Here is a 72,089-nt window from a genome sequence, read left to right as displayed (position 1 = left end):
CAGCCAGGAAAACAGCTGGTCACCAGTATCCATACAATATCCCTCCAGATTCTTGAAAAGTTTTATTAAACCACTCGCCAGTTTCTTTTTTCCAAGCTGAATAATTCTAGCTCCTTGACCTTCATAAGTACTATTTTTCCAACATTTTGATCAATTTTTTTCCTTTCCTCCGTATTCTCTTCTTGCTCTAATGTATGTAATAGCCCTACACTAATGAAAGTAAAATCCGAGATGCAGAGGCAGACTGGAGAGGGAGGTTTGAGCATTGCTACCACAGGGTCTAGGGATTGCAAGGTGGGGTGACAGAAAACCGGAGGAAGATTTACTGGAGCTTAATTTATAAAGCCAAGATAGTCTTGGAAATGTAAGTCTTAGTCATTCTAAATTTCTTGCAGAGTCATTGTATTTTCAAGACTAGCACTGGATAACGTTACATTCAGCCACAAGTTTTGTGAATGTCAGTCTTACCCAGCACTTGGAAAAAGTGTCATCCAAGGCACCTTCAGTACAATTTCAGACAATAAAATAGCTAGATGATATCAGTGGGCTCAGGAAAATGCAAATTTCCAGTAACTCATTAGCTAATAAAAGCTGAATGCAAATGTTAAAATCACACACCAAGACACATAGTTTGACTCTATCCCAATCTTTCATCAAGACACAGAGCTTAATCAATGCTTGAGATGAACATTTCTTGTCCTGAGATGGTCAGATGCACCATGCAGTTTTGATCTAAATCTCAGGTGGCAGAAAGTCCTGAAAAATGTCAAGGTGTTTCTTAGAACACCCTGGGATCTTATGCTTCAAAAAATGTGCCCCAGACAACACACCAAGAGTTCTCTTTACAATTATTTTCTTCCAATTTTTATTAAATAAGAATCCAAGAATAAATGCATTCAGATGTATGAAGTTACTTTTTACTTTTGATTATGACAGGATACTTTTTAAAAGAAGAAAGAAAAATGGTTTTCTCAAAATTAAAGATGAAACCTTCTCTACTTTGTGGCCTTGATAAGGTTAAATACTGATTAAATACACTTTGGCAAGATGCCATTTCTATCATGCCAATTTTGACAAAGACAAAGTGGGGTGCTTTACAAGTTCTTGTTTCTCAAGTACCACATTTCTGACTCAAAACTTTTTTTTTTCTTAAGGCAAAATTTTCCCCCAAAATATATGTGGTTCAGTTTATATTTCCCAACTGGTCAATTCTAGTCTTAAGGATCAAGGCAGAGTATCTTAATAATTATATGCATGTTCCTGCATATATCTGTGAATTGTGTATGTGTAAGTGTATTTGAAATGTGTCTTTAATTTATCATCCTATTGTGTGGACAAGTTGGTTTTCACTGATTGAAAAGATATTGAGCTGCTTATCAAAAGCAAATTGCTGCCATCTGTAAAGTAAAGGACTAAAGATATTAGTACCATAATGAAATACAGAAATCAAGACTGATGAGGAGGGGGATACTTTTAATATGCAAAATTTGCTTTCCCACCCTCACCCACCCCCATCCAACCTCTGCATAGTGAAAGAAGGTTCAAGCAGCAATAACTGCAAAGATAGGCCCTTACTTCCTGCTGTGAAGCCAAAGGTGAAATTCTTGACAGGCTAGGCATTTGCATTGTGATGCAAAATACAGGGTGCCAAATGTAGAGTGGGCTCCTTTTATGTGTGTCTTACAGCCTGACTCCCCTGACACCTACCACTGTAAATTTAAGTGGGTCGCACAGGACCTGGCATATCATCATAGTCAATACATATTTGCTGAATAAACAAGTGAAGAATAAAGGTCATAGATTTCAGATCATGTCTTATTGGTAACAACATTTTGCTATAGCAGGAGAAAGTCAGGCAAAGAGGAACAGAAGGCCTGTCTGTATGACATAAACCAAATTTGGGGGTCAGGTATTCTTTTTATCCAGTTGTATTTTGACCACCTGCTTTCATGAAGAATCATGGAATGTTAGGACACTAAACTGAATTGCTCGGTTATACTGCTGTTTATGAGATGCTTGTATTGTCATGACCTACATTACCTACCCAGAGTAATCCTGGCAATTAATTAATTCAGGGCCAGGAATCAAATGCAAACATCCTGGCTTAGGGTTGAACCTGCTCCCCATTACACCACAATTTCAATTCCGTTGTGACTACGTATTACAACATTCCACTGTCATAAACTGGACCCCACAGTGGAATGCTATATTAAAATGGTGTTGGCTATATTTCAGAACATCACCTGTTCAAGAGTTCTCATTCCTAGGAAAAAGGCTTAGCAATAACTGCAGTGTATTTCCAGAGTCACAAAATCTAAAGATCAGGAAAACATTCAACTAAAATGTAACACAGGATTTTCTATCATGATTAAATAAAACTGTGGTTTGCTCTTAATTGTCACAGTTGACTAAAATTAAAGTGCTAAAGTGTATTATTCAATGCAGATAAAATATGATTGCCTTTATTGCTATATACTTAAGAGAAAGCTTTGAACCTTGGTCATTTTAAACTCCAATGTAATTAAATTGCCATTTATTACACTGAATCTCCATTTGATCCCCTTTCCTTCCTCCAGCAATGACTCTTCTCCACCAATCTTGGACTCTCTTCCCCTCTCCCACAAACAAAGATTTTTAGACACTCAATCAAACCAGACTGTAGTTACTGGAATATAAATGATAATATCATTTAATAGGTTATTATTCTCAAAGGATTTTATATTTTAATAGCAAAAGAAATCTAAGCCAGCCAGTTTCAAAATTTAAAGGAAGAAATATATAAATTATTAATTTATGAGTTAATCATACTGAATAAAAATAGAAATACATTATAGTTAAAATTCCCAAGAATCCTTTACAAAATCTCACTAGAGGAATAAAGACAATCAAGGTTCCAGAGTATCTGAATTACTTTTTTTCCCTATACTTTGAAAGGAATGACCTGAACTAAAAATTTAGGTAAAAATAGGTGAAGCAAGAATGAAAATTGTGCCTTAAATTTGACCGGTTAAGAGTTGGAAAAGGGAAAGACAGAGCTTTTCATACATGGCTTGAAGGACTATAAACCAGGATGACCTTTCTGTAGTAAAACTGGTAAAAGTCCTACCAAAAGTCACATGTATATAGCATTTGACTATATACATTTTACATCCAGGATTTATCTTAGGAAAATAATCAAAGTTACACCCAAAGATTTGGATATGAGATAGTTATGCAACATTTTTAAAAGCAAAATAAAATCATTGCATAGCAACTGCAATGTTCAATAAGAAGAGATTAAATAAATGTGGGTACCCACAGATCGAATCACTGTGAAGCCACTATGGTGAGGAAATTCTGGCTGTATATAATGACTAGAAAATACCCATCTCGTGATGCCGCCTGACGAATCAGAAAGTATAAAGTGGTATGAGTGAATAAATCACACTTTTTAAAAAATAACTGTAAGAATATACGCCAAGCTTAACTGCAGTTATCTCTAAGGAATATGACCGAGAGTGAGTTGGCAGAATGAAGAGACAGAGAAAATTTAATTTTCTGCTTTATAAAACTAGTTATTACTTACATTGATATACCTAGTAGGTATCTGTTTAATAGTTTAAAAACAAAAAGTAAAAAGCTTTAAAAAATGATGTTTCAGAATAAGGACATGGAAAGTAACTCACAATGTTTTCTCAAGTGAGAAAGAAAAACAAGATACAACATAGTGCAAATAATATGACCCCAACTTTGTAAAAATCACATATGGCATAGAATATAAGAGAAATACAAAGATCCAAAAGAAATGAAAACACCAAAATATTACTGGTTAGTTCTGAGTGATGAAATTAAAATTAAAAATTTTTTAATTTCATAAATTTTCTGCTCTGAATTTAGATTACTAGCATAACAGAGAAAAACAAATATTATTCTTAATATATTTAAAATTTTAAACTGTTTTTCAATAATTTAATGGTATTGCTTTTCTAATCTAATACTTAACACCTCTGCCAACATTTACATTCATTTTAAACGTTAAGCAGTGTTACTCTGAAGCTTGAGACGTCAAATTTCAACAGATGAGTATCCTTTTAGCTATGATGTGCATGTTCTACTAAAGAATTAAAATGTTAAATAAAAGAAGGGAGCTAAAGTAGCAGATCAACACAGCTGACGAAAATGAGGTCCAAAAAGTTAAAATGGTTTTATAAAAGCTCAAATCTTTTCATTTCACAGAAGAACTCCGATGAGAAATGATTCTCCCAGTCCAGTATTTTTCCATGACACGGCACTGCAATGTTTTCAATGAGAATCATTGAAACTACAACAAAAATAGCACTTTAAGAAATGTACAATAAAATGGCAAATGGACAAACTTTGTATGTAGCTTCATGGAGAATTGTTAAAATACCAATTCCCACTCTCAAAATGCCATTGGCCTTTCTGATAATTCTATCTAGAGAAATGATTAGGTTTGACCTAGAAGAATATTTAAGGAAACTTTATTCTTATTTTAATAGTAACACAATTCAAAGCTTAAATAAAAACATCTGGTTTCACTTTCTTTACTGATTATGATAGCTAGAGATTCTAAGACATCAAGCATGACTCTGTCACTTATGTGATATGCAAATATATTTCTTGGCTTGAGTGTAAATCTTATACTTTCAATTGTGCCCCTTGTAGCTAATTATTTTTTATATTCCCTCCTTGCTCAAAAAAAAAAAAAAGCTTGAAGTATAGTTAGTCATTAAGAAATGCATCCTTCCTGCAAAATGCCTCCAGATGCAATTACCCCCCAAAAAGTAGACCTTAATTAATTAGAATCTAGATCACTGGGATAATTGCCAATTCTGCTTTTTTCCACCCTTCCCCAAAGGTTGTAACCCATATCCAAGGATAAAAGGCCAAATAGGGGGAGGAGGGATCAGGGAAGGGGCAACCACATGGTAGAGGGATCAATTTCTACAGCAGCTATAAAGCAGATTCATTTATTATGAGCCAGGTACTGTGCTAAGTGATATTCAAAGATTACCAGAGTCAGATGCGAAAGCTGTGAGTTGTTCCCAATGGGATCAGACCCCCAGAACTATTCTCACACTGCCTGGCTCACTAAACACCGTCTATACATACACACACATCAAAACAAACCAAAACATCTATAGCTCTCAGCCCTCTCATTAATCAAATAAGACTGATATAACAGAATATTAGACACTTTCCCCCCTGCTAATGCTTTGGTTCTGTTTATATCAAAGCCAAACGGGTAATTCTGGATCTTAAACATAAACTACTTTAGGACTTGTTGCAGCACATCCTCATACTTCAAGGGGCTTAGGTCTATCTTTTCCTCACAGGGTATCCTCTCCTCACAGGGATCTGTGCATATATTCACTGACATTTGTAAGGTATCAGAGTGTGGCTGTATTTTCACTCATGTCAGGCGACATGACATTTCAGAACATGGAGGACTGGGAGGCCTCTTGCCCTCAGTTTCTATTTCACCAGACCTAGATATAAAGTTGATAATTCCATCTGAACCAGAAAGAGACACTGAAGAGAGAATCCAGGTAATAAGGTACAAAAATTACCTTTCCACAGTCAAGTAACACAATCTAACTTTAAGATATTCCTATATTTGAGGTGGAGGAGGCAAAATCTAGAAGATTCTTTAATTTATTTAAGCAAGCAGAGACTGAATCAATGGAGGGAAGAAATAATCCACAAATAACAATTAATTAACTTTTTTAATATAAATAAGTAAACTAGCCAGTTCATATAGCTAAAATTCTTAAAAATGTGTTCTAGAACATATTTTTATGAGACGAGGGCAAATGAACAGCATTCAAACTGGCAGCAGGATTTTCGAATAGGCAACTGCTTGGTTACAACATTAAATTTTTATCTATTAAACCCAATCCCCACACTTTCATGTCCAATGTTGCATATTAAGAATTGTTGTTTATAACCTATTGAAGTTTATGGTAGTAACTGTAATGTCCTAAAATACCTAAATAAATCAACTAGATTAAATTCTATTTAGTATAGTCATACTAATCAATATATTTCACATCTTTCTTTATGTTTTAATTAATTGTAAACTGGCAAGCCACATGTGATAATGCAGTCCAATTAATCCAAAACAGCCCAATCCTGAACTTTTAAAAACACACCTATTTTACTTACCACAAATATGATAAGTAAAGCAGAAAAAGAGGCAGAACCACACTGACCATCCAGGAAGCAATAAATGCTCCATTGTCTCATCATTTGATATTATATATTAAAATATGTAAGTATGTCCAAGATCTCAAATCCCTAAAAAGCCATAAAGTATTTTCCAAGTGCAGAAATCAAGTTGGTTTCTCTCACCCTAGCTTCCTGAATATTCTGACCACTGCCCTCCACCACACATACATGTTCACCATTGGAGACACTGCAGGGTGAAGGGGAGAAAGAAGAAAGAGAGAAGTTGCATGTCTTCTGAAACTGGAAAGAGGAACTAAGTTCTGAAAAAGAGAAAGAGAATGACATTTTTTCTTAATTCAAGTATTGAGTAAATATTGTTGCTTAATTACTTTTTAAAAGATACACTAGATCTTTTTAGCCATTTATTTCTTTATTTAACTTATAAGAAGTGAATCTATAATGTAATCAAACTTGTTCCACATGCAAAAACACTTTGCTCCTCACACCTGACAACACCCCTCCCTGCCACCTCACCACAGGCAAATCATAGCTTGAGTGATAGGGCCTTACCTCATGTCCTTAAATACCAAGCATCCTAAATGTTAAAATGAGGAGCCTAACACTGCTGAACTGGGAAAAACACAAAGTGGAAATTTATCCCCCTTGGAAAAATAAGTAAAATATATGTTAAGGAAATGGGTAATTCAGGGAACTAGAGTATTTAAATAAATTCCCAGATGTTTGTGCTGCAGTCTGAACTTTTTAAAAAGGAAATAGTTTTTCATTACTTCATGAATCCTCCCTCATTGTGAAGATGATTTCAAAGACCCCAGCATTCAAAAGAGAAAGCCTGTTCTCAGACTTGTCAGATTCCCACTGTGTCTCAGGCACCATGAATGTTCCAAGAACCCATGAAAAATGCTCAGGCATGAAAACAAGTCCAATTTTGACCTCTCAACCCTCGAGTCTGTTTTTATGTAATTCATTATTAAGATGGATTTATGAAGCTCAGAAAAATCACATTTCATAATTCCCCAATCAATATTTCAAAACAACTAGCCAACAGTCATTTTAACATTAACGGCACGGATAAGATGGCCATAAATCCCCACACCTACTCCTAGACATCACACACCTTCACTGGGAAACTCTACCTGTGCCAGTGCCAGTGAATGTGGTCAAAAATCAAGCAGAAATCGTCTGAATGTGCACACTCAGCTTCATGATTTTCACTCAAAAAAAAATTCTCAAACAATTTTCACCCAATTTGCCTTGCCTTCCTTGCCTGTAAATTTCAACACTGCCAAGTTACAAGTTAAAGATTCTGCCAGTTTCTCAGTTCTGTAAGCAAAGAAAAGAAAGTCAGTGCACTTTTCCTAAACAGGTAAAGTGTGTGTATGTATATACATTGAGTTCACCCTTGGTTATAGCAGTATCCTATAACAACATATGGAACTCATTCAAAATTTCCAAAATAACACACATATACACACGCATTCTTTGTATACAGATCATCATTTTTAAAAAATGTCAAACCCAGATTGAACTGAGAGGGTCTAGGAGAGATAGTGTTTGCTATTATCCACAGTCATTATTGCTGTACTTTAGGCAGAACAAGTTACCATCTTTCTAGATCTTTATTCTAATGTGACTCATATCACAAATGTGGTCAAGTGACTAGTTTCAGCCTCCACACAAATAAATTTAACTTCTAGAAAAGTCCCCAAAGCAATTATAACCAAAGACAGACTCAGTTCAGAACTGGTGGTGGTCATGGAGGCAGAGGTTCTTCTAGGGTCACGTCTCATTTAGACCCAAGGATGAGGCTCTGAACTCAAGAAGGAAACACGCAGAATGCCCCATGGGCATTAAGAGCAGCAGCCACTGAACTAGCTAAACAACCTTCCTCAGACTTTGCTGCTTAAGAAAAATATTTTTTTTTTTGCTTTTTGATTCCCTCTCCTTTGGCAATCAGCAGCTTGTTTTCTTTATCTGTAGAAAAATGAAATATAGAGATATATTTTTAATTGTAAATTCTGAAAAATAGCTACAATACCCAGGCCTTTAATACCCTCTCTTGCTTCCCAAAGCTAGGAAAGTGGTGTGCTCACTGTCAAATAACCAATGCTGATCATAAAGAGCCAGAATGTCATTGCAGATAAAAAGTGAACCTCTGTCGTGGGAAACAAGACCTTGAATACATTGGCAGGAGTCTACCTCTGCACAAACATTCTAGAAAGCAATTTGGTCATAAGTGTCAAAAGCCTTTAAAAATTCATATAACATAAATACTGAGACACAGATACACACACAAAGATTAAAGCATACTCAATGTCCCACTGTTTATAATAGTGAAAAAATGAAAAATAACCCATTCAACAATAAGAAAATCTATTTGTCAAAACATGGCACATTCTTCCATAGGTTATGATGCAGAAATTTAAAAATCATGTTAAAGAACAATATTTAATAACATAGGAAATACTCATGTACATCATTTAGTGATACAAGTTAAAAACATTAGGATAGGATCCTAATTTGGATAAAAAATACTACTGTATAAAGATGTGACTAGAGTGATAGATACTAGTAACAGCATTATCTCAGAAAAAGTAATTTTATTTCCCTCTTTGTGCTTTACTATATTTTCCAAAATGTCTATAATAAAAATATATTATTGTTGTAATTGGGTAAAAATTAAATATTTCTAAAATTAATCATGTATAATTTTTACAAAGGAATGGTTTCCTTACTTCCTTTTTACCCTATCCTATCACCTACTCCCAAAAAGCAACCTGAATTTTTCCAGTTTTCCTCATTTCACCTGGGTTCTTTTCCTGATTAAGTCAAGTAGAAACAGTACTAGAGAAAATGGGACAATAAAAGCTTTGTAACTTCACACTCAAATATGGCAAGTAAAGACCATGAGTGGCTAAGAGAATTTGGTGATGAAAATGAGCCACTAAATAAATTATTTACTTTAGTCTTTATGGCTAAAAATATTAGCAGAGTTTTTGTTCCTCAATTATATTTTAAAGCAGAAATGATGGCATTTCACTCATTTATTCATTCAGTCATTGTCTTAGTCTGTGTGAACTGCTATAACTGAATACCATAGACTGGGTTACTTATAGACAACAGAAATTTATTTCTCACAGTTTTGGAGACTGGGAAGTCCAAGATCCTGACACCAGCAAATTCAGTGTGTGGTGAAGACCCACTTCCTGGTTCATGGACAGAAAGAAGTCTTTTCACTGTGTCCTCACATGACGGAAGGGGCAAAGGAGCTCTCTGGACTCTCTTCTATAAAGGCACTAATACCATTCATGAGAGTTCAACCCTCATACTCTATCACCTCCCAAAGACCCCACCTCCAAAACACCACCGTACTGGGGATTAGGATTCAATATATGAATTTGGGAGAGTGAGGAGGCATAAACATTCAGTGCACTGCAGTCATCAAATGCTGTGCACCTATTATGTGCCTACATGGTGCCAGGCCTGGAACATAAAAAAAGCAAGCCTAGTCCCCGGCCCAAGTCCCTCACAGGCTTCGTGGCGGTTTTCAGCGTACCCACCACTGCTTCATCCACCCTCTTTTCAGCCACAGCAGTTCTTTTTTTATATGTCAGCTTCTCACTAAAGTTTCATGTGAATAAAAGATTCCTTGGCTTAAAAAAAAAGAAGAGAATGTTTGGAACTCTCTACTCAACTCTTACTTAAATAATTAGATGCTCTGGAGTTGAGTGGCATCCACTTAAAATTTTAAATGAACTCATGTATTAGCCAAAATGTTCTCCCACCCCATATAATGCAATAATTTATGTCATTTATATCTGCTTTGAAGATTTCTCGCCAATTTTTTCATCCCTTAGCACACCAAATTCCCTAAGTGTGCTTGGATTCTTAACCTTTGCTGGTAGAGTATAACCACATCCCTGTCCACACCTTCAAAAGCTCTTTCCAAAATTCTAGTCTAGACAGGCTTCATGAGAACTATTGGAGAACTTGTTCAAAATGGAGAGTCAGTCTCCACCTCCAGAAAATCTGACTCTGAAAGAATGAAGTGTAATTGTTTTTAGCAAGTCGCCCAGATGTCTTCTAGCTTAACAAATACTTGTAGGAGACAAAGCTTCTAGCCTGGGAGAGCGAAGCTCAGAATGTTGTTAGATCTCAAGAGATCTTGAGCATCTATTATGGTACTCTTTTATAATTTCTCTGTTTATATGTCTCTTACACCCACTTTTGGATAAGGAATTTGCCCTAATTTCTGTATCTACAGGCTCAGTGTAATTCTACTGTGTCCGACAAATATTTGGTGTTAATTAATAAAACAAAAGACAACAATAATTTATCAAATTCTGATCCTACTGAACTCATTTTTTCCCTTCAATAAATTATTAAAATAAACCCCTTATTAGAACTAATATGCTTTTTCTCCTGTAAGATTAAATAAATTAAGCTAAACTATTAGGAACAGCTTTGTTTTTTTTTAACTTTTTACACTGCTTTTGGGTTTTAAGAGTGCTCCATGAGTTAAACAGGATAAGAATTGCTATACAACTGTTTAGTTGAGGAAAGAGGCCAATAAGATATAAAATGACTAGCAAGTACTCACAATTTTTAGTATTTGCATATTTGAGGATGCAGTGTAGCGTAGTGAAAAAGCAGTCTACTGCTGGGTTTGAATTGGAGCTCTGCCATTTACTAGCTGTGTAATCTTGAACAAATTGTTTAAATTTTCTGAGTCTCTCTTTTTTATGCCTGTACTATATATACAGGGACAGACAGCAGGCTTGTTTGAAGGATTAAATGAGTCTAGGAGAGTATCTGGCATATAGTAGGAGCTGACCAAGTGTTGTTTTCCTTCCTTCCTTCCTGATAAACTCTCCACAGCAAGGACTCATTGTCTTGATCAATGTTATATCCTCAGCATGCAGCACAGTACCTGACAGGTAGTGTGTGTTCAATAGATATTTATTGAATTAATTGATTATTGTAATCCTAGAATTAAAAAATATATGTTTTCCTTTTACCTATCAAATGTTATCTGTAAAATTATATTACCTAATCACAAACCCCAGGTGGCCTACATATTAATGACAAGCCATCTTTAGTCAAAACTCAGGGAATGTGATCTAAAGGCTACAAATTAGAAGGCAAACATTGATATTTACATTTATATGTAAGACTATACACTTCTCTATATAGTAAAACAAACTTGTTGAAATTATGGATAACTTTTTTCCTTTGGGTTTATTTTCTAGAACATATATAATAAACATGTAGTAGTTATTATTATTAAGAACTAACATATAAGCATCTTGTTATTCTGAAAATTTTCAAAGGATGGTAAAGAGAAATTAGTCACATTGTGTGAATCCAACTTGTATAAAACATTCCTGATGTTCTACTTATTATGATCTCTTAATTTTTATATTGGCAACCCTAAAATATAATTTATAGGGATATTATAAGTTTAATCAGCCCTATTTTTCCCACAGGAATTTAAATATGAATTCTCTTAATATGATTTTCCTTTTTAGGATCATGACCCTGTGGGCTGGGAAGAGACGCCATGAGAAGAGTGAAGAGAACACAGACTCGGAACAGATAGCTCTGCCACTTACCCACCAACTGACCTTGCATAAACTCATTGAGCCTCAGTTTCCTAATCTAAAAACTGGTCATAAAAACAACTTCATGGAGTTGTTCTGAAGCTTTGAAAAGGCAATATATGTGAAGTGCCTATGAAATAAAACAGGCACTCACTAAATTGTTCCCTCCTGCCCTACTGACAATGCTACAAAGGGATTCAGTAGCTCCAATTCAAAAGTTTAAATTTTTAAAAAAGTATCGCATCTAGGTATTTTCATAATTAACAACTGTGATATCAAAGTAACTTTTTTTAAGCCTAGTTAGTTGCAAGACCTTTTTTTGTCTCTCTAGAGCTGTTATTAGCTTATAGCAGTCCTGAGACACGCCAGTGGGATGGCTGCAACATTTCCAAAGAGGATAAGGGCTGTGTCAACCACAAAGCTTTCTCTTTCTGATGAATATTCTCTCAGATTTCCCCATGGGACTTCCCAGAGCTACCTTGAGCTAATGTTCCATCCCCACGACCTGGCTTTCTGAAAATTTAAAGCCTGCCCTGTCTGCTGCCCTTTAAATTCCAGGGATGCTGAACATCTTGTATTTAGTTTTCTGTATCTTCCATCAGATTGTAAACTCCGTGAGGACAGGAGAGAGTGTCTTCTTCACTATCTAAGGTTTAATATCAAGTACAATTCTCCAACTGTAATATTTTCACACAATTTTCTGCTAGATGTGTTCTCTTAAAATTAGTTTTTAGGTTTTTTTTTTTTCCTTCAAGATCTGAATTCTTAACCATGTAGATAGAAAAGGGATAGTCATATTTTATTTATCTATAAGTGCCTCAGTGGGTAGTGGTACAGAAATAGCAGCCTTCTAAATAAAATGAAAGTAAATCTTTCAAATCTTAACACCAGAAGGAAAACCTAAGAGACATCTGATCTAGTGCAGCACAATAGCCCCCTCTGCTTCATTTCCTGTCCTCCCACCATGAAGGCCCCATAATGTACTGCTCACCCTTTAAATTCCCCTCTTGGGTCCAAGCTAATCACTTGAGGCTGTCTCTCTACTCCTTTGCCCTGCCCTCTCCCCTCTATGTAAATAACCCTAAATACCATGCTCATGTCACCATGGATATCCCCATGTATCCCTTTTCAAGGCATACTTTAATTGCCAGTTTTTTGTTTTTCTCTATGAAGAAAATTGGACTGTAAGCTCTGTGAGGACAGAAACTATCTTGTTCACTATCCTATTCCTGTGCCTGGCATACAGAAGGCTATCAATAAACACCTGCTAACTGAATGACTCTCTTTTGGCAAGATTTTCAAAAACACTCGACTAAAGAGTAAACAGAAAACGAATAGGAAAGAACCTTAAAATACAAGAAACTCTGCCAGGAAAATACAGATTTCTGATCCTAGCTTGCTCTCTGGTAGCTCAGGCCTTGTCCCACTTTAGACTGGACATATCCATCATGTCTTCTAAATAAAGGCAGTAAAACTCCCAGCCCTCTTTTTCACAAGGAGAGAGCTATTCTAACCACCCTTAGCCCTCCACACATACTCAGGTCCTGTCTCATCGTCCTGTTCATGCCTTCCTGCAGTTCCTCTCAAGTCTGTCAGGTAGGCCTCTCAACCCCCTTTGAGACTAGTCCTGCAAGGAAGCCCACCTCCCCAGCAAAATGCAGGACCTCCCCTGACGGGCCCAGGAGTGCCAGGAACGTGCAAGTCCCAAGAAAGAAGAACATACCTGAATAGGGGTTAAATCCTTCACAGGCCTGTAATCTACCTTTTGTTGGTGTGATCAGCTCACTTGAGGAAAAGAAGACAGTTCCAAATTCACTTCTACAATCAAAAATATCGACAGGATCTTAAGAAAGCAGTCAGCCTGAGTTCACTGATTACTGATTGGGGAAACTCGTGTAATTCTTTTTGGTGGAAGAAGAAACCTGATTCTGGACTAACCGCTTGCCAGGAGCTACTGGGGCCTGGAAATACCCTTGTGAATTCTCTGTGTCTAGGTCGGTGCGTGGGGGTTCCCTGCCATTAGGCCCTCTGCGAAGGCTCTCTCTGAGAGCTAGGTCAGCCCCAGCTGGACGATCCGTGGCCCACTGTGTCCAGCACCCTGGAAGCGGAGGCCGCTGCGCCACCTTAGCTGGAAGAGCGGCCGGGTCGCTCAGACCAGGCCCAGCTTCGCTTCTCAGGGCTATCAGCCTCCTGCACCCCTCACCCCGATTGTTTCCGCTGAGCGGCGGAGACTTGCACTATCCACGAGGAGAACAGAACAGAGAGCTCCTGCTCGCCCCGTCTCCTGCCGCGTCAGACTTGCCTGCGCCACGAAGCTCGAAAAGCGATTCTCCCTGCGCGCCCCTCGCTCCAGGCCAAACCTGGAAGCGTCTCTAACTTCGCTGCTGCGCAGGAGTCCGAGGGGGCTGCCCTCGGCCGCTGCTCTCTGTGCCCCTGGCTCGGTGCGCGACGCCGTCCTCGTCGCCCCAATGAAGTGCGCCCCGTGGTGCGAGGCCCGGCGGGACGGCAGGGGTCTTGGGAGCCGCGACCCGCCACGAGCCCTGGACATCCAGATGGGAGAACTCTGGAGTTATTCCCGGGCGGTGGGAATGGGGTGGAGGATGCGGGCTCACTCCAAGTCTCGCTTTGCAAAAATAATAACATGGTAAGGGCGCACTGACTCCAGGCCTCCACGGAAGGCAAGCGAGTGATTCCGCAAGCCCTTCAGGCGTGGCGTCCAGTTTGCGCAAAGCCCTTCAGGCGTGGCAATCCCTAATTTTTGCGCTCCGAGAAGGATTTTGAGGAGATGCGGGGCTGAGCCCCAGATAGCAATCCCGAGCCGGACTTGGATATTGTTTTTGTCAATTTTGACGATGCTCCACGGCTCTGAACTTACTGTGACCCCCGCACGTCGCCTTGGGCTCTGCGCAAGCTGGAACCAGTGCAGGACTCAGAAGGATTCACACTCGCACCGGGGGGGCTCGCAGACCACTGGAGTGGAGGGCGGGGAAATATTTGTCTATGTTCACGTATGGTGTATTTTTCTAGAACGAGCTAAAAGACCTCAAAAGAGCAAAGTCCTGGCCTGAAGCCACGACGGCGCCCCTCGGTCTCTCCATAGATTACCCGAAGGGCACTTGTCTGTGGAGAAAATATTGGCGCCCCCAGTTTTCCTCATGCCGGGCGCGGCAACCCTGGGTGTTGCGCTCAAGACGCGCGCACTGTGCCCACGCTCGCCCGCCTACGGAGAAGGTGCCACTGCTTCCCCACTCACCCCGCAGGGCAGCCGGGCTCCAGGAGGCTGAGACCTGAGGAAGCAGCGGCCGAGGTCACCTGCCGTGACCAGCCTCGTCACTTAGGAGAAAAAGCAAAAGGGCTGCGCAGAACACTTATTAAATTCTTAACAATTTGAGGCAGGAAAACCTGTAAGCAGAGGCGAACTTGCAGGAATTCTCTTGTTTAAAGAACTGTGCACAGTTGCCAGGAAATTCACTACGACTTGACTGTTTACCCCTGGAGAATGGGTCCCAAAGAAAAGGCGCCCGAACAAGGTGACCTAGAGGATCCGCAAAGCCGCTCCCAGCGCCTCTCTTCCCCAGACTCTGCAACCAGGGCAGGAGGAGCAGGCAGGTGGGTTTTCTCCACCCGTGAATGCAACATTCTCATTCTCTATGTTCTCATTTTATTTTTTAAAAGAAAAAAAAATGAACACAACTCTCAAAAGTGGATAGCTGAACAGTGTCCAGATAAAATTTGCGCTATGAAGAATATTAAGATTGAGAGAGATCGGTTTGTGGGTGAAGGTTGCGCTAGCAGAAACGCGAGAAGTGAGCAGGAGCCCACAATTTTCGTTTTTACTGTAGAGATCGGTAAACGAAATCAAATGGTAATAGCTGCCTCTTACAGCCACTGAAAAGTTTGAAATAATTTAATGTGTTTCGGATTTATATGTATGTAATCACCATACTTTTTATTTTGTCTAGCTATTTCCATTAAGTTTTAATAAGCTATTAAAGTTCCCTGGATATATTTTGTGAGTTGTTTTTTTTTTTTTAAGTGAGTGGAGATTACATGAACCAGAAGCAAAATTTGAGCATAATTTCCTTAGCCACTGGGAAGTCTGTATCCCCTGCCAAACTTTCCAAAAATGGGAAGAAGAAATGCAGAGTGGGAGACTAAATATTCATTGAGAACCTACTATGTTTAGGCACCCTAATAGGGCTAGCTGTACACATTTTATTTCATATTAATAACTTTATCAATAAGAACTCTTTTGTAAAAGATCAAAATTTCCTTCTTCTGCATCCGGATTTCAGATAGATAGCATCCATAACTTTATTTTATTCTCAAGAATTTCGTTTTTATTACTTCCTTCTTCGAAGCGACATAATTGCTAGGGTTAATGGTGAGATCCGTTTTGGTTAGCTGATTATATTTAGTGTTTATCCTGTCTGGGGGAAAAAAAAAGTGAAGGTGAGCCAGCACATGCTGAATTCCTCCTCTTTAGGTCCCTATAAAAATAAAGACATCCCGAACGTCTCGAGAAGAGAAGGAACTTGTAACTTGGAAGAGAGCAACGTCACTGAACGCTATGTGAAAAAAAAAAAAAAAGAACATTTCCATCGCTGTGGATCACAGGAACCAAAAACATGACCCGTTTTGTGAGGGCTATGCAAACACTGTGGCTTATAGTGACTATTGATAAAGACTAGCGGTCACATGTGTTACAATGCGTACGATGGAATTGAGTACCCGGAGCTTTAAAAAGAGAGAGAGAGAAAGGAGTTGATAACGAGATGACATGGGAAAGGAGAGGAGTCCAATACACCCAGGAGCTCCGACAGGCAGGTAAATCATCAAAAATTCAGTTCCTGCAACTAATGAAAAAAACAATTTCTAAAGTCCAGGGGAAATGGATCTCTGACGCAAGTCTGATGGTGAGTCTATTTGTCGTGTTTCTTTTCCGGATTATCAAAAAAGTTATTTCGAGATTCAGCCAAATGTTTTGACTGGGAGACCAAAACCGGGACAAAGCGTTTCCTGCTCTAACGCCCGGGCCGCGGCGGGGCCCAGCGCCGAGCGCGCCCGGAGCCGCGCACTTCCAGCTGGGGGCTGCGCAGAAAGGACGCTCCCAGCCGCCCTGGGAGAAGCGAGCCCGAGATCAGTCGGCGGGGGCTGCTCGCGTTTCACGTGGGGCCTGAACTTAAGCCTTTCTTTGAATATATTCCTTTAGCTTTCTTCTGGAAGGGGAGATGGGCGCAGCAACTCAAGTCGCTTGACAAACTCGGTAATTCTGGGAAGTTCTAAACTGAGTTTTCCTCGTTCCCTGAGCCCCTTTCTGTCGGCTTTTCTAGGGCCACAGGGCTGCTTGCCGAGGGGGTACCCTTTTAGATGATTTTTTTTTTCCACATAGACTAGAGGAGCGCAGCCGCCTGCTCCGAAGGCAACTTGGCCACTTCAGCGTCTTCGGCTCTGCGTGGCGCACCGCCCGCGCCTCCGCGCCCGCCCAGCCCAGCCCAGCCCAGCCCAGCCCAGTCCCGCTCGTGGAGAAAGCCCGAGGCGGAGTATCTCTCCCCGGGCCAGAGCTCGGTGCCAGGGCGCTCTCCTGACATAACCCCGTCCAGGGGCCCAGGACTTGCACTAACTGTTGCCTTGGCCCCTCTCCCCCGTGCTGCGGGCCCCAAACCCATTCTTGCCAGCTTCATCCTTGCAAGCAGCCCCCAATAGCAAGAACTGTCGCCTCACACCTCCTTTTGGTCCCCTTTCCCAGCCCTTTCCGGGATCCCACACCCCCACCCCTCTACTCCCGCCCGTCGGGGCCAATCCTGGAACCACTTCTCACGCCCACCCTGCCGCGCCATTTTAACCCCTTAGAGGTTTCCGCAGCGGAGGAGGCGGAAAACAGAAAGTCCATCCTCTTCACCTCAACCTCCCCCACCCCCACCCGCCTGGGTCCACGCCTAAAGCGGCCAGGAGGGGATTGTGAAATAACCCAGTGGTGGCCGGGGGTGGGGGAACACGCTACCTCCGGACTCTCCAAACTTTGGCAAAGTCTCGAGAACACTTGTGCTCTCCCAGGTCGGTTTTCTTCGCCTCGCGGCAAGCGCGGGGTCTCCGAGTTTCTTGGCACTAATGCGAAGAGCTTCTCCTTTTCCCCAGCCCCTTTAAGGACATCTGATCTTCAGCCGAAAACTTTCTCCTCTGGTCTAAAAGCACCGTCAGCCGCCGAGAGCGACCCCAGGCGAGACCGAGAAAGGAGAGCGCTGGTATGGGGTTAACCCAAACCAGGGCGCCCTGAGGTTGGCTGAGGCCCTGCGGGTCCAGGCTTCGCGCGCTGTTTGCAGGAGGGAGCCCCCGGGGATCCACGCAGGGCATGTTGCCGCGCCTAAAACAGGCGTTCCCTTTTCCAGATCATATTCCCTATAAAATCTAAAGCCAGTTGCATCGCTTGGGCAGGTTCCCATTTCACCGTGAAAAGCACAGATTTGTTTCCAAACGACTCCAAATCGAGGTTTCTGGTGTGGCGAGATTGGGCTTTCGATGACTCAAGGGACTGCCCGGGCAGATAACGTTTAGACACTGAAGTCTGAACCTAGCCCGGGGAAAGTATCATTTGCGAATACGAAGANGTGGTTGAGGGGGTTAGTTTCACCTCCTGAAGACATTCTCATGCCTTGCCTTACTTAACTGAAAAACACTGCGGCCTTGGTAAGGCCGCCCACACGGGCCACGACTCGTCCAAATCTGCGCAGGCCGCCTTTGTTACCGCAGTGACAACCACAAGGGAGGGCGGGCGCAGAGGATGTCACCAAAGTTTTCTGAAGCCTTTATAGCTCTTAGAACTCTGGTTTTTGACGGCAGGCAGGGTGCTTATCCAACCTCAGTGGAGCAACAATTCTGTGGGCCTCTCATCCCCGGCGGCCTCTGCGCGTCCTTGCTACACTCTCGCTCACCCAGAATCCGCCGCTGGGGGCCAACCCCAGCTCTCGCGCCACACTCCTTTGCCTCTGCGTCCCCTCTGCAGGGTCCCAGTCAGTCTCGAATTTCAACTCAAGACCCAGGCCAAACTTTCCCTTTGGGCTGCTATGTTATCATACACGCTCAATTTTCCCCAGGGGGCGGAGGAGCGACGGGGCTTCTGGCAGCTCCCGGGCGCCCTCCGGGGACGACCCGGACCCAGTTTCCGCGCGGCTGGGGGGCCTACCCCCGCCTCCGGACCCCAGATGTTGGCCTCCCACGACCTGGCTCCGGGAAGCCGCTGCGGCTGATGCGTCCCGGGTGCTTTCGTTTTGCTTTCGCTCTCTCCTCTCCGCAGCTGGGAAGATTGCGGAAGAACAAAGTGGGGGTGAAAAGCGCGTGTCCTGACAAAAATGTGGCAGAGACATCACGATTCAGCCGGAAGCAGGGTAGGGGGTGAAGAGGATGAGTAAGGCTGAGAGGCCTGGGCACCCCTGTTCTTTGCAGGGGCGAGAAGACCAAAAAGGCCTTGGCTTGTTTTCTTCATGAAAGAAACGTGATTTTGATGCAACAAAATTGGCGCAGAAACGAATTTGCCTTCTTACGTGGGCAATGTCTTTCAAATACAGATGACAAGGTAAAGTAGAAAGGCTAGAAGAAGGGTGGCCAGGCTTTCACTAAACTTAAGAAACCGAGAGAGAAGGCGCAGGAGCCGAGAAAGTAAGACCTGATCCCGCAACATCAGGGCTCTGAGCAACATCAGGTGTGAGGGGACCAATGCGCCCCGTCCAGTTTGGGGCGGATCCACTCAGCTCTGCGCTTTGGAAACTCAGCAACCACCGCGCAGGTTCGCTTTACTAAATCTCGCCTCCCTACTTATGGCAAGTGAAGGACACGTTGCTAAACTAACTGAATGGCTTCAGGGCCTAGGGTATCCCCGCTTAGGGGAAAAAAAACACCCAAACCTGGAAAGGTTTCTCAGATAGAGACAAACTTATTGCTGCCCGGTGTGGCCCATGCAAAAGTTCCTAGATTTGGACGAGCCCAGTGCTCTGCCAGGAAGCGAGGCTGGTGGACGCGGGTCCATGTAGAGTTCTGCCCTCTTTCCCGGGCCTGCATTGGGCCTGAACGAGGGTGAGAGCACGAGAATAGTCTCTCCAAACTCCTTAGAAAATAATATAACACTTCCAGATTGTTTACCACACTGTCCAGCTGTCCGGAAAGGTCGAACGCGTTTCCTGCACTCGTCCTAGTTCAGCTGGGCTTTCCCTCACCCGTGATCTGATGGGCTAAATTATTTTATTCCAACTCTGGAAAGTTTAACTGCGATCTAAATAAACAGCTTAGGGAAAAGACCCGAGGCTGCGAAGGTTAATTACACTCAAACTAGCAACTTGCACTTGGTTTTGTTATAAGGCCTTCCTCTTGCCTCTTGTATTTACGCCCTCCTTGTTTACATCGAGCTCAGGCACTGAAGCGTTAGGCCGGCAGGGAGCTCAGTTTCACTTCGGGGGTATGGCGGGGCCTATCATTTCGTCATCAGGTTTTGAAGGAAAGTTGGAATGTTTTTATCAGATCTAACTTACAGTAACTCCTCAAACACTAAATTCCCGCCACTGCGGCTCAGGTCTGCAAACTCCTTGGCCCCTAGCTGTCGGAGAAACGGTAAGAGCTCGCGCAACGCCTCGCTGCACCTGCGGAGGAGGGAGAGCGTCTCTGCGCGTCTTGGAACGCCTCACCGCGCTTCCCGCGCTCCGCCGGCCAGCCCGCCAGCCGCTGCGACCCACCCCCGCATCTTCCAGTCCCCCACCTTCACCAAAACGTGCGGGGACCAGGGGAGACTGGCATCCCAACGCCTGGGAAAGCCACCGCGCCAGGGACAAGTCCGGCCCCTGGCTCCCAGGCGAGGCCCGAATGCGCGCACACACTGCAACCAGGGCGGTGGCGCTCCCAAAGCGGGAGGGGTGGAAGAGGGCGGAAGCGCGGTACGCTAGCGAGCACACCCATGAGCCGCGGACCCAGGGGTCTCCGCCTGGTGGCTAGGGCGAGGGTGTCCACGCTGTACGTGACGCCTGGGCCGCGACCGGAGCCCACTAGCGGAGCGCACTGCTGAACAAGACAGCCGCCGCCGCCACGGAACCTGGCAGGCGGCGCAGAGCCCGAGGGAGCTCGTTTTCCTGGGCGGGCACGTGACGGGGTTGGCAGCGCTCAAGCCCGGGCCGGGAGGCGGGGGAAGCGGCGAGCAAGAGGCCGGGGGCGGGCGGGCGGGCGGGCGACTAGCGCGCTGTGTACTTAGGTCGTGTGCTGGGGCTTTTCTCTCCCAGGAGCCGGCGGTGGGAGGGGGAGGGGCCACCGCTCCGCCTTCTCCTTTTCGCAATGTTGACGCAATCTATAAATAGTGGAACAAAAGGACCAACTTCCTCGGAGCTTTGCTGAAACTGCACAAAAAATCGAGCTGGGGGGTTCCCTGGTCCCTGGCGATGGGGCGGGGAGCGCGGCGCCATGGGAGGGGGCGGGCGCGGCGGCGCGGGCCCTGCCAAGGGGGGACACCTGGCTGAGGGCACAGCTGCCGCCGCGCCGCTCCGCGCGAACCCAGGGCTCCCGTCCCTGCGCGGGCTCGAGAGCTCGCCCAGACCAGGGGTCTTCCTCCGCCGTTGACAGGTCAGTCCGTACCGCCCCTTTCTACACTGAGGTTTTTTTCCCCCACCCCCAAGCCTCTACTTTTAGAAGGGAATTGAAGGAAAAAATAGAACGAGGCGCAGCAGTGACAGCCACCAAATCTGCAAACCCAGGAGTCCACGGCGGGGTGGCCGAGAGGGTTCAGGAGGCGGTCCGTGCCTGACTCCCTGTAGTACGGCCAGTGCCCGCACCGCGGTCGGAGGAAAGCAGGCAGGACTAGCGTGCGCCGCCCAGGCGGCAGGGAGAGCGGAGGCGGGAGCACCGCGGAGGCGCGGGCCGCTGGCCCGGGGTCGAGGGCGGGCCCCAACTGCCGCTCCCGCCTGGGGGCCGACCCCTGGCGGAGACAAGCCTGGGACCGGAGGACACTGAGCGTGCCTCGCCCCTCGGAACTCGGACTTGGCGTCTCCGCCTCGTCTTGCTGCTGCTGTAACGAGACTGAGCAGAGACGCGCTTTCGCCGCACGCCGCCGCGCAACCTGGCTCCGGTGCCCACGCACCCAGCGCGCTGGGAATTGGGGGGCTAGATGGAGACAGGGGGCACGCTGCTCCAGGAGCCCGAAATCCGAGCGCGAGCGCCTGCCGCGCCGCCGTGGCGGTTACACCGGGCGCGGGGGAGGGGGCGGAGCTGGCGCTGTTGACAGCGGTGCTGGAGCAGGGAGGGCGAAAGTTGGGGGAGAGGTGGGAGTCAGGGGTGGGGGAGGGAGCGCGCGCGCGGGATTCGGTGGGGAGGGAGGGCAGGCGTCACGTGACGGGCAGACGCCCCCGCTACAGGCTGACAGTAGCAATGACGTCACCGTCCCCTGACTGCAGGGGGTGGCACTTCCGCTCCCTCCCCCATCTCTGCGCCCAACACCCCAATACCCGCGACGCTGCCATTTCGAAGTGTGGGAGCGGACGGAGGGTAGACAAGAGTTTTCCTAAGAGCCCTAGCCCTTGGTTGCCTCCCCAAGCTCCCCGGGATCCCGGGCTTGGGACCAGAGCCGGAGCCGCGGCTACCAGCTCCTGACGCGCCCCATTGTGTGAGCAGGCGGCGCAGGGCGGAGGCTGGTGCCGGCCCCCTGCGGCTCCTAGCTCCGGAGGGGGCGGGGCCGGTCCCGAGCAGTCAAGGCCAAGTCTGGCCGCGTCCCGAGAGCGCCGTACGCGCACCGAAGGTCCGACACTCTTGGCTGGGAACCCGCGGCCTTGCCCGCGTTTCCGGGGCGCCGGGTGGTTGGGCATCCGCTCAGCGGAGCGGACCTACGGTTTAGCGCCGCGAGTATGTGGTAGGAGTCTGTCACCGCTCCAGGGGACGCGATTCCAGCAGTCGTTATAAGCTATTCGGGGAAACTCGGGGTTTTAGTGACTCAGCGTGGTGAGCGCTATTTATAAGTTGATGCGTTACTAGCAAGGAAATATACTTCGCTCAGATCCGTCGGTCCAAGGAAGGCAAAGAGGTGCATTAGAGGCAACAATTAAAAGAACTTTTTTGAAAGAAAAAAAATTTGACTTAGAAATTGCTGTAAGACATTGGCAGGTTTCACAAGCAGACTAGTCAACACGGTTTATCTCAAAAAGTCGGAACCTCTTCCAGGGTAGATGGAGGGTAGGTAGTGTTGCATGAACCAGGAACAGTAATTCAGATGAATGAGCCAGCAGACTTCCTAGTAGACTGCAGAATATCAGAACTGCCTTGTTTATTAACTACAGGATTTGTTAAATATATAACACCATGTGTTGACTAGGTATAAAATAAAGGAAAACTGGATGATGTTGAAAATTCCTATACAATATTCTGTTAACAGGAAGGTGTGTGGGGGATTTATTATCAAAAATCTTCTGGCAACTATAAATTACATGTTTACCACTCAATTTCTCCCTCCCAACAAAGCACTACAAAAATGTATATTACAGCCTGAGGTTCTTCTACACCGTATAAGTGCTGCACAATTATCGATCATTGCTAGTTTTACAGGCTTTACTTTATGGTTTTATTTTCTTTTCTCTCGTCCCCACCCAGTTTGGAAATCCAAGAGGTAGATACTAAAAGAAAGAGCAATAGCTAAGCTGGCTTCTGGGAAGCAAGAGTTCACACCTCACCTTGCCTGCACGACTTTTCTATAGGTAGCGTGACCTGAAGTGTTTCCTAAAAGAAAGAAGGTGGTTTCTTGGATGGCAAAAATTAAGCCAGTTAAGAAGAAAGGAAAGGGCTTCCCAAGCTGAGAAGCAAACCATCATGTATTAAGGCTTGCACTGCAGAACTAAGGTGACATTAAGTGTGGGTGAGACCTAAGAAGAGTGAAGAGAAGGATGAGAAAGAAAGCTAGTAGGAAGGAAGGAAGCTGGTAGAATGGGGATGGCCAGGTCATGCAGGGCTTTGTATTCTATGATGGGAGTTTAGAATTGAGCCTGAGATCTATAAGTTTTTAGCCTTTCGAGGTACACATAACCTTTTGAAAACCTATGGAAAGCAATGTGGTCTCTCTCCAGAAAAAAAAAAAAAATGCACCTATAGCTAGACCCATACTACAATTTTGCATACAGTTTCAAGGGGTCTACTCAGCTTTGTGAGTAAATGACTATTAGGCCTCAGGATTAAAACCTATAGGAAAGAGAGAACCATGAAAAGATTTTGTTAGTGGAAAGGCACAGTCAAGTGTGAAAAGATTGCAGGTCTTTGAAAAGATTACACTGGTTAGAGCCTGGGAATGGAACGTAAAACAGCCTGTGATCTAAATAAGAATTGACTAGGACCACTGCTGTATACCTATGGGGAGCGAGGATAGAAAGAAGAGCTATTCAAGGAAAATAAATGGGAATGGGAAACTGACTGGCTGTGTGGGGCAAGGGCAAGACCAAGTTTCTGGTCTAGGGTGCGGACTGGGCAGAGTTGGGCCTCAGGTCCAGAATGAGGAACTCTGTTTTGTCCTTGTGGAATTTGAGCTATCGGAGAACTATCCCAGGAGGGTTGGAAGGAAGGTCTGGCTCTTTGGACCTCACTAGGTCATTCTATTCCTTTTAGTAGGTAGTAGCTAAAGCCACATGAGTGGATAAGTGGACCAGAAAGTGTTGCGTGAGAAGGGTTCTAAGAAGGGAACCCTGAGTACCCACTCACATTTAGGGAAAGGGAAGGAGCCAGAGGAACCTTTGAAGGACAGTGATGAGTGACTAAAGACAGAGTGGTGTCCCTAGTTTATAACTTTAATAACTCCTGCTTCCTTGATAAGGAATGAAAACATGTTGGTTTGGTCCCTTTATAACATTGAAAAGGTTGTGTACCCTTTCAGTGAAAAAGCACCTTTCGAAAGATTCTAATTCAGAAGGGAGATGTCAGAAGATTTTGCTTTCTCTTTCTTTTGAAACTAGGATACCTAGGGGAGAAGAAAAGAAGTGGAAGGAATCAAGCTTTCTCTTTCTTTTCCCTGTTCAGTCACTAAGCCTTCAAAGAAAAGGAGTCTTGACAGACTAGGTCCCCATGATAGTGTTTTTTTGTTTCTAATGGCACTTTAAATTGCCATCACTTAGTACTAACAGGTGCTAAGATTTCAGTCTGGCTAAAGAAACAAGGAAAAGTAGAGGGAAATGTTTTTCTTTTGCTTCCTCCATCTCCTGCCTACTTGTTACAGCTAACCTGAGCTAGATATTTAGTGGAAGGAAGGACTGAAACCACCCCAGAACTTAGTGGTTTCAACATTGCTTTACTCATGAATGTGCAATTTGGGTAGGGCTCTGTAGGGACAGCTTGTTTCTAATCCACTTAGTGTCAGCTGGAGCAGCTCATAGGCTAGAGGCTTACATCATCTGAATGCTTCTTCACTTGCATGTTTAGCAATAGGACTTACAGAAGACTGGGACCTTGGCTCTGGGACTGTCAGCCAGAACACCTACGCTTGGCCTCTCCTTGTGGTCTGAGCTTTCTTACAACAGGGTTGCTAGGTTCCAGGGTCCCAAGACTGAGAGCCAGATGAAGCTGTATCACCTCTTATGACCTGATCTTGGAAGTCATTCGGCATCATTTCCATCAGATTCTATTCATTAGAGGCAACTCATTAATGCCATACATATTCTAGAAAGGGGTATTAGACTACCTTTTAATGGGAGGAGTGTTAAAGAATTTGCAATGTGTTTAAAATCACCACACATATTAACTTAAGATAAATTTGATATTAGAATGATATATAAAAACCCAAATATTTCATTGTTACAGCAAAGCTAATCCTGAGCCAATCTGAGTAGGCAGTTTGTCTCATAATCTTCTTTCTTCTCCCTTATGACCATTCCCTCCCCCTCCAGGTCAGGCCTCCTGAACACAGACACCTCTCTCTCCTAAGTTAGGTAGGACCCCCACAGTAGCTATACCTCCAGGGCAATGCTCAGGTCCTAAAAGTTTTTGCTGTTCCCTCCTTGAATTGTTCCTGACTTTGGACCTCACTAGGTCATTAGCAAGGCCATTACTTATATGACTTTACTTCTCAGTGTTAAAAAGCAAAATGCTATGGAGTTTATGCCAATAAGTAATTTTATAATAAATTCATGTTACATAATTAGAAATGGCATTGCTTAAAATGGACTATTATGTTTTTAGATGTCAGGATCTTGACTTGGACTTGTTTATTCATAAAAAATAATTTGAAAAGGGTGGTTGAGATTTTAGGCATTTTATAAGAATTTGCAAATTTCCTTAAAGATGATATAACACTTATTACAATACAAAATTTAAATGACTGTTTTCCCACTTTTACAATGCACATTACATTATTTTTCTTTAAAATCAATACACATAGTTATTTAGTGGATAAAGGGGCTCAAGAGTTCTCTAAGGAACTGAAAATACTACCTTTCCTTGAGTAATCAAGATTAAATAATCTTTTCTTACAACCTAGTATCTTTTAAAATTCTCCTAGAGCTGAGATAATTTATATATCTTTGATGTTCTTTTAGACTTCCTTTACGACTTAGAGATAGAAGTAATGCTTAGGCCATTTTAACGATTCATTCTCTCTCAAAGACTGTCTATATATTTTGCTGATTTTACATAATTATTTATATTTAGACTGAGTCAAAATCACACTGTAAATTCATACTATAGAATACAGGTTTTACAATAAGTACATCTAGATAGTGAGCAAATGTACATTTACGAACATTGTTTTTTACATATATTAATGGTTTTTGAAGTAGAATGCTGTTTAAAAACATAAAATGAATCAAGTATATCTTTGCAAAGATTCTCATTAGCATTGATAAATACACTGACGCAGTATTCACCTTAAACTAATGGACTTTATTATCATGCTGAAACTGTTCCTGATTCTCTGTGACTTCACAGCTACCATGGAGGCAGCCCAAAGGAGCTTAAGTAAACACTTAAATTACATAATGCAGCTCTGAAGGAGGAACAACCCCATGCAAACTGTGCCATATAGTTTTACAGACGCTATTTTTTTCCGTATGCCAGAATGCTTATTACCCTATCTCTAGAATGACTTCATGGTAATGATAACATAAAGGAAAATTGGAAGTGAGCCAGTCTGTTTCTAAGTATCTTGATGAAGGCAGGGTTGAGGAAATTATTTCAAAGTAGTTATCTAGTGAATTTTTTTCTTAACCTTATAAACTAAGCATTTAGAATCATTTTAGAAAGTACTGTAGTGAAAATGGCACAGTAACTAATAAAGTCAATAGGATTTCAATAAAGAACCAAGCTCAATAAATAAAATATGATATTGCTGGTTGATAGCAATTATGCCCTGCCTACTACAGGAAGAACTAAATACAATCTTACTTTTATTAAGTAAAATAATTTGGGTCCTTCTTTACATTTTCTTCACCTTTCCATGTGTTCAAAATATAATTTATTTTAAAAGAAATATTGCCAAAGCCAATAAAAAATACATTTCTTCAATATCTGGGCAAGGCTCTATGTTAAACAACATGGAGATGACAAAGAATTATAAGTCCTTGAGGCAATAAAGTTATTAATATGATTATATTAGCAGAAATTCAACTTTACCAAGTTGAATTACAGAGTCTCCCCATCAGATTGACAAAGATTGAAAATACATGCTAATAACTAGTGTTGCTAAGAGTAATGAAATTTACAATCTCTACTAGTACCATATTACCTTTTGGGGGTCTAAAAAATGTCCAAATCTTTGACACAGTAGTTCCACTTCCAGGAACCAATCCTAAGGAAATAATCAAATATGAAGTTAAAGATTTATTTATATTCACTACAGCATCTCTACAGGGAAATCAAACTAAATATTCAACAGTAAAAGAGTGTTTAAATAAAGCATGGTACATTAATCTAATGGAATGTTATGCAACCACTAAAAATTTAATGCTACAGAGAAATATTTAATGTACAGTTAAAATTTTTAGCTTATAGAATTATTTCTCATTTATTTAAAAATACATTTATTTATATGCATAGAAAAGGAGTGGGGGGAAATATACCAAAGTGTTATGGGATTATTGTAATTTTTACTTTTTTCATATTTTCTAAAATGAGTACATATTATTTTAACAATCAGGAAAAAAACATTAAAATTAAAAGCTTTCCTCCCAAATATGTAAATCAAATGCCATATATTTACATTCTTACAACATTAAGATATTGAATAAAGTAACAACATATTAGTTACTTTTTATAAGTACCTTTTCATTTTGCAAACTTACAACAACATCTGCCAGTAAGTAATTTCTGCTTTCTAAACTTAGGGTATAGGCAAGTACAGAGTATTATGTGAGGGGTATAATTTGAGGGGTATACTTCGGTGGCAAAGTTGATTTGGAGAAAATTTGGTAGAGTCAAAATCCAACTGTAAAGCTACTGTAATGACTGGATCTATTTTATAAGTTTTATAATAGCATTTTAAATTATTTTTATTTTTAATTATGGTAAAAACAACACAATTTACTATCTTAATCATTTTAAAATGAACAGTTCAGTATTGTTAAGTATATTCACACTGTTGTGTATAATAGTATTTTAAAGATAATATCTTTATTGGTTTCATAAAAACAATGCATGTTCATTTTTCAATAATTCAAACAATATAAAAGTTACAGGGAAGTTTTAAATCTCCACAGATCCCAGATTTCTCCATCAATATTAAATGAACTTCATGGTAGGCATATTTCTATGCATTTATACAAATAAGATAATCTTATTTAAGATGAAAACATGCATACTACTTTTAAATAAAAAACTATTAACTTTTTGAATTTGGTAGAAGTAGGATCAGCTGGAGGAATTGCTGAACTTTTAGTAAAATGTTTCTTAGCCACAATCTTATTTCCTAAAATAGCCAAAGTTTAAAAACTTATAAGAGTTTGAAGGCTTTTTTATCTGTATGTTTCAAATATAGAAATGTGACTAGATTCTGATATGAAAAAAATGTATTTTTATTGGATATGTCATTTTCTTTACAAAGTCAAGGTATTAATGTTTGTTTTGTAACTCTAATTCCTTTGGTCTTTTGATCTTTATCTGTATTTTAAAATCTATAACATGACTTGACTACCCAAATCCTAGTTATTAATTTTGATTAATCACTTAGTTACCTGCCCTTCACTAAGTAGTTTCTTTTTCTTTCTTTCTTTTTTTTTTTTATCTACATGGACTCATGGATGCTGTTTGCCTTTTTCATTGTTGAATGACACTTAGATATACTACTTGGGTGTCATGCTGGCTTTGCCTTAAAACTGTGCAGATATTTTTCCTTTGTTTTCTGCTTTTGAATATTGCTTAGAGGAAGTCTAAAGCCAGCATGATTTCCTCCCTCTTTAAGTTATTTAGTTTTCTGTCCAGAGATCTGAAAAGTTTTTCCTTCTTATGATTAACAGCTTAACCATGATATGCCTCAATATTGAATATTATACATTCATTTTTCTTTGGACATTTTATACTGCAAATTCAATTCTTTCATTATTTTGTGGAAATTCTCTTCTATTACATCTTTAAGTGCTTTTTCTTATCCATTTGTCACATCATGTACTCAGGCAGATGAATCAGGAATTGTCTTTGTCTCAGTTACATATTATCTTCTTTGCAGTTACTTTGGTATTCTGCATTCATTGCAATTTCTTTATCAAATTCATTTGTCAACTGAATTTACTGAGTTCCAGCACCAGTGGTATATAAGATCACATCCTTGCATTTTTAAAGCTATGAAGCTTTTAGTTGACGATAGGGGAGGAAAAAACAAACAAATTTATAATGTCGAGGAGTAGTAATAAGAAACCCAAGTAAGGAACTGGCGGGGTGGGGAAAGGAATTGTACATTTTAGATAGAGCAGTGAGAGCAGGCCTCTCTGTGATGACATTTGAGAAGAGACCTGAATGAAGCGAGGCAGTGTACTAGGAGACCTAGGCAATCCAGATGTAGAGAAAAGCAAGAACAGAGGAAGGTAGTATGTCCAAGACAGAATGATTAGAGCCTAATGAGTAACTGGAAGGTGGTGAGAGATGAGACTAGAGAATTGGATAGGGTAGGTCACAAAAGGGGTTGTAGGCCCTAGGAAGCGTTTTGAATTTTGCTCCTCGTGTGATGAGAAGCAGGGAAATGGTATATGCTTTAGAGGAGTCAGTCACTCTGGCTGCTACTAAGTATTTCAATAGCAATAAATTGAGTATAGTAGTTCCCCTTGTCTGCAGGGGATATGTTCCAAGAACCCCAGTGGATGCCTGAAATCACAGATGGTACTGAACCCTATATATACTATTTTTTCCTAAACATACATACCTATGATAAAGTTTAATTTATAAATTAGGCACAGTAAGTGATTAACAATAATAAAATAGAACAGTTATAACAATATCCTGTAATAAAAGTTATGTGAATGTGGTTTCTCAAAATATTGTACTCACCTTTCTTGTGAGGATATGAGATGATACAATGCCTATGTGATGAGATGAAGTGAAGTGAATGTTATGTAGGCATTGTGACATAGCATTAGGCTATTATAAAGGTTACTTGAACATGAGCACTTTGATACCCCGACAGTCGATCTAATCACCAAGATGGCTGCTAGCGTACAGGCAGGGAGCGTATACACAGTGGATACGCTGAACAAAGGGATGATTCGTGCTACGGGCAAGACAGAGCAGGATGGTGTGAGATTTCATCATTCTACCTGACATCATGCAATTTAAAATATATGAATAGTTTAGTTCTGGAATTTTTCATTTAATATTTTCAGACCACAGCTGACTGTGGTAACTCAAAGCATTGAAAGAAAACTGGGGCTAAGAAGGGGCTAGTGTATAAAGAATTAGTCAGATAGATGTTATCGAACTGAATGAGGAAAAGGGAGTACTGAGATAATAGAATAACTTAGAGAAGGATCTACTACCCTTAGTACTGGATAAACACAGGGAAGACTTGAATTTATCAGAACCCAGAAGCTATGAGGAAACATTCAGCAGAGCTGGAGCCCTGACCTCAGAAAAGGGGATGCTGCCCATTTGCTGCTGGTATCTCTGAGAGGGTATGTTGGAGCTAGTTATAGGAAAGTGTAAAATAATTGAAATTTAGAGCTAACCGTAGCTGTCAGGATGAAGGTCCATAACTGGGGCGGTGCTGACAAGTGCAGAAAACCAACGAAGAGCAAGTTCTTGTTCTCTCTTCTTGACTCTCAGTCTTTCTCTAACACTCCTATTGACACACTGTAGCAGGGATTCAGCCGGCAAAGTAGAAATGAGGTTGCCCAGTCTCCGTCCCACATCACAAAGCAGAGTATAGGTTTACTGCTTGAGATAACAGCTTAATAACTGGCACAAAGAGGAATTAAGGGTGATTTCTAGGTTTTTGCCTTGAGCAACTAGATGAAAATAATGCAACTTAGTGACATGGAGGAAACTTGGATAGAAGTAAATTGAAGTGAAGAAGAAAATTAAGAGATTTGTTTTGAATGTGTTAACTTTGAGGTCCTTATTAGAGATCTAAGTAGAGCTCCTGGGCAGAAGGTTGGATATGAGTTTGGCGCTCAACAGAGATATCAAGGATAGACTACAATGTTAGGAGCCCTGAGAACCTAGACAGGATTTAGAACCAGAAAAAAAATGGATGAGATGACCTAGAGAAAAATGAATGTTGATGGTGAATTAAAAAAAGAGTGAGGGAATAAGCCTGGGGGTTCCAAACATTTGGGGAGAGTAAAACGATATGGCAAGAAGGTAATTGTAATCTCAAGAGCAGTTAAAGTGGAGCTATGGAGACAATAATTCTAACTGGAATGTACTGAATAGATAATGTAAAGTGAGGAAGTGGAAACTGCAAGTATAGACAGTCTTTGCAAAATTTTGTTATAAAGTGGAGCAGAAAAATGGGCTCCTACTCACCATGTAAGTAGAGGGGGATATCTAATGTGATGGTATTTTGAGGATGGGAAATATTACAGTATATTTACTGATTGGTATAATCAGTAGAGAGGGAGAAATTGAGAGTGCAGGAAATGGAATAATCACAGGAACACAGTCCTTGACTATACAAGACAAGATAGGATCTGAGGCACAAGTAGAGGGGCTTGCCTTAGATAAGAACAGGGATAGCTGGTCCTTTATAAAGGAAGGGAAGGTATATTAATAGAGATGAATGCAGGTTTGTGGATACAGTGTGGGAAACGAGTTTCTCTTGTGACAGCTTCTATTTATCGATGAAACGAGTTTGAAGTGAGGTGCAGGGAGATATGGGAGATTTAGGAGAGATGAGGCATGATCATCTTGGAGAATGGAAAAATGAGTTGACTAGGGGAAAGTGCTGGGGTTGTCAGTGTTTCCTTTTGGTGAGAATTCAATTTCCAGCTATTCTATTCTATTTCTTGCTGTCCCAAATTATTTATTTTGAAATAATAGCATTATTTTGGCCTTCGTTGGCTTAGCTTGTGGACATTTTCTTTTTATGGCTATTTCCAGTAATGTTATTAAAGAAGTTTTGACTGTTCTTTGTTTTACCCATTTTGTAAAGTGTTTGGGGAGGAAGATTTCATGGTCTGCCTCCACTCCTCATCTTTATCTGAAAGTCTAGAATGATGTTTTTACATAAACAGCGCTTCACATTTTTTCAGTTTACCCTATATATAGGAATATAAAGGCAAGAAGTCAAAGTAACATTATATATTATTATAATAATGATCATTTACTGTGTTAGGCATTTTACATACATGATCTCTAAAACTTATAACTACCCTACAAGGTAAGTCTTGTTGACAGTTATTTCCACAAGAAACCTTTTTTACTGGTGATGCCAGATTACAAAATATTACCTGAAGCTCACAGCTGGCCAAAATAAACAAGGTAAGAACAAATTTTGTGTGTGTGTGTTTGTAAAAAATTAGCACTTAAGAGACTGTTCTTTTTGAAGTACAAAATAGTAGTTTGCAAAAATTCACTACACTAATGGCAATTTTGTGGACAGCTTTTTGACATCATTACATTCTTATTGCAACAGTTACTAACTGACAGATTCAAGGAACTTGGTAAATTAATTGAGGCATCCCCTCTCTAATCATCTCCATCATCCATCAATGAACACCATGTCAAAATCATTAGTAAATTATACTAAATCATTATAACTTTATAAGTTATAGGATATGGATTAGTGTTTGTTTTGAAAACTCTATTATTTGGATTTATATAATATCAAACTTTTCTTTTGGTCAACAATATACTCGTGATGATACTGAAAACATAGCATTAAGACATAAACACCTATCTATAACAAGTAATGGATTTCTTTTTCTGATTATAAAAGTAGTATATGTAAGTAAAGAAATTTTTGAAAATGTTAAAATATTTTTTAAATGGCGAGAAAAAATAACCAATAATTCCTTTATTTAGAGGCAGATGACTATTGCAGTTCACATATTTCCATGCAGTTTTTGAAGCTTATAAAGTTTATATTGTTTGCTTTTGTGCCCTGCCTTTTTTCATAACAATTTATCAGAAATGTTTCCTCAAGTTATTTAAAACTCTTCAAAATATTTTCAGTGACTGCATAATGTCCCTTGTATGGAATACTTTTTCCTTAAGTGGTCATTTAGGTTATTTTCTTTACTTGTTGCTATGAACTTTTTTATGCACAAACCTTTTCTAACATTTCAGATTATTTCCTAAATTAGGATAAATTCCTAGAAATGGTCTATAAGGCCAACATTTTAAACTCCATTTGGTAAAATTTTGCTATAAAAGCTTCCAGAAGAAATCTAGTCATAATAAATAAAAGATTGCTGCATTTTAGTAGCTATTGTTTATTCACTTACCTATTGAATTTATTGAAATACTTATTGAACATCTTTTATGGGTCAGACACTTGCTAGACACTGGAGTCAACAACAACAAAAAAACACAAGCTTCCCCACCTGGAAGATACGTTCTAGTGGAAGAGACAAAAGCAAATAAATAAATAAATATAATAGTTATAAGTTGCAATCTAGTCACTTCCATTACTCAATATTGAGATAAAGAAATGATTTGGGCTCTCCCCCAGAATTTTTAAAGTTGTACTAAGAAAAAAGTTAAAGATATAGAATTATTAGGAAATATAGATGAGCTCTACGAATACTTTATGACTCACCATTCCTTTGTGCCCTATACCTACCTCTTCTAAAAACAAAAAAGGATAAACTAGGGTAAAGTTCATACTCTTTGGCCCAACCTTCAGTACTCCCTTCTCCCTGGTTTCAGTTACCAGGGGTCAATCATGATCCAAAAAGTATTACATGGAAGATTCCAGAAATAAGTAATTCATAAGTTTTAAATTGCATGCTATTCTGAGTAGCATGGTGAAATCTTGTCGATATCCAGCTCCTCCCACCTGGGATGTGAATCATCCCTTTGTCCAGTGTATCCACATGTATATATGCTATAGGCCTATTAGTCACTTAGTAGCCATCTCCATTATCAGATCAACTGTCCTGGTAAGCAGTGCTTGTATTCAAGTAATCCTTATTTTACTTATTAATGGCCCCCAAGCTCAAGAGTAGTGATAACTGGCAATTTAGATGTGCCTTTGAGAAGCCATAAGGAGCTTCCTTGAAGTAAAAAGGTATGTATGTATAGGAAAAAACATAGTATATATAGGGTTCAGTACAATCCAAGGTTTCAGGCATCCACTGGGAGTCTTAAAACTTATCCCCCATGGATAAGGGGGTACTATAATCTGGTCTGACCCAACCTCAAGTGTAGCATGTTGTAGTAGAAGGTACAATATGTACAATATGCCAAATTTGGGGAATAAGGAAACCAGGTTTCAGCAAATGGCAATGCTAGGATTGAGACCTTAGATGAGACATTTAATTTTCTGGAGTGTCAGCTTCTTTTGCAAAATTATGGATTTTGAATCCCTTCAACCTTTAAAATTTACTGTCTATGCATCTCTCTTAAAAATATTTCTTCCATTATGCTCCTCTTTATTCTGGGAGTGGGGAGGAAACGGTATGAAGAAGAATACAGAGGTTGGAAAGAGTAAGATTGATTCCTGGTTGATAGAAATAATTATAGTCTATAATGACCATTTTCTCATATTATTGAATATTTTGAAAACATGTTTTTAGTATCTGCATATCATTCCAACATATGGATATGCCAAAATTTATTTATCTGTACCTCATTTTAAAGATTGTTTCCCAATTTCTGCAATTGTGTAAAGGTATTTTAGAATCCATACTTCTCTACTATTACTTAAAATACTATTGCAGGTTTTCTCTTGTCTTGTTCCTTTCGTGGAAAAAAAAAAAATGTTACTGTGATTTCTTCTGCTGTCTACTCCAACCTACACATGGCTTTCTCTTAACATAAAAACTCCACTCTGGACAATATTATATAGCCTGTCCTTCCTCCTTTCTAAAACCGTATCATCCCTGAATGAGGTCCATATTTCTGCAGCTCTCTTGCAGCAAAAGAATGTACATTAAAGCCAATTCCAGGCCTGCAACAAATCTGGATGATATACATTTTAGTTTTAACCAAAATTGAAATCCATGAGATCAGAATCCCACCAGCAGACAGATACAGATTCATTTCTGTACCCAAAATGTGATTTAGAACTAAGCCATATACATATATTACTTAGTTAACTGTGACAGGATAATTATGACTTTGGTGGTTTTTTCCATGACCTTGAACTTGGTATACTATTAACCATTATTACATTGAAACATTACAGCATAAGTATACAATTAAGAGAAGTAAAATTTAAGATTTTAATTGTTAAATTCAGTCAACAACTAAATAATCCACTACTTAGTTTTTTACTTTTTTTTTTTATAATATGGTATATTATTTTAATAGATAGCACATTCTGCATTAGCTTTGGTATGTCTCTACTCACTGAGTAAAGAAATCAAAGAAGTGACACACTGCTTTAAAATTACTCTAAAAAAATATCCCAAATGAGTTAAAAATCTTTTCGACTTGATAGTTTTTGTTTGGGAGAAGAGTAGAACCTCTGTTATGCCTTTTTGATTGTGAATTGTAAGTTAAAATCTTTGCAAAAAACTTCAAGTTACTATGGAACATCGCCATAGTATCAATTTGGAATCCAAAGGAACATTCACATTAACAGTTATTTCTACCAGTAGTTACAGACATTGGAGTCATACGTAGAATTCTAGTGAAGGGAACTTTGAAGTCATATAACACAAATCTCATTCACAGATGAGGAAAAGTGAAGCCCAGAAAAGTTTTTATTACTCATAGCAGTAAGTTGGGGGGACGGGGGGCGGGGCGCGGAGAGTGAGGGTTCTCCTAACACTCTCTTTTGGCCTAATGCATGCCAGAAGGCCATAGTTTATAAGAAGAGTATATAGCTAACACAATTGAACCAATCCAAGAAAGATGTCTGATTTGATCCTAAGTATACATTTTCCCTTTAAGATTCTTGTTGGATGATCCATTCCACCTTAATCTATTACCACAGACACAAAAAAAGAAGTGCTTTTAATATATATTGATGCTTGTATGCAATAAAACCCAAGTTGGAGTTAGTTTGGCAGAGCATTGCACAGCTCCTACTGAGTGACCTTTATGTTTATCCCATATATATACATACCTGTAGCCACTTAACTGTACTTCAGGAAATGCCATTTACATACATTATGACCTGTAGTTGTGCATCAGAGGGACATTGCATATGTGTTGTATATTGAATTAATTAGTGTAGGCTAACTGCCATAACAGATCAACCCCAAAATGTAGAATGACTCAAATTTGTTTCTTGTTAAAATAAAAAAGTAGTTCAATACTTAGTTTCTAAGGTCTTTCAGTACCTAGGCTTTCAGTACCAAATTCCAAGGTCTCTCTGGAGATCTTCTCTATTTCAGTCTGTAGGCAGGGGAGATTTTTAGATGAGGGGACTCAAAGTAGTGCTTATAATTCCCATTCTGTTGCATGCAACTTAGTCACATGCCCATACCTAACTTCAAAGGAGGCTGGGAATAAGTTTATATGTACGGCCAATAAAATGAGAACATGGTTTGATGACTAGGTAGCAGTCATTGCTCATTTAGGTGCTTCTCTCTCTCTCTCTCTCTCTCTCCTCCCTCCCCCCACCCCCACAAATTCCGAAATACCCCAAAATAAATTCACATAATTATGCTTCAAATAGAACAAGATAATAGTGAAAGAAAAGGGCTTTTATTTAAGAATTGTATTCACTTCTACCCTTTCCCTCATTCAGGAGAATTGTTAATGAATACATTGCAATAGTCAACTGAAACCTCAAAATGAGGAAAAAAGCAATTTTTGCAAGCATCTCCTTTACATATACATATAAATATATACCTTTACATATAAACACACACACACACACACACGAGGGGTTTTGGCTTGGTTTTCTTATTACATTAACTAGTCAGATTCAGAAATAAGACTCGTGTCTGGTTGCTTGTTTTAGGGGCACAAAGCCATCAAGCTCCCTTTTAACTGCACTATTAGTAAATGATGTTTGAAAAAATATTCAACTTTTTACACAACAAAGTAATTCCACAAAGGAAGGCAACAGTAAGTTTAGTGGGTTTTTTCCCCTCTTAGGTAAGTTGTCATTTTAATCCTCAAACTGTTCTCAGTTATACTGTTTTTAATAGAAACACTGCATGGTTGCACTTCTGAAATCATAAACAGGAAGAGTGATATGTAAATGTCAGTAAAACTAAAACTTAATTCTATAGTTTGTTTTCTTCCCTTCACATTTTCATGTTAATGTCTGATTTTGTGTGTATTTAGAATGACTACACGAAGGCAAGTAGTAATATTACCCTTTTCTTTGGCAACTACACACTTTGAGGTATGGGGGAAATGTGAGGAATAACCTAAATGTTGTACACTTTCATGGAGGAGGCAACAGAGATGACCTAGAAAAGACGTGCTATTTATTTGGCATTATTAGAAACTGCTTTAATGTGTAGGTCGCCCAACTTTATTGTTGCCAGATGACAGTGTGCTTTTGTTGTCACATCTAAGAAATCACTCTCTAACTCAGTCACAAAAATTTTATGTTTTCTTTTAGAAGTTGTAAATTTAGGTTTTACATTTAGGCCAGAGAGTGAATGGCTTTAGTTATTTGAAAATCGAATGCTTTTTATAGTCTAATTCTGAGACCTCAGCCATTCCTTAAATATGTTCCACTATATTAATTCCTTCATGAGACAACTAAGGAATAGCTTAAGTACTTCAAAAACCCAGGATATTATCTCTGGTCTTTCTCCATGAAGAAATTAAGGTTTTAATAGTTAATAATATTTTCTATGTAACAGTATTTCGTTGTCTCTGATACATGGGCATTTCTATGGAGATTCCAAGAAAAGGTCCAAATTGACCAGTCCAGAGCTTGCATATTACATTAATTATTTCTGGAGGAACGTTACCAACATATAGATGCTTCTGTAACTTTAAAATGTTTTTCTTTAGGAAGCTGTTTTCTTGATTGGTCTTAAAACTAAACACTGAAGGAACAATTTTACTCAAAGTTTCAATATATGAGTGAAATAGCAAATGTTAGAACTTGTTTATCTAAACTGAAAAGTGTGGGCCACACTGATCCAGAGAATACATCTAAAAGGAGGTAGCTGATCTATCTATTGAGTGCCTTTCGGCAGCACATGAGACATGTACCGTATATAATATTTGAGGTATTATCTTTTAGTTGAAAATGCAACATATATAGGAAAGCTATGGAAGTATGTAAAAAGTAACATAATAAATGTAATGAAATGCAAACTATAAATAATTGCTAAGGGGGGGTGAAGTGATTTAAAACTAGATTGATAATGGATAGAAGTTTACTGGAATAGGCAAATCTCATGTAGAATTTTTTTTAAATAGCGATGGATTTGGATTGCCATAGAGAAAAGATAACCATTCATCAAACATTTATTTAGTGCTTACTATGTGCTAGGCACTATTCAAGGCCCTAAGAAATAAAGCAATATATAAAACTATTGCAGAGCAGGAATAGCCAGTTCATCTCTCAGACATGATATCTGATAGAACACAGAACATAAGAGAGTAGAGAAAAATGAAATAGAAAGGAAAATAACTTGTAATGGGCTTAAATTAAGAGGCCTTAAATGCTAGGATGTTTCTAAACAGGATAAAGATATTTGGTGTGACTTGAATTCCTTTCGTCACTACAGTCAGAACAGATTGCTCTCCTAGCCTCCTAGATAACTTAATAATGACCAGTATAACAAACAAGTACTGCACATTTATAAATTCCCAGCTGAGGTATGTGGAGAGCGAAAAGGAAAAGAATGGCTACCAAGAGTTGAATTTTATGTCTCCTTTTATCTTTCCAATGGTTATTATCATATATTATTGGTCTCTTCCTAGCAATAATCCTCTATTCAGTATTTGTCTTAAGTTGTGAATTAATTTCTGAAGGTTCTGCTCTTCTTAGAATCACTGAAAGGAAAGGAGACCCATTTAAATTCCCTTTTTTCAGTTAACCAGGTTTTCCTTATTCACCCAGCAATACTTCTCTACAAAGTGTTTGATGAAAAAAACAGTATTTTATGCTCTGTATAATCTGGTAGGAGAGGAGATAAGACTGGGTAGGCGCCAGGGAGAATACCAAGAGCCTGTGATACAATGCAATATAATACAAAACAAAACAAAAGGCTGTAATACAAATTTGACATTAAAGAGCTTGGATTAAATGAACATTTTAAGAATGAAAAGGGCATGTGAAGTAAATTATAAAGAAATAATTACAAGAAGTGACAAGTTTAACAGTGGTTTACCTATGAGAAGGGAAAAATGTGAAGAAATGAACCTAAGAGTGTAAGCTTGCAGGTCTAAAAAAATTGTCATCAACAATAGCCAAGAAATTGGAAGAAGTAGCTTAAAGGAAAAAAAATGAACTTAATGTCAGATCTAAGTGGGATGTCACTAGAACATAGAGGACTCAAGCTTTCTTGATAAGCTGTTGGGCTTGTTGATGCACATATGAAAGTCATCATATAGAAACTGGTTGAAACACTATGAACTAATGAGGGAATGCAGTGAAGATCAAATGGCTGTGTATGGAACTTCATTGTAAAATGAATTTCAGAGCAATTTCAAAGGAGGTGATCTAGCTTTGGAACTCTTTCAGGTCCTTAATTAAACATTCTCTTCATTTTGGCTGACCCCTTAGGTGAGAATAACAAAATGAATGAATAATATTGAAAGACTTAGTTTTTCTGGATTATTTCACTCAATGTTCTGAATTTTTAATTGAATATGCTCCTAGCCAGCTCATACAAATTACGTGCCTTAAGATAAAACACACAAAATAAATACCTGCAACTTTTCTTTGATCAATGTACTTTTGTATAAAGGCTATGGCTTCAAAAAGCATAGAATACAAAAAGACATATTAACATAGGCCATCGGAACTATTTAGGTCTTAAATATGGAGTTTGCTTTAATGTAAAACTGTTAGGGTCAATATGCATTTCTATCCTCAATGCAAATCTTGGCTATGGAACTATGTAAATAGAAAACCACCTTTAAAGAGGATTTGATTTTAGAATGTGCTATTCTACATGTTTCTTTAAATAGGAAAAGATCGAGTTTGATAATCTCTGAACTAATTTCTTGGAATCTGTGATATCTAAAATGGCTTTGGATTCCTGTATTTCTATAAAGTATCTTCATAGTAGCTAGCAATGAAACATTTATTCGGTATGTTGGACATTGTATTAAGTGCTCAAATATTCGTTATCTTATTTAGTATTCACAACAATTCTATGAGGTATTACTAACCCATTTCACAGATGGGCAGAACTGAGACCCAATTTAAGTTATGTCTTCAAGGTAACATAGCTGGTAAGTAGGCAGAGCCAGGATTTGAGTCCAGATCTGATTCCAATGATACTTTTCTTAACTATTACCCTATTTTCCCTCCAAAAGTCACCTAGAAGCAATTTTATTATATGTTTTTTGTTGATTGAGCTGTATCCAATAATGGAATAATTTTTCAGAAACTGAGAAATGTTTCTGTGTTTTCCTCTCTTGACTTTAACCAAGAAAATCCATTTGGAGTAACTTTGATCACATTTCATATCTTCTAGACTAGTAACCATAATTAATACACACACACGAGAGGAAAATTTCTAAGAAAAGTGAAAAGTTTCCTCCAGTTCAATTTTAGAGATGTAAGAAATACCTGTTTAATTCTACTTATAGAAGTATAGAAATAAGTTATTGGCTTTATTATTAGCCCAAAAAGATCCTTCTTCAATTTCTCAGTTTCAAAAATATAGCAATACTATGAATATTGCAAATGGAATTGCATCAAAACAAAGCAACAAATAATTTTGAGCTCATAGTTGCCTGCTGTGCTATGTATACTCTAATCTATACTCAACAAACATACCAGACAACATATTGAGTGGTAAAGGTGTGTGAGGAAAGTGGATAACACAGACTGAGCTATTAATTATCAGTAATATTATAGCATCCATCAGTCCCTCTATTTAACTACAAATGTAAATAGAGGTGATCGAGTGTAGAATGGATATTTTAGAGTAAAATGAATTTGAGTGAGACCATCACCAGAATAAGACAGTGAGCATATCATCCCTAAGGGTTTCCCCTGCCTCTTTATAATCCCTCCTTCCTCGTAGCTCTCTTCCTCAGGCAGCCACTGGTCTGTATTTTATCCTTATAGATTAGTTTGTATTTTCTAGAATTTTATATATGTAGAGTCATATGGTATGTTCTCAACTTTTTGTCTATCTTCACTCAGACTACTGAGATTCATCTATGTTGTTGCATATATAATAGTTCATTCCCTTTTATTGCTGAGTAGTATTCCACTGTATGAATATATCACAATTTATCCATTCATTTGTTGATAATCATTTGTTTCTAATTTGAGACTATTAAAAATAAAGCTGCTATGAACATGTACAGATCTTTATAGGAATACATGCTTTCTTTTCTTGGGAAAATACCTAGCATAGAAAGGCTAGATCATATGTTGGTGTATGTTTAACTTTTTAAGAAATCCCCAAATTATTTTCCAAACTGATTGTATCATTTTACATTCCTACAAGGAGTGTATTAGAGCTCCAATTCATCCACATCCTCAACACCACTTTTGGTTTTAGCTGGTCTAAGAGATATGTATACATTTTTTAATATACAGATACCTAGCTGTTCCATCATGGGTTTTTTTTAATTTGTTTCCCTAAAGACTAATGAGATTAATAAAGTTGAGCACCTTTTCATATGCTTATTTGCTGTCCAGGTATCTTCTTAGCGAAGTAACTACTCAAGTCTTTTGTCCACTTTTTATTTGAGATTTTTGTTTTCTTATTATTGAGTTTTGAGAGTTTTTGTTACTTTCTAAATATAAATTATTTATTATACTCTTCGAAAATATTTCTCCCAGTCTGTGGTTTGTGCTTTTTTTAGCAATGCTTTTGAAGAACAGAAGTTTGTAAAATTTGAGTAAGTCCAGTCTATCAATTTGTTCATTTATAAATTGTGCTTTTGGTGTCACATCTAAGAAATCATTCTCTAACTCAGTCACAAAAATTTTCTTATGTTTTCTTTTAGAAGTTGTAATTTTAGGTTTTTTAGAAGTTGTAATTTTAGGTTTTACATTTAGGTCTATAATCAATTTTGAGTTAATTTTTGCTCACGGTATGAGACATGAATCAAAGTCTATATTTTTTATATGGATTTCCAGCTCTTCCAGCACCATGTATTGAAAAAATCTACTGCATTGAATTATCTTTGCACTTTGTCAAAAATCTGTTATCCTTATATATGTGGGTCTATTTCTGGACTCTGCTTGCTGTTGCATTGATCTGTTTGTCTATTTTTATATTAATACCACTCTTGATTACTGCAGATTTATAATAAGGCTTGAAATCAGGTTGTGTCAGCCCTCCAACTTTGATCTTTTGTCTAGTTAGTTATTTTAGCTAGTCTAGATTTTTGCACTTCTATACGAATTTTAGAAACTGCTTGTCAATTTTTTTAAAGCCTATTGAGATTTTAATTTGGACTGTGTTGAACCTATAGACCAATTTAGGGAGAGCTGACATCTTAATAATATGAATCCATGAGTCAGATAAATCTCTCCAATTATTTAAGTTGTCTTTAATTCCTGTCAGCAATATTTGCAGTTTTCAGTGTACAGATCTTTCATATCTTTTGATTCCTAAGTATTTCATATTTTTATGCTATTGTAAATATTATATATTTTTTTGCATTTTCATATTCAGTTTGTTGCTAGAATGTAGAAATATAAATGATTGCTCTATTTACCATGTATCCTGCAATCTTGCTAAATTTACTTGTCAGTTTTAGTAGCTTTTTGTAGATACCACCAAGTGGAATGGATAGATAGTTATGTCAGTTTCATCTCTTGCTTTCCAATCTGAATGTGTTTTATTTCTCTTTTTGCTTGATTATACTGGTCAGAACCTACAATGTTAAATAAAAGTGGTAAAAGCAGACATCTTTGTGCTCCTTATCTTAAGGGGAAAGCATATAGTCTTTCACTGTACGTATGAGGATATCTGCAGGGTTTTGTAGATGTCCATTATCTGGATGAAGAAATACCCTTCCATTCTTAGTTTGCTATAGTTTTTAAAATCAGGAATGAATATTGGATTTTGTCATGTTTTTTTCTTCATCTATTGAGATGATCAGTTTTTCTTTTTTAATATGAGTTACAATGATTAATTTTTAAATGTTAAACCAAGTATTCTTGGAAAACCCTCACCCAATAATATTGTTTGTCCTTCCTATATATTGTTGGATTTGATTTGATAAAATTTTTTTAGAATTTTTACATTCCTGTTTGTGAGGGAAACTGGTCTGAGTTTTGTTTTGTTTTGTTTTTTAATGTCTTTGTGTGGTTTGGGTATCAGGGTAATGCTGGCTTCAAAGAACAAGTTGGAAAATATTCCTACTTCTTCGCTTTTCTAGAAGAGTTTATGTATAATATTATTTTTCCCCTAATTGTTCGGAAGGATTTACCAGTGAAGCCCTATGAATCAGAAGTGCAAATGTTCTGAATCACTATTTCCATTTTTAAAAAACATATATGATTATTCAGGTTATCTATTTCTTTTTGAGTGAGCTTTGGTAGTTTATATCTTTCAAGGAATTGGGCTATTTCATCTAAGTTGTTGAATTTTTTTGGCCTAAACTTGTTCATAATATTCCTTTATTGTCCTTCAAATATCTGTAGAATTTGTATTTATGTCACCTCTCTCATTCCTGATATTGGTCTTCCTGATATGTGCCTTTTCACTTTTTTTTCCTGACCAGTTTGGCTAAAAGTTGATCAATCTTACTAATCTCAAAGAACTAGGTTTTGATTACATAGATATTCTCAAGTGATTTTTGTTTTCCATTTCACTAATCATCACTTTGATCTTTATTATTTCTTTTGCTTCTGAGTTTAATTAGTTCTTCTTTCCTAGTTTCTTAAAGTGAAGTTGAAGTCATTGATTTGAGACTGTGTATTTTCTAATACAAGCATTTCATTTATACAAAACTTGATATGTTATATTTTTATTTTCCTTCAGTTCAAAATACTTTCTAATTTCACTTTTGAGTCTTTCTTTATCAATGGGTTATACAGAAGCATGTCGTTTTGTTTCCAAATATTTATTTCCTTTGCATGACTTGAATCCTTTAAAATGTGTTGAGACATGTTTAATGGCCTAAAACAGAAGTCAGCAAATTTTTTTCTGTAAGTAAAGCATCAGATAGTAAACTGTTTTAAGCTTTGTGGGTCACATACAGTCTCCATCACATATTTTCTCTTTTTGGGCGGGGGGTGGGGTGAGAGAGGATTCTTTCGAACCGTGAAAACCATTCTTAGTTTATAGGCTATACAAAACCAATCTATATTTGGCCCCAGAGCCATCGTTTGCTGACCCCTAGCCTAGAATATGGTTTCTTTGGGTAAATGTTTCATGTAGAATTTAAAGAGAATGTGTATTCTACTTTTGTTAGTGGAGTGTTCTACAAAAGTCAGTTAGATAATACTGTACTATTATCTAACTATAGTACTATCTAACTATAGTACTAGAACCTCTGAAAGTGGTGGATAGTACTATTTGAGTTTACTATATTCTTGCTAAGTTTCAACTTGTTCTAGCAATTACTGAAGGAGAGATCTTAAAATCTGTTTCCTTCTCACAGTTCTATCAGTTTTTGCATCATATACCTTGAAGCTCTGTTATTTGGATCATAACATTTCAGATTATATCCTCATTAATTGGACCCTTTATTAATATGAAATGGACTACTTTATCCCTGATAATAGTCTTTGCTCTCAAATCTAATTTATTTCATGTCAATATAGCCACACCAGTATTCTTTTGACTAGTCTTAGCATCAGCATGGTATATTTTTTCCATCCTCTTATTCTTAATGTTTTTGTCTTTGCATGTAAAAGTGTGTTGGACCTTGCTTTCCATCCAATATGACAATCCCTGCCTTTTAATTAGGATTTTTTAGATTATTTACAATTAAAGTTATTATAGATATGATTAGATTTAAGTTTGTCATTTTGCTATTTTCTATTTGTTCCATCTGTTCTAAGCGTTCCATCTGTCCCTTTTTTCTTTTTGCTGCTTTCCTTTTAGATTGAGTACTTTTTTGTGATTCCATTTTTTTCTCCTTTGTTGGCTTATTAACTATAACTGTTTTGTTATTCTACTGGTTGCTTTAGGATTTATAGTCTACATCTTCGAATTAATCAGTCTTTATGCTATTGTTGTCATGTATTTTACTTATGCATGTTATAATCACACACAATACAGTGTTATTATTTTTAAACAATTGATTATCTTTAAAAGAGGATTAAATAGATAAAAAAATCTTTCACATTTACCCATAAAGTTACCTTATCATTTCTTTGTGTAAATATATATTTCCATCTGGTATCATTCGCCTTTCGTCTGAAAAACTTTCTTTAACATTTCTTCTAATGCAGTGTGTGATGATATTGAATTTTCACTCTGAATTTTCAGTCTCTGTGACACTGTCAAGTTAAAAGTGGGTAAGCATCAATTAATCTATTCTCTGCCATGCACTACTATAAATAGCCTTGGCTAAAGAGTAGAAGTGAAAATGGAAAAGGAGAATATTATACAACCATGAAATAACCTAGAACCTCTGAAAGTCCAGCTTGGGGTAGGGGGACATTGTGGTTTGCCAGCATGTTAAAAGTGACTGAATAAACATGGGGCATCTTCTCAGATATCAATTTCATGAGATATTTTTTAATTTTTAAGCATTATATTTATATTAAACATATGACTATTATGGTATATAATGTAACATTTATATTAAATTTAAGACAAAATATGAAAGTAGAAAATTCTAGCTTTGAGACCAAGCTTCTAAGCAATTATTCTTTCTTCTCTGCTATTAACTACACTTTTGTGAAAGAGTTTGAGGAGTGACCTTGATGATTACACATGATTTATTAAAATGTCTCCTAACATTGGATGCTGTTAACAAATACAGATTATTCATAAAAGTTTTTATTTAATTAGAATATGCATTTCTGAATTGACCACTATATCCTGTTATTTAACTCATAAATTCCCTCTTATTGTGCTTATGAAAATGTACTTGACTCTAAGTTCTTAAAACACCCATCATTATTCTTGTGAAGAACTTTTACTTACCATTTCTCACTCTTGTTGCCATTAGCATGCCTGCATCAATCAGTACTTACAGCACTGTCCAATTTCTGATTCCAATCCAGGACAGAATGCGAAAGCAAATAAACAAACCCATTAGAAATAGGCCTAAAAGATAATGAACTTGCTATGAAGGCCTTATCAAAAAATCCACTTCTAAGACTGCATCCTAACCAAATAAGGCAAAAATTTAACTATTAGATTATTCCTTCACCAGTAGAAAAAAATTGGTTGCAATCAACATAAATACCCCAAAATAAAAAAACTGCTTAAATTACAGTATACCCTTATATTCTATAATAGAATACATATTCAGTCACTAAAGTATATTATAGCTGAATTTTTATTGTTAGAAATAATACATATTGCTCATTTGTATTTGCTTATAATAATAAAAACCCAAAGTTTTCAGAAATACTTAATATGAATAAATACCTATTAAAAATGATGAGGTAATCATTTGTTTATTCTTAAATTCAACAAATATTTGCAGCATTAACTAAGACATAGTCCTTACCCTTGTGACTCTTAATTTGTGAGAGGGGGAAAAAGGGCTTAATCAACAATCTTGGAAAATTTTTACTCCTTTCTTTCATTCTCATTACATAATTGCCCATCATTCCCTCCTTTATTCATTGAGGACTTTGGCATTTGGCTTTCAGTATGTGTCTCCCTGCATTTTCAGCCATTGGGTGCCACTTCAGTGTCAATATGACAACCCATCCAACAACCATGAATTCTAGACTCTGCCAGCTTACAGTCACTTCATTCAGCAATCCATGCCCAGGGCTAGACCCTCAACCTTCTGATCACCAGAAAATTGTTTGACAGCCTTAGACTCCATGACTTATCATTCTAGTTTTTCTTCACTCCATTACTTCCTAAACACCTGCTTTCTTACCTTTATTTAAACTTCCATTCCTCAAGTATTCCCTTTCCTTTCAAACCACAATCTCCCACACAGCTTCATAGCTTTTCTTATCCACGCTAGATTCCCAGATGTTTCAGTCTCTCCTGCTAATAACCTTGTCCCCTAGTTAAGTCCCTGTCCCATTCCTTAGAGCATATATTTTATACCATCCTAATTCAATTCAAACTTGCTACTTCACCTATGCCCTTCTCTCTTATACCTCCTTTATCAGAAAAGAATCAAAACTATCAGCTATGTACCTCCCTCACCTCTTGCTCCACATTTGCAAGTTATACAATTATCTTCACCTCCTTCCTCCTAATTGCAGAGAAAGAATCTCCTTTCTCTTTTTCCAAGTCAATTCCTTTCTGTGCACCCTTGATCCCATATTCCTAGAGAATCTTGCTTTACCTTTATCTCCCCTCTTTTTAATCTCTCCTCTCTGCTGACTCTTTCCCCACATTTTAAACACTCATTACTATAGATCTCCTATTCAATTCTGTAACCCCTTCCAAAAATTATCATCTTTATTTCTGTTTTTAAAAAGAAATAAGGAGCCTCGAAATAATATAAATCTATTGTAACCTTTCTGTTTTAATATACTATTCAACCTAACACAAACAGCATTCTGCTATTATCGATCCATTGAAAGTGTTCTGGCAAATATTAATTATGACAAAATTGCCAAATCCCATATCTTTTTCAATTTACTTGACCTGTCTTTATTTTCTGATACTTCTAATTTCTTTCCTCCTGAAACCTCTCCCCTATTGGCTTCTCTGACACTGAGCACTCTTGGTGCTGCTTTCCATCCCTCTGCTATTTCTTTTCAGTTCTTTTGCTGCCTCTTTCCCTGCCCATTCACTAATGTCGATTTTCATTTCCTCTCACTGTATTCAGTCTCTATGAGTAATAGCATCCATTATCCCTTTAATTTCAACTACCACCTATTTAGTCATATCTACTTCAAGCCAAGGCTTTTCTCCTAAGTCTCAGATGCATATGTTGAACTCCCTACTGAACTCTCTACATGGATATATATCATTGGCACTTAATCTTCCATATTCAAATATGTCCTCATTGAGCTTCTCATCTTCCCCTTTCTCAGTTTTCTATCCCACACTTTTACACACACACACACACACACACACACACACACACACACACACTCACTCATTCACTCACTCCCTGAAGCCCTGTTCTTTCTCTGTTTGTCTCTATCCCAATTAATTATATGACCATTGTACTCTACAACAGTGGTCCCCAACCTTTTGGGTACTAGAGACTGGTGCTCCTATGAGAATCTAATGCCTGATGATCTGAAGTGGACCCGAGGCAGTGATGTTAGCACTAGAGGGCAGCTGCAAATACAGATGAAGCTTTGCTCACTTGCCCGCTGCTCACCTCCTGCTGTGCGGCCTGGTCTGCTGCCCTTCCAACCTGCTGTACAACCAAACCAAGAACTAGGGAATTATTCTAGACTTCTCTCTCATCTCTATCCCAACCATCATTTCCCTAGTCCAAAATCTCATTTCCCACCATGACTGTAAAACCACATAAAAGACACTTCCATTTATTTAAAAAAAAAAATAATGTACGTTTTACAACATTCCCCCAGTATTGAAATTATGAAATGACAACCATGTTACCTTATTAACAAACCATGAAGGTTTATATGGAAACATATATAGCTTGCACTATTCCCAGAGATCAGAAACCTTGTTTGTACCCCTGTCCCTGATAATGTTTAGCAAACAGCAGTTGTTGGTTATCTGTTCACTTTTGAATAAAGTAAACATGGCATGTTTAAACATATCCATAATAATTATTAAGCTTCATGTTAACTCAATAAATAATAGGATTCATATTAATCTTATATAACAAAACATAATTTTTATACCTTGTTAGTTCACCAGAATTTCTTTAAAACACATACCACACACACACCTATACATACACCACATCTAGGAATTAGATTCCCTATAAACTGAACTTCCTTTCACTCCTATCCTACTGTCATAGACAATACTTAACCCATCTATGCTCCATCAGTTTCTACCTATTCTTCACCCCAAAATGATGAGTGAATGCACCCTTCTGGCTACCCTTACAGTAAGAGTAGTGTCACCTAGGTGGGTCAGAGGGATCCCATGTTCTCTGATTTCTGAAAGATAGACCCTCTAGTCCACAAATATAAACTGCAGTTTTCCTGAAGAACAGCAAAATACAGTATTCAATACTACTAAATGAATGAAATTCAATAATGCTAACATACAAAAGAGAAATATAGAGCCTTCCTTTGTCAATTGGGAAGGAGGGAGGAAAGTGGTATATTGTTAAGGGGCCTTCAGAAGCAATGCTTTCCAATCGTTCCTGATTTTTTAAAATTTTCTTTAATGCATATTTTATAACTTGGGCAGGAGGATGTTCAAAAGCAAGTCCACAGGTCTAGCTTTAAGGGCAAATAAAAGCAATGTACAAAGTATTTTTATAGCAAGTGATTTAGTAGAAGCCTTGAATTTTAGAATAATTGACAACTGTCTGTACTAATATTTTTTACATCTAAAGAATTAAACTTTAGGAATTTCAATTTTATATAAAAATAAAGGTACATGGGGGATCATTATAATTAACTACATGCTACAAGAATTTCTTATCAGGAAAAGGTTTTGTTTCTCATACTATATTAGTAGTCTTGCACTTTATACTATCATGAGTTCATAGGGTCAAAAGTTAACAGTATGGGGTCATCAAGTAAATTAAATGTTAACAGCAAAAATTAAAGGACTTAAATTAAAAACATAGGGCCTGATTCTATGATGAAGAAAAGTAAGGAAAAAGTGTTCCCACAAGAGCTGTAAACTGTTCACCTATTTAAAATAAATTACTTCTTCAGAGCTGCCTTAAAAAGTTAATTTGTTTCTAACATGTAAGCATTTCTTTGCCAAAGGAGAATGTGCTATATTTTACATGTGCTATATTTTACTCTTTTTATTTCCCTATAGATTCATTCTACAAGAAAGATTTTTCCACATTTTAAGTATAGAAATATAGTTCTCAAGTGTCATAGAAAACTGGTTATATATCCTCAGTCATATCTTCTAGAGACCAGAGGGTTTTGATTTTTGTTTACTAAAAATAAGTAAGAAATGAATTGTTAATAGATTCCTGGTTCTTTCTCTCTGTTGTAAAGTTTACTTTATTTAAACTCTTCAATTTTCTTTTGATAAAAGGCCAAGAATATGATCTATTTCTATTTACAGTCCTTTTTATTATCTAAAATTGTACCCCAAATACAAACATTTTATTGGCTAGGACAAAAAGTTAACCAACCTTTGGTATATTTCAGACCATATATGGCATATGATTTATCATTCTGGGAGTCACGTTTTGAGACGGCCCTATTAAACTGAAGAATAACCAGAAGAAAGAAGCCAAGACAGTGAAGGGTTTAAATCATAAAGCCATTAAAGAAACTAAAAGGATATTTAAGGAGTGGGGATTCAGTTGTCTTCTGGTTGAAAATAATAGATGTCATGTTTAAAGCGTTATCACATGTAGGTGGGAATGAGCTGTAGCGGGGCACTTGGAAAATGGTGGCAGTTACAAAGAGTTATGTTTTCAATATTAAGAGTCTATGATTCTAAACCTGAATAGGTTAAATTTCCTTTATTAAGCTCTTATGAAATTTATATTATTTTTAAAATAATGTTTCAAAAACATTGTATTTAATATTTTATCTAAGGCTAGCATTGTCAGATTTCAGATAACTGAAAATTCAGTAGATAACTGAAATAAATGGATTTATCCATTTCCAGGAATCTTTATTGATAAAGGGATGGAAATGTTTATACTTCCTTAGTAAATATTAACCATTATTAATTGTAAAGAAATTTTAATTCAGTTCCATAATCTGCGGCCAAGAATTTGGAAGCAAAACAATTCTTTATATAGGGAAAAAACCTTATACCTCCATAATCTTAACAAAATCAGAGTTGAAAATGCTATACATATATGAATCTGTTCTAACCACTTCCAGAAATTGGGGTTCTAAACTATGCAAAGTAAATTTCCCAAAAGAGAAGTACATTTCCTGATGCATGTATAAACTTTATCGCATGTAACTAATATTGGCATACTTTAAAAATCACATACGGGGAAAAAAAACCTTTTAGTTTCTCTTTGCCTTATATGATTTTTAAAGGGTCATCCAAAATATGTATGATAATAAAATACTTATGTTGATCTTTCATTAAAAGAATCTACCCAACTGCAGAACAAACAGTGTATTCTCTTTCACTGATACCTAATTAACTAATATAGTCATGAACCATTTAAGTAACCTCTGAGGAGGATTTTATCATTGTTTTTTAATGTATCAATTAGCTACAGGGAAAAGAAACTATCAAAGTTACTTGATAGAACAAAGATATAGTCAATATCTAAAAATAAACTGTAAGCTTGCACTTTTAAAAAGGAATGTAGACCAGTGAGTTTGTAGGAAAAACATCACATTCTTACCAACAAATTTCAATAAATGTTGTATAGGTTTATGATTTCAGTGGTAGACTAGATGCTGTATCTAATTAAACACTTGTTGTCCATCTTGAGGTCTGACACTTCACAGACCTAAAAAAGATAAAATTACTTTTTATGAATTTGTTAAACAAAAAAAGTATAGAAAAATAACTAGATTTGGTATGTGTGTGTGTGTATATATATATATATATATATGTACATATATATACTTAACATGATTAGAAGTTTAATTTGAAATTTTCAAGTAAATATTAAATTTGAAAATTAAAAACTCATAGAAAATAAATAGCTGTGGATCCAGGACACAGGTTATAAACATTTTTAAACCAGCCATTATTAAATCTTGTCCTCTTTGCCTTTATTATAATTCTTCTAGTTTAGTAGTTATAATATTTCTGGAGGGTGAAAATCCTAAGCATAGCTATTTATAGCACAGTGTTTTAAATATATGATAATAAACAAGTACAAAACAGCCTTAAAACATGCCTTGTTCATAATAGATACTCAGTAAATATCAATTTATTTCAATTAGAAAATAGCCTTCACATTCAATCCAGAACAAATATTTACCATTTTATATTCTTCATAATTTTCTTTTTTTTTTGGAGAGGCATGGTTGACCTCATAGATTGCAAGGACCTCGTCAACTTACAATCCTTTATTTTTTATTTTTACACCTACAGCACCTGGTCTTCCTAGGTAGTCTTCCATCCAAGTACTAACCAGGCCCAACCCTGCTTAGCTTCCGAGATCAGACAGGATTGGGCTTGTTCAGGGTAGCATGGCTGTAGACTATTCTTCACAATTTTAACCCACAGTTAATAAGAATACATAGACCATAATACAATAAAACAAGTGATTCTCAAATATGTTCAGATGGCAGAGCAATTGGTGATCCTGACTCCCTCTGCTGAGTACCATTCATTCCCATTAAATATTTATCAATGCCAATAACTATGCTAAAGACACAGGACAAAAACAGACAGTCCTGGCTATCAGGAAACTTTCAAAACCAGGAAATATATCTATATATGTATGTATACATACATATTCACTACCTCAGCCACACATCAACACAGACAAAAAGGCCGTTTATGTGAATATTAGTTCCTATTGCTACTGTAACAAATTACCCTAAAATTAGTGACTTAAATCAACAGAAATTTATCATCTTACAGTTATGGAGATGAGAAGTCTAAAATGAGTCTCAGTAGGCTAATCAAAATATGGGCAGAGCTGCATTCCTTCCTGGAGGCTCTAGGGAAGAACCTGTTTTCTTGCTTTTCCAGCTTCTAGGGGATGTCCTCATTCCTTGACTTATGGCCCCCTCCTATCTTCAAAACCGGTAATAACTGGTTGAGTCTTTTTCACATCTTATGGCTCTGACATTGACTTTTCTGCTTCCCTCTTCCACTTTTAGAAGAACCTTGTAATTACAAAGGGCCTACTCAGATAATCTGGGATAATCTACTTTTATGTAGGGTATCTGAATAGAAACCTTAATTTTACCTACAACCCTTGCCATTTAACATAACATATTCACAGATCCTGGAGGATAGGACATGGACGTCTTTGGGAGGACCATTATTCTGGTACCATACGTATATAAATAACTTTTCTTCTATTTTTCTTCAGGATGTTCATCAACCATCCATGTCTGAAATTATGCGAACTGTTCACATGTGTGCATGATTCTAGAGAAAGGGTCTCTAGACCCTAAAACTTACAACAAATTTTCAAAGTTTCAAAATCACTGGACTAGCTCATTGAACACCAGTATTACTTAGAAGTATAGTTTGGTGATGTCAACGATTCCAAATTTTAGATTGGTTTTTTAACATGTATATTTTTAACTTTGATCAGAAAACCTTGATATGAGTTGAAAGTTTTTAAGTATTTTTTTCCTCTGTGTGTTTTTAGTAGTTGTAATCATGCTCATTATTTCTTTACATCTTGCACTTATAAACATTTATCCACATTGGTATGCATCATTTTGTGATGATGATAATAGTAAATGCAGTAGACATTCCACAATCTACTCAATAATCTTTCTACTATTAGACATTTCATTCTCCTACCCCCTCTTTTTTTTTGCTATTATATTTAATGCTGGAATGAGGATCTTTTTTCCATATTTTGGATTTATTTCACCTATACTAGATTCCTGAAATTGGAATTTCTGGCAGGAAAGATGTGACTATTTCTATAACCTTTTTTATATATTGCTAAATTACTTTCCAAAAGCGGTTTTAATTTACATTCCTACCAACCTTTATTTACTTGTACCATCAACATGAGAACAGTTTTCTTTTTTAATCTCTTGCATTTTCTAATCTGTTCTCCAGTACCCTTGTTAAAGTGAATTTCTAATATATAAATCTGATCATGTTACTCATTGGTTTAAGATTTTTCAATTACATCAATATAAAGGTGACATGTAAGGCCCTTCATGGTTTAGCCTCTATCCACTTGATCAGACTAACTTTTCTCACTTTGTCCAAAGGTGCCTCGGTAATAAATCACATTAAATACCTGAATTTTCTTGAACCTCCCTGTTTTCTCACACTCCAGTGATTCTGCTTTAAATGCTTTCTATGGCCTATTTCTACTCTTTTACACTGGGATAACTCCAATCCTTTAAAAGCTCTATTAAGGTATTCTTCAAGATAGTTCTACAAAGCTATCCTTCAAGATACAACTCAACTGTAACCTCATCCTAAAAAGCCTTCCTGAAACACCTATACCTAACCTGAGTTAAATGTTCCTCCTCTAAATTTATCAAATTATAATTTCTTTAAAAAATTTGTTTTTTCCATTAGACTCTCAGCTTCTTGCTAACAGAGACTACATATTTTTCATCTCTATCCAATTCTGATAAGGTAAATGTTTGATTAATTATGTGTGCCAGTACATATCAAACCCATCAAAACATACCTGCATTTGGGGAACTTGTATTTCTACATCTGGGACATCTATTAAATAAGCAAATAAGTGAGAAAGTCAATTAGGAAAGGCATATGCATAAAAATGTTCAGTTCAGAATTATTTATAATAGCAAAATATTGGAAACAACCTATATACCAGCAACAGATGAATGGTAGAATCAGCTAAATGATATGTAGTAGAGCAATTTGGAATGAAGGTTGTAAAATGATATAGTAACTCAGACACTTATGTTAAGTTGAAAAAGACAAAACAATTTCACACTACAACCCTATAAAATTAGATATACAGACATTGACTAAAAGGGAACCTGAAAATTGTATGAGGGTTTGTGCAGACTATGATTTCACTGCCTTTGTTCAGAACTTTATAAACGTTGCTATGACATCTTCTCAAGTATAATTACAATAAAAATAACTTAAAATTAAACCCATGCCATTAACATATGTGTATATATTGGTATGTGCCTATTTATGTGTGTGTATACACACATACACACATGCATTTCCTAGTTCTGCATCTGAAAGGTCCAAGAAGTAGAGACACAACAGTAGCAATGAGCACCCCTAGCCTTGGTCTCTAATATTGTTCTCCACTAACAGGAAACAGAGTTCCATAGAGAAGAGGCAAATTCCAGGGATGGGGCAGGGAAAGGACAAGATAAACATGGAACATCTTATTATATTACAAAGTAAGGAAGTGCTCAAAAAAAAATTATGTAGGCATGTCACAAAGACCCAGGAACCAGACTCAAGGTGATTCTTCTAGCTAAATCTGGGACAATTTGAACACCAAAATAATTAAATATAGACTTAAATATTTAGAGATGAAAGGTCAAGTGGTTCAGAAAACAATTGTACAAAATATATATAGATAGAAAGTACACATGAAAAAATACAGAAGTGGAAAAACGAGTTCATAAGTTAATGGCAGATAATTAATAAATAAATAAATAAATAAATAAATAAATAGGGGAAAAGAGAGGACTCTTTGCAATAGAATGCTGTGGGCCAAGTGGTCGGTAAATGTGAAGGGAGTACTAGATTGGTTGAATCCTTTTGGAATCATCATGGTAAAATTATATCACTAATAACTGATGCTGAATTTAAATGGGAATTTTGACGAAGATCAGGATATATCTTCAAATGTCTCCCACAAATTTCTTATTAATTGCCAGGAAGAAAAAAAGTACGGTAACTATACAGTGGAAATTCAAGCCACATATGGACCAGGTGATCAAAATTAATATCATCAGTGAAAGATAGATGGATGTCATATGCTTCCAGAAGTGATACCTTGAGAAGGACTTGCGCAGTAGTCCAGTTGAGAATGCATAACCTCAATCTAATCATGAGGAAACATCAAACAAAAACAAAATAAATATTCCATTAAAAGGAAGGTGAGGAATTGGGGGGGTCATTTATGAACATTATAGATGTCTAACCAATGTACTGTATACTTGAAACTAATTTAAATAAATAAATTTATTTTTTTTAAAAAAGGGAGGTGGGGGGACAAGCTGCGTTCTTCAAAGATGTCAAGATAATTAAATATTTTTTTTAAAGGCTGGGGACATGTTCCAAAGCAAAGGATGTTAAAGAGTCAGGACAATTAAATGTAGTACCTGACTCTAGACTGGATCCCATCCTGGAGAGGAAAATGATACAAGGACTAACCTACAAAACTGCAATATGGATGGCAGATTAAAGTATTTCAGTGTAAATTTATGAAGTTGATAGGAAATACACTCTCAAGTATTTAGGAGTGAAGGGCCAGAATGTGTGTAACGTAAATCGCTCAGAAAAAAATCGTATCTAAAGATACATAAATGTCAAGAGAGACACTGTGCATAAGAGCAAGCAAATGATATGAGTGTTCTTCGAACTATTTTTATTTTCCCAACTTTTCGTAAATTTGAAATTATTTCCAAATAAAAAGGCTTTTTAAAATTAAGTCCACCTCAGAGAAGACCAATAGGAAAATAAAAAGTACTCATCTAAGTAAATTGTTTTTAAAACATTCACTAGTACATATTAAGTTTTCAAGATACTGTTCAAAATGTTTTTCAAGAGTCTTCATTCTTTCTTAAAAGATAACAGACCTATAGCTTTCACAATTTTACCTAAATAAGTTAATATATTGAAGCCAACATTCTGTCAGTCGTAGTTTATTCATTAGAAATAGCAGGAGAGAAATAACAAAACAAGCATTGAAAGTACAAAGTCTCTGTTCTCCACACTATGCATATTTACTATTCATTAGCTGATGACTGCATTCCAGTTTCCAAGTAAAACCTCATATTTGAAATTATGACTTCAATTCTACTCTTACGACAGGTAAAGAGGAGTATGCAGAGACAAACTGGGGTGGTGAAAGGGGGTGGGGAGAAAGGATGATGAACTCTTCACTGTATTCGAGATGAAAGAAAGCTGAAAACTGCCCTATTTTAGTACCTAAATAATTCGATTTTTTCTTTTCATAGAGTACATCACTTTGTAGAGTATTAAAATTTAGGAAAGGTATTCTTACTATTTTTTTTACCTGTGAATTTGATGGTCTGAAGTAAAACCCTTTTTTCTTTTTTCTTTTAAAATTCAACTCAGGAGTTTACACCCCCTTGTGGTCAAACATAAAATTCTTCATTTTCAAAACATTTTTTTCCAGCTGGGCTTCTTGTTCAGGTATAGAAACCATGTTCCTTGATTTTGTTTTCTCCCATTTTCGTGAATTGAAAAGATTTAATGAAGGATTTGGGGTTTATTAAATATTTCAAACAAAACAGGACTTAAATCTAAAAGTAACCTCCATATAAACTTTAGTCTGTGCTAAATAAAATAATAATTGCACCCACTTCATTAGTTATTATAAGGATTCAAGGGGAAATGCATATATACATGCTTATTAGCACAGTACCTGACACGTAGTAGGTACTCGATGTTATTATTTGTCAACATCATAAATTTTATATACTCACTCTCTTGACAGACTCTACTAAATGAGGGCTAGATCAAAAATTTACCAATTTATGAAGTTCAATACCAATGTTGCAAATAAGTTCCCCATATATGTCACTTATCTAGACTTCTCCTAGCTAATTCTTCTGACAAGTAAATTATATATTTTTTTAAATACAAAGAATATGTAATTATCTCTGGAAGTAGAAATTTGGATAGTTTTTACTTTACAAGTTTAGACTGGCCTGATTTTTTAAACTGTAATAATTAGGAAAAAAAAACAATAAAACCATTCCATTTCCATGTTACTCTTGTGGAATGGTAAGACAAACTACCATTCTTATTCAACTGACAAATCATTACCCATATTTGGCAAAATCTTACATCAGCATGATTTATCATTTTAAGGGACTCTTGAACATGACACTATCGTTTGATTTTTAAAACACTCTTAAGCCATTTTAAAAGATAACTGTTAAAGACTGTTATCTAATATTTACTAATATGCCAAGCACTGTTCAAATGCCTTTAATATATTAGCTAATTTATATCCTTACAACAACCCACTGAGATACTAGCATTACTTCTTTTACATAAATTCAACGTGAGAAAAAGTAATTCGTGTAGGACCACAGCTAGTAAGTAGCAGAGATGAAAGTGAAATGAAGAGTTTGATTCCACAGTCCACCCAATCTGTGCACAAAAGTAGGAAACAGATGTAAGACACACATACTACTCAGCCATGTTACTTCTTGATCTCAAATTATTAAAATCCGTTTCAATAATGCAATTGTGCCCGCCTTCTGCCATTTCCTTACTTCTTAGTGCTTCAGGCACTTTCATATCCATTGTCTAATTTAACCCTCACAGTGATAGATGTTTTCATATACTTAAACAGTTATGGTTCTTCACAAGTTGTTTTGCAACAAAAACTTGGGGGGGGGGACATACCAATACCTGATTTTAAAATGTTGGATTCTTTAGAAATTTCATTATACCTTGGAATCAGGGAAAAAGCAACCAGTTAAAAATATTCTTAAACTGTAATCATTTAGGATCAGTGGCAGGTTTTATTTTTTTTATCTTAACTAGCCTAGTGGCAGGTAGAATAACTCTCCCAAGCAAATGAGGTTTTTAAGGTGTTAAAATATTGACAACTTTATCATCATTTACTGTCCTATCATAGCGCCCCGTTTTAAAAGGTGAACACAGATTTGCCTAGGATTTGTGCTTACTAGTTGTAAGCCTTTGGAGTGAATTTGTTAATCTGAGCTTCGTGTGTAAAATGATAATACCTACTTCTGAGGTTGTTAGCAATAAACAGGGTTGATCCATAAATGGTTTATTTAGCACCGTGCCCATTACAGAGTACACGCGATACATGGCAACTAGATATTTATCAGTGCGTCGCACAACAGAAACCCTTGTTTGCTAGATTCAATTCACTTAACGCACCTTTTTTTTTTTAATAGCCATGACACCCAAAGCCTGCCCTTTCACCCATTCACCTCTCCCAAACCGAAAGAATTTTTAAGGACAAGTAGGATGGTGAGGGAAGCTGGATTCGATTAAGGAGACTTCTCAACAGGCAGCCCAGGACTGGGAAGGACTCCAGAAAATTTACTCCTTCAGGCAGGCGCGCACACACACGCGCGCACACACACGTCGAGCAGGGGAACCACGCCTCCTGTGTGTGCTCAGGTTGAATCGCACTGGAAGGAAAAGGGTAAAAGGCTCAGGCTCCAGAATCTGACAGATGCACTCGTCCACGTGCTTGCTACCTGTGCTGCTTTAAGCAAATATACTTAAGTCTATGACCCTTGGTTCCCTGGTCTGCAAACTGAGAATAATAATAGTACCTACCTCATGAAGTTGCTCTGATGCTTAAGTGTGATAACTCCTGTAAAGCGTTGACATACAGCAAGAGCTCTGCACACAGGCAGCGCTGTTTTAAGTACATGTGTATCCATATAATACACATAGTCGGAAACACATTCTGCTGTTATAAGTTTAGACACTAGCAATAAGACGTTTTTCTTTTCGCTTAAGCTGCACCCTTGTTTTCCTCGAACACCAGACTAAATGCCTATGAACTGATAACGTCATCTATGGACCCTCGGGCCCACAGGCCCCACCCGCCCTCCACCTCCGCGGCTGAGTAAAGGAGCTGCACGCACGCGCAAGAAAAAGAGGTAGGATTGCTACCAAAGGAAGCGATGGGAGAGCGGCGCACAACGATAATACTGCGCATGTGCACTGCGCGGGGGTTGGGGGGAGTAGGAGTTTGCGCGTGCGCAAAAGTGTTGGGAAAGCCAGAAGGGGGGGTTAGAGGCTGTATTGACAGCTGTGAAGGCAGCCCGCGTTCCCGGCATGCCCCGGGGCGGCGGGGTTGGCTCTAACGAATTTGAATGAGGAGCCTCAGCGCTTTCGGCGCCATTTTCGAGTGATGCCTGATCTCATCAATCTAGCGGGTGAGGCGGGATAACCTGTCCGAGAGTATATCGCCACTAGAACTCCACAGAAAAATCACTAAAAAAATCGCCAAAAATTACTTCGAGCAAAGGGCAGTCAGCGGAGTTTCGCCAGGGTTGGCGCAGTCGGTAAGAGCTTGAAGTAACCGAGCGGGACTCGAGAGGTGGTTGTGGGACCGGCAGGCGGTGGGGGGGTGCAGAGAGTGGTCACTGGGTACGCCCTCATTTTAATCGCTAAAAATGCAAGGAGATAAGGTTGGGGTAATAAGGGTGTCAGCGAGTGGGCGGCTGCGGGCAGAATGTGGCGGGAGCGCGGAGATGGGGGACGTGGGGGGAGGGGAGTTACAGTTTGAGCGGGACGCGGACGGCCTGCGGCGGAGCAGCCGCCGCCCAGCGGATCTGTCAGCAGGACCCCCTGCCCGGGGACCCAGGCGAGGCGGGGCTCCGCAGGTTGCAGCTCCTTGACAGGAGGAGGGGGACGAACACCCCCTCCCCCATTGCCGAGCCGAGTGTTTTTCCATCGCAGTTTACCCGGCCGGTTGACGGTCGTCTTCTCGTGATAAGAAAGTTAAGATCGGCGGAAAATTGAGGACCCGGAGTAGCGGGTACCTTCTGTCCGTCAGTCGTGCGGAACCCAGCCCTGTATATTGTCGTCTGACGCTAAAGCGTTAGGTGCCCAAGGAATGTGAGTTTCACAAGGCGGCCCTCCGACTCTGAGCGCCTCGGTCCGGGCAGGGGTAGCACTGACCGCGTCTGGTTTTTCCAATTTGGGCCAGATGGGGCGGGGGCAGTCTTTTGAGATTTTAGTGGGCTCCCAGGAAAGATGCTAGGCTTTCGCTTTTTTGCTTGGGATTTTTGTCATTTGCTCTCCTGGTGTTGCCCTTGGGGGGAGGGGGGAGGTGTTCTTGAGTGAGATGAAAGATGGGGCTTCAAGTACGCGATTTCCTTCTTTGCGATTTCCTCCGAGTCGCACTTTTCTTAAAATTTTTCCTTCTCCAGTCTGAAACATGTTGCAAGGAAAAGAAGCAATCTGTGAAACGGTATTGACGTTCTCCTCCCGAAAAGTCTTTACCCGGACAACTTAGTGGTAGTTTTGCAATCCCCACCTTTTCTTGGGAACTCTCTTGACTCTGAGGACTGTTATTTGTCTTTCTCTATAGTGATTGGTTTTTTGTTTTGTTTTTTTTGTTTGTTTTTTTGTTTTTAGCTCGCAGTTTCTACCAATTCTCACTCAGCAACTCTTGAAAGATTTAAGCCAGTGATGGCTTTAAGTAATACTTTATAATAGATAATGACCTTTATAAAAATTCCTCACTAAAGATATATTGGATCTGGAATCCTTTTTCTACCCCGAAGGCGCCACTAGATTAACCCTTTGCTGGCGTGATGGTTTGCGGGTGGGGTGCACGGCTCTGGGTTGTGAATATGCAGAAGATGGTTTTTGCAACAGCTATTCAGTTGTTCCGCAAAGAGGAATAACGCTTCCAGAGAACCGCAATCACACACTCTTCAGGAACGCCTGCCTGAGGAGTTTTCCCTCTGGAATTGATGTAACGATTGATTGGGTTCTTATTTCTATAAAGACTGGGGGACCCGCCCTCACTAAGAATCTTTCCCCGATGAGAATAGGAGAGCGCAAAGTGATGTTTTTCAAATTGTGTGTAACGGAGCTCCCAAAACACCGGACTTGTTATCCCCTGATTGGCTGGAAGGAAGCGGGACTGGGGGGTTTGAATGTTAAACACTAGATTATAATTCTCGGCTTTACGAAAATTTATATTTTTAGAAAACCACGGAAATAGCTACAAACGTTAAGACAGGGAGTTAAAAAAAGCTGGTGTTTAACATTTTTTCAGAAAGAACCTTCGAGTGTTTCTGAAATATATATTAAAAGTAAAACTGAGGAGGCAATTTTCGTGAAATTGTAATTCTGCTGTATAAAATTGCAAGACTTTTATATATTTGCCCTGTTCTCTATGGATAAAAACTGAGTGAGGCATTTAGGGTTTTTATTCCTTTGACAGAAATTTTTCATCTTAAACTACATATATTTATTAGATGTAGATTACGAGAATTTTCTTTTGATGAAAAGAAACTTAATTTTCTTGATGTTTAGAAAGCTTTTCCACATTTTTCATAAAAATTGATATATTCTAAAGACTTTTCACATCTAATTTAAAATATATAGGTTTTACTAATTCAGCCATTGCAGTGGACTTAAAACTTTTTTTTTTAAAAGAAATTTATGTTGCTTAACTTACACAGTACAACAGGTAAGTATGCACAGGTGCGTATATATGATTTTATTCCTTTGGTAAATTAATTATGAAGAAATATATTTCATACAACAGTATGATGTGTTGTGTTTTATTTGGTTGATTATAAGTTGGTTTTTGTTTAACATTTCTTGAGACAGCCGTCAATACATTTATTACCAAGCTTGTCATTTCGTTTAGTTGCATCTTGATAAAAGGAGGGTGTGGTTTTCAAAGAAAATCAGTAAACTCATGGATAAACAGGATAGCTGTAGATGCTTTTCAAAAGTTTTTTAAAATTTAATAGAAATTTATGTGCTTTTATGAATAGTAGTTGAAATTTTGAAACTTAGGAGTTTGTATTCTCACATTAAGTCAAATATGCATTGTTAGGAAATATTCAAATGAAAAAATCCTGTGACTTTCATAAATCTTTGCAGGACTGTAAATATAATTTGTATTAATAAGTAGAATAGCAGAGTTTAGAAATCATACTATTTTGTGTTGTCTTCATAACAAGAATTGTAACTGCAGAACCTGTGTTCATTACCTTTTTTCAAAGTTTTATTTTCAATCTCATTAAAATTTTATTTGAAAGTACTAATTCTCCTCTGTAATATTTGATTTGATGAAATTGTAGAAGACCCCATTTCTATTTTAAATATAATTTCACCTATATATCAACTAGTGGGTTTTGCTTTCTTTACTATTATTTTGTTTTTTTCTTTTTTTGTTTTAGTTGTTTTGCTTAATAAGCCATTTTTATAAGAAGTGAAGGATTCCTTTATTTAAAATACTACACTTAAAGCTTGAGAGCACACTAGCACCTAAATAAAATCCACTGCATTCAAAATATTTTTCCTTTTATGTGATGCTAGATAAGAGGAAGATTTTGGGTTTAGATTTGTGGGCATATAGATAGGTATGAGTTCCAATAGATGTATATGATTATTATATTTTGTATATTATCCATATTTCTCTGCAGAAATTGATAATTCTAATTTGTTTTCTATTGTAAGGGCTACAAAAGTCATATAACAGGAAAACAATGGTAGGGAAAGTTGTTGCTACAGTAGCTCAACTCTTTTTAAAGTTATGCTTACATATTGTGGGAGAGAAGGATCTAGAGAAGTATCAGTCTTCCTAGTAGCATTGATTTTATTTGTTTGCCCTTCGTACTATTTTTAAAAATCCTAGTAAAAGTGCAATTTTAGACTTTGTTTTAATGCTGTCAACTTGTCTTAGTTGTACATTTACAAATTGTAGTCTCAGATGTTTCTATGTAACACTATTTTTTATCAGATTAATATCACTTTTAATGTTTATTATGAACTAGAGCTAAAGATGAAAGTTTTCAAAATAACTTTTGTATTTTGGATTCCTTATTTCATCAGACTTTATATACTACATTTTTTTTTGTTTTGAAGAGACATATATTTTTATTCATTTATTTATTGGTATGTAGTAACAATTCAGAATGTAACAAAGTACTTCAATCCAGAAATATAGGTCAGTCGATTGGGTTTACAAAAAGAAAAAAAATGCCCAGAAAGCTATATTAGATATTTTTTCTACATGATACAGAAGCTTTCTTCAATTAAAAAAATCAAACAATATAAATTTACACACTATTTTGAAATTTTTTTCTACAAAAACTTGTCTCTCATTTTAAAAAATAACTGACCTAAAATTGGCTCTTGTCTTTTATTTCTTTTGTTTAATGAAGCTTAATGATCCCCACATTGATTTCATTTTAACCCTTTTTTAGAAGACACAGATTATTAGTCTGATTATAATTGGATTACACATCTTAGAAAGAATTGTCATATTAAAATATTAGTGTATATAGTTTTGTTCTTTTTCTTTTTTTTTTAATTCGGCACCTTAGAAACACTGTGTGCCAGGCAACTAATTTTGGCATGTAATTAGAATTCAAACTGACTTGCTGAAATCTGGTAGCCCCTCTCTTAAGACTAAATAGAATCAGTAATAAACTACCACTTTCTTTCAAATAAGTGTCGAAAATGAGATTAAGCCATTTTACATTTAACTTTTACAAGTGACAGTATTAGAGCTTAAAAGTTGTGATTGTCTTAATATTATAAGAGTATTGTCAGTTTCAGAATATCACAATGCGTGTTTATATATTTGCCTGATTATTTGCTTGTACAAATGACTGTAGAGCCTTCCTATAAATATTGCTTTGTGGTAGGGAAGTGATTTCCTTTTGCCTTTTTATTCCCTCTTGCCTGTCTTAAAGATGCTTTAAAGTATCTTTCTTTTAGGAAGATAAATTTCAAATATTAGAATTACTATTAAGTATATGCAAATTTTATTCTTAATATTTCTTATCAAATTATGACAAGTTTAATATACTTTTGTTTAATCCTGTCTTATTTCACTAGAGAATCTTTGCACAGGAGAGACTTGTCTTGGATTCTAAGTATAAATAATAAACTTTTTTTTGTAATAGATTTCAGTTTTACTATTTCAAGGGGTTTTTAACATTTTTTATCACTTAGTTTAGTATTTGTCTTGTATTTGAACTTCCTTTATCCTATTATCTAGTATCTTGTTTTTCTACTATTTAAAAACTTAACATTTGGCATGGAGTACATATTGGTGTCTGCTGTTTTCCTTCTGTTAACTTTAAAGTTAAGATATCTTAATTTTCAAAGTGATCAAATATAGAAAATTTTGTATCTGTTGAGGAAGGCTATGTAGAAATGATTTTAAATTTTTTAAATGTCATAGTATTTGGTGTTTGTGGGGGGTGTGTGTGTGTGTGTGTGGTTTTTGCCATTAAACAATCAGATATTTGGCAGCACAGGAATAAAGGATTATTTGGTTTTCATTTCTTTTCCTAAGCTATTTTTAAATAAAAGTGTAAAACTCAGAGCATTATGGTTCACATATATATTACAAATCTTTGGTAATTTAACAATTTGATATTTTTATACAGTCGATTGCTGCTAAATCATAAAGATTCAGGTGAAAAATGAAAAAGCAACTTACATGCATTGGGTTACACCACCTCTACTTGGAAACATTTAAAAAACCATTGGCCCATTAGTCACCCCCCCCATTTATTACTTATATTTTCATTTGTTTAAAGAGTAAATTCTAAATTTTCTTCTGTTAGAATTGTAATGTCTTAAACTATTTGGAAATATCAATATTGCTCAGGCATGACAAAAGATGAAAATTGAAAATGATAATTTCTGTTATTAAACATTTGATAATTTGAGAAAAGAATTTAAAAATTTGTCTCCATCCCCTGAGTAATTTTTTAAAATGTATGGATTTTATGAGTTGTAGAAGCACAAACTATATCTCCGATATTTTCCTTATGAGTCCCCTTTACCAGTTCTCTTAACACCTACTTACATACACACACACTGTTTTGAAAATGAATGCTCTAAAGAGAAATTAAATCAGAAACCTATTAATCTGGTTTGTTTGAAGAGGCTTCAAATGATAAAGCATATCACAGGTGTTTCTAATCAAGTTATTTTAATTTAAATAACATTATTTTCAAGTTAGTGGGGGTTTTTTGAACACAGTCAAAATTGAGGTCATTCTGAAGATCTTACCTCTGTTCAGGGATCCACTGTAGAACTGCAGGAGGTAGAAATCTGTTGAGTGTCTTCATGCTATAATACATGACATTTTTATTGCAGGTTTTAACCTTTAGGACAGAGCCAGTTCTGGAGAACTTAACTTCTTTGATTGAACACTCACATAATGCGTTGGAACATGATAGGAGATTAAGGTATACTAATGAATTATAAAAGTATGAAATTTTACATCTTGTAATTAGACTAGACAGTTGGTAAAGATAGAACTTTTAGGTGAGCTAAAAATGAGTAAAAATTTATTAATACACAGATCATCCTGTGAAGTGCCATGGTTGAGGGCTCTTGCTTATTAAAACTTCAGATTTTTCAAAATATAGTTGATGTTCTCATCACCTTGCATTAGGTCCAACTCCAACTGAATTTATTTATTCTAAAAATAAGTATATATAGTGGCATTTTATTTCTCCTCTTAAGGTTATTACAGTGTTATATATAAAAAAAAATTAAATAGTGGACTTTTCATCTTATAAAATGAAAGGTTCAAATCATGAAATTTGGTGCTTGGCTGTATGACAAGAATATTGGTAGGTAGAGCCTACAAAATTAGATAAGATTAATGAGACTATTTTAAGGGAATTTAAAGTATTCCAAGTAGTATCCTAATCAACAGTGGCAATTTGGTTGAAACTGAAAAACCCACTTTCTTAAGCAGAAACTAATATCTTACTCATAAGTACTCTGAATAAAATATTTAAATTGTTCATATCAAAAGTTGCAAACTCTTTAAAAATAAATTGTAGAATACCAAAATTTCTAGTGACTTATTATTTTTTCTTCCAGAATACTTTATAACAACCACTTTAATAGCATAGTTTCTTTGATTTTTATAGTTTGGGTTGAAAATTTCAGATACTTAGCTAATAAAATTCTTGATTGTTTTCTAAATGGTAATCTGATACAATGAAAATGAACTTATTGAACAGTATTACTAAGTTTTACTTGATTAATTTTTGCATCGTAAAGTATTAACCACATGATAAAATGTTAACCATATTTTTTAAGACTATTTGCTAGATAAAGTGAGGTTTAGTAAAATATACTATAACTTTTTCTTTAAATATTTTTCACCTGAAAATATTTATTTTATATACTTAAGAAATAGGGAATTACAAAGGTTTGTTTTCATAAGAAAGTTGTAATTTAGTCTTAAGAGTGAGGTGCAATTATCATTGTGGTCACAGAATTGCTTTTATTTTTAAACAATGTTAAAAGTTTTTTTTTTTTAAGAAAATTCTCAGATGCATGTTTAAGAATGTTTGAACATTGAGATAACATATCAAAATACTAAACTAATATTGGATGTTTCTATATTAGTAGATATTAGGTAGATAATCCAGGAATGTAAATCCATTAACAGTTATGGTTAAATAAAATGTTAAAATTTAATAGAAATCAGTTTAATATAAGGATAAAGTTCAGGTATTGGTATCATTATACTATAAGATATCCGAGATAAATTAGAATGTCTCTTCATAACTTTAATTTGAGAATGTTATGAAAAAGCAGCTTAGTTTGAATAGGATGAAAATATAATATTCTCACCTCTAATATAACCAGTGCTTTCCAGGTTGGAGAACATTAAGATGAAAAGTAAAGTAAAAAGTATGGTTTCTGAGTGTCTGAAACTAAAATCCAGGTCCAATTTATCACTTTCAAGCCAGATATCTTCATACACAGCTTTAATGAATTAAATGGGTTGAAGAGAGACAGCTTTTGAGTTTATAGTGTGAAGACATAAATCCAGAGTTGTTCCTAATTTAGAGAGTTTATGATTTGTGTTCTTTGAAGTTGTCAAAACTTATTGTTTGGATACAAACACTTAGCATCATAAAACTGTCCTCTCTATAGCTATCTACTGGCTTAAAAGCTTTCAAATTTTGAGCTTAGTAAATAATTTAACATCTAAAGACTCGGTGCATATATTAAGTTTTCTTGTATTCGGTCAGTTCTTACAGGGTGAGAAACTAACCTAATTTGTAGTATGTGTTATTTTAGGAGACAAGTTAATAAGGGCTTTTATTGCAAAGTGTGATTGGCTATCTTTTAACTACCTTTCAGGGGTAGTTTTGTAAGGATTTTGGCTATTTTAAATTTGCAAACCTGATTATGTCTAGCTAAGTCTAAATATAAATATATATATATTTCATTATATCAGAATTTGGGGGAAAGGATTTATTGAGTTATCTTCTTTTCAGTGATAAATCTATATCTTGTGTGTGCAATATTTATATTTTTGATTAAATACATTTTCAGGGTTAAATAACATTCATTTTCAGGAGAAATTCTTAATTGTTTCTAAAATACAGTTACACTGCCATTGTTCCTATTTTATTGAAATAGTTATCCTTAAGGGTTAAGAATATTTGGATAAACTAGAGTAGAGGTAATTTAACATAATCTATGAGGGGACTTGAAATTATTTGTTATTGATGTACAATGCCAGTTTATAAGGACAACTTATATTTTAAGCAATTCGTTAGCTATAACAACTTTAATAGAGATTTTATAGTGTTGCCGAGGTTTCGTTAAAGAGTAAATACAGTTATCATGATAAAAGTTTTTAAAATATTTGTTTGAAGGAGTTTTGTACATGTGTTTTGTTTTTTACTAGCAAATACATTCTTAATCTATTTCTATTTTTTTTCAAATAAGACCTACTGCATCAGAATTATATTTTCTGATAAGCATTTTCAAAAGGCAATATTAAGTCAATGTGAGGATATAAATTTTTTATTAAATAGTATTTTGAAGTAGAATTTCAGTTCTCAGCACCACAAACCACACTTTAGATATTTTATTAACATATGATTTGCCTTAGTTTTACTTTCCTATTTTCGTGGTTAGAGTCACTTGAAAGAGAAACATGCACCATGTAGCTGCTAAGACTGATTAATCTACTGGATAATAGTTTATTAACTATTTTTTAAGTTTATAACTTAGTTTTTAAAAGTCCTTTGATATTTGCTGTTAGTTTTTTATTGTATAGTTTTCATACTAAATTCATACATGTAATTTTATCCTGTGATCCTCAGAATTATTTTTTATTTTTATTATTAGCATTATTTGTTTCTTATTGAGCTGCTAAGCAGAAAAATTATTTTTTCAGTTTTGATAAAAGATCGTGATTTTTTAACAAAATATGATCTGAATTTTAAATATTACTATATTTTATACTTTTAATAAATCTCAAACCTAGTCTTGACCTGGGATTATTTAATTTTATCAGCCAATTTTAGCATTTTAAAAAGTAATTGATAAATTTCCTAAGTTTCCTAACTTTTAAAATATTTTTCAGAATCAAAAATTGCTCTAGGTATTAAAAGACAAGAATTGTATTTAAATTTAAAGTTGTAAGTTCATAAATAGCATCCCATTTAAAGGTAATTTGTTAGAATAGTTTCTATTTCTGACGCATCAATTGATATTATGTACTAAGATTTTAGCTTTAACGTAGGTAAATTACCTGTGGACATTTTTTTAATAGTTGCAATTTTTGTAAAATCGTATTACTTTGTTAATAGTGTCTGATGTCAAACATATGGTGGTGATTAGATATGTAGAACCTGGGAGCTTGGAGCTTTTTATCAGCAAAATATAATTTCATTTCTTGAGTCAAGTTTAGATACTTTTTATTTTCCAGGAGATTAGTTAGAGAAAATACTGTTTATGAATCTACTGTGAACTTGGATAGAACTCTTCTGAGAATTTATGTAATTGAGCAGTTAAATCTAAACGGAGCTGAAGATCATTATACATGTCATTAATTTTCTTTCTTAGATACATTATAGGTTCTCTTTCTAATCAAAACACCATTTTGTCTTCTCTCTCCATCCCACTTTTTAAAGAAATAATTCCTCCTTAAATAAGTCTGCTGTGTATTACTGTAAGCAGACCTGCTAGGTAAGTTGGGCTGAACCATTTTTTTTTTCTGTGTTATATATGCTTTTCTCAGTTTGCTGTTTCAGCAACAGCAACAGTAAATAAACAAGTATCACCACAGCCCTTGTTCTTGTCCCTTACAGCTGGGAGCAGGGCCTGGGAGATTGCTGCTTCTTGTCAGCTGTTGTACAGAATAGCATCAAATATGCAATAATGGTGGCCAAAGGAGCCTGCACCCACGAGCTTTTATAGATCAGGTGGGAAGGGCCCACCTGTCAGTGTAACCCATGTGTAGTATAATGAATACATTCTTTGACAAAAAGGTGTTTTCTTCCCAAAGTAACATAAAGAGAAAAGAAAATACTTATAGTTCTTAGACTCATTATTTTTTACTGTGTACTCTGGTTTTAGTTAATGTAATTTTTATTCAGTTAATTTTATAGAACTGAATAGAAACATCTTGCTTTTGGAAATATGAATGTTATGTTTCATGTTTTTCACTTTTAAGCTGGTAGACTGGAAAAAATTAATAATTAGCTGCTGATAACACAAGTTAGGTAATATATTGAGGAAAGAAAAGTTGACTGTGGCCACACAGTAGTGTTTCTTTTGCTTTCGGCCATATTCTGAGCCCAAATTATCTTTGTTACAGCCAGTCTAGACAAGGCCAAATTCTTATTGATTTCACTATATAACTAAAGAGAACAGCACCCTGTACTACATAATATTGTATATAACTAAATACAAAGCATGTTGCAGGTAGAAACTCATGTCTTTACTTGTACTCACTATTAAAATAATGTCTTATGTCTAGAAAGTTAAGATTATTCTAAATCTTTTGGAAACAGGACTTTATAATTTCAAATAGTATAGAAGAGTTTTTTGATTTTACAATTTAAATTTGAACAGATTTGCATAACCTAAATATTTACATATTTTCCTCTTTTGTATCTAAATAATTCCAATTGGTTGTAATTACAGGGAAGTAAATAATGGATTCCTAAATTTCTAATTTCATTTGTAGCATTCTTGCTGGAAGCTACAAATGATATTTTGTTTCAGTGTATGAGCCTAATGTCCTAATTTAAAGTCTGACATATACAATAGCATTTTTTAAAAAAGATATCCATAGTTTTTCCCTGGTCATCTTTATCAAAATCACAACTAATCACTCCCACTCTTAATATTTCCCTTACAGTAAACTTGGAACATTAGTTCCCGGCTAATATTATCAAAAAGAGCTTTGTTGTAGTATGTGTTCAGTTATCTGAAATAATTAATGAGCCCACAACCTGGTTTAGTATTGTGAAGTCAAACATACTCAACCATAAATTGATGTTACTTTTTTTTGTTTCTAATATTCTGAAGTATTTTCTTTAATATGTTGATGTAATTTAACAAATAACATATTAATGACTGTTAACCTACCCTTAATCAAAAAGTTACATAAACCTTTACATTCCAAATACCTTGTTTTTAGTACTAATTACTGTGTAAAATGTCTGTAGACCACCTGTGTCAGAATAACCTAGAATAAAACATTTTTCCAGACCTGCTGAATCAGAATCTGGAGCTGAGGCTCAAGAATTTGTGTTTTTTATAGACTGTGAAATTTTTTTTTTTTTTTTTTTTTTTGGGAAGTGCCACATGTGAGAAGCACTGCCCAAAGTGAAATGAAAGAGGCTTCTTCACAGCAATAAACCATTTACATTTTATGCTTTTTTCCCCGCCTCTTTGGTCATTATAAATAAGCTCAATAACTAATTTCGAATCTCATTATTTCTACCACATTAGTCCTAGATTAAGTCTTGGTATTTCTTCAGTCACATGAGGAAAATGTGTATTATAAGAGCTTTATTTTTGTGCAAGTACCTGGGGCCAAATTTTAGTCTATTCTATTTGTTTAGACATTTAGTATACCTATACTTGATCACTTAAGAATTTTTTAAATTTT

At 37.0% G+C, this 72,089-nt stretch overlaps 1 long non-coding RNA gene and 1 pseudogene across 2 annotated transcripts; both read right to left on the bottom strand.

The window, feature by feature from the left end:
• Window positions 1-31,204: 31,204 nt before the first annotated feature.
• LOC120583867 (uncharacterized) lies at window positions 31,205-60,083 on the bottom strand. 2 transcript variants are annotated; one of them, XR_005647885.1, is made up of 6 exons: window positions 59,756-60,083; window positions 54,930-54,967; window positions 51,978-52,085; window positions 46,532-46,596; window positions 45,742-45,879; window positions 31,205-33,756 (listed from the first exon to the last, which is right to left on the bottom strand). It is a non-coding gene; the product is annotated as an uncharacterized LOC120583867 (long non-coding RNA). The 2 variants fall into 2 exon arrangements; XR_005647886.1 differs by lacking the exon at window positions 31,205-33,756 and adding an exon at window positions 37,659-44,551.
• Window positions 52,670-52,788, bottom strand: LOC120583941 (uncharacterized; annotated as a pseudogene).
• Window positions 60,084-72,089: the final 12,006 nt, after the last annotated feature.

This window comes from Pteropus medius, unplaced genomic scaffold, assembly GCF_902729225.1.
Source record: "Pteropus medius unplaced genomic scaffold, Ma_sr-lr_union100, whole genome shotgun sequence".
NCBI lineage: Eukaryota > Metazoa > Chordata > Mammalia > Chiroptera > Pteropodidae > Pteropus > Pteropus medius.
Note: the sequence above shows the minus strand (reverse complement) of the source record. Positions and strands in the feature narration are given on the sequence as shown.